General features: G+C 44.8%; 1 protein-coding gene across 1 annotated transcript; it reads left to right on the plus strand.

Moving 5' to 3' along the window:
* Positions 1-2,389: 2,389 nt before the first annotated feature.
* On the plus strand, positions 2,390-49,940 carry LOC124567134 (transcription factor Sp8-like). The gene is made up of 6 exons (XM_047131033.1): positions 2,390-2,477; positions 21,590-21,795; positions 25,644-26,156; positions 30,789-31,106; positions 34,553-34,828; positions 48,881-49,940. The coding sequence occupies exons 1-6, from the start codon at positions 2,390-2,392 to the stop codon at positions 49,247-49,249; spliced, it is 1,770 nt and encodes a 589-aa protein (XP_046986989.1). The 3' UTR covers positions 49,250-49,940.
* The last annotated feature ends 22,149 nt before the right edge of the window (positions 49,941-72,089 follow it).

Here is a 72,089-nt window from a genome sequence, read left to right on the forward strand (position 1 = left end):
GACGACAAACGTACGGGCGGAGACATCTACGCGCTTTAGGCTGTATTCACAGTGGCTCCGTCGCCAGAAGTCGCCATATAACATCGTCCGACAGCTCGGTCACATTGCGTCCGATCACCTACATCAGTTTATGGAGGGTTAAAGGAGTTTAGGCTAGGTCAGAATCTGTTCTATGTACGAAACTGATTAGATTTTAATCTACTAGGGGGGGGATGAATAGCACGACATCTCTGTGCTTAGATTCGAGGGCTGCATTGCGGCGTTTGCTGCTAAAAGGCTGCCAGATGCATGTGATGAGGTATATCTGTCTCAGAAAGAACGTGGCGAGTACTGTTCACGCTGTTCTCAGTTACTGGAATAACCAGTCCACAGTTATCGGAATAGCCAGACTAGTATTAAGAATATATTATATGAAGAAAGAAACGTTTTGTTAAAAAATCGAGATGATTCGTGGTAACCGGGAAAAGCAGTGTTACAAACACTTTGTTTTGCTTTATTTGTTTGAAAATGTACAAAAGTACGTCTGTAAACCTTCATGATTGCCATTCAGCACACGTGTGAAAGAGAAACATAAAGTTTAGAATGAGATACACTGAACACCTAAAATACTGAAAAGTGGAGACCCACATTTTCAGACCCCTTTATTTAACATAACCACATCCTTATTGGCCTAAAAATGCTGGCAAGCAGTGATAATATTGTGTAGATAGCTAATACCCACCTACGGCAACCCAAAAAAGATTCACTACAGCAACTACACTACTGGTCATTAAAATTGCTACACCACGAAGATGACGTGCTATAGACGTGAAATTAAACCGACAGGGAGAAGATTCTGTGATATGCAAATGATTAGCTTTTCAGAGCATCCACACAAGGTTGGCGCCGGGGGCGACACCTACAACGTGCTGACATGAGCAAAGTTTCCAACCGATTTCTCATACACAAACAGCAGTTAACCGGCGTTGCCTGGTGAAACGTTGTTGTGATGCCTCGTGTAAGGAGGAGAAAAGCGTACCATCACGTTTCCGACTTTGATAAAGGTCGGATTGTAGCCTATCGCGATTGCGGTTTGTCGCATCGCGAATTTGCTGTTCGCGTTAACGAGATCCAATGACTGTTAGCAGAATATGGAATCGGTGGGTTCAGGAGGGTAATACGGAACGCCGTTCTGGACCCCAACGGCCTCGTATCACTAGCAGTCGAGATGACAGGCATCTTATCAGCATGGCTGTAACGGATCGCGCAGCCACGTCTCGATCCCTGGGTCACCAGATGGGGACGTTTGCAAGACAACCACCATCTGCACGAACAGTTCGACGACGTTTGCAGCAGCATGGACTATCAGGCCGGAGACATTGGCTGCGGTTACCCTTGACGCTGCATCACCGACAGGAGCGCCTGCGATGGTGTACTCAACGACGAACCTGGATGCAGGAATGGCAAAACGTCATTTTTTCGGATGAATCCAGGTTCTGTTTACAGCATCATCATGGTTTCATCCGTGTTTGGCGACATCGCGGTGAACGCACATTGGAAGCGTGTATTCGTCATCGCCATACTGGCTTATCACCCGGCGTGATGGTATGGGGTGCCATTAGTTACAAGTCTCGGTCACCTCTTGTTCGCATTGGCGGCTCTACCCTTCATTCGATCCCTGCGAAACCCTACATTTCAGCAGGATAATGCACGACAGCATGTTGCAGGTCCTGTACGGGCTTTTCTGGATACAGAAAATGTTTGACTGCTGCCCTGGCCAGCACATTCTCCAGATCTCTCACCAATTGAAAACGCTTGGTCAATGGTGGCCGAGCAACTGGCTCGTCACAATACGCCAGTCACTACTCTTGATAAACTGTGATATCGTGTTGAAGCTGCATGGGCAGCTGTACCTGTACACGCCATCTAAGATCTGTTTGACTCAATGCCCAGGTGTATCAAGGCCGTTATTACGGCCAGAGGTGGTTGTAGTGGCTAATGATTTCTCAGGATCTATGCACCCAAATTGCGTGAATATGTAATCACATGTCAGGTCTAGTATAATATATTTGTCCAATGAATACCCGTCTATCACCTGCATGTCTTCTTGGTGTAGCAATTGTAATGGCCAGTAGTGTAATTTTCTGAAAGAAAAATTTTCTGAACCAACCCGTCCCGTGTGGCGACGGCGCTGTGTCTCGTGATTGCTGGATATCCTCTCTGCGTGCACGTAGGTGTTAGCTGCTGACGGCTTTACTCGTAGAGCTGGAGACTTAACCTGCGACCACTGCGCTTCATATACCACGGAGGGACGGCGGCCGTCGGATCGAGGCAGACAGCAGAGCAGAGCTGGGCACGGATTGCCATAAATAAGGAGCCGGGCGTGAAAGGCGGCTGGGGCGCTATCGCGATGGCCCTTTACTGCGGCTGCACGAACGCCCAGGGCGCCAGCCACCGCTGCCGTGCTGTGCTGTGCTGCGCTGCGCTGCGCTCCGACAGTTAAACTTTACGGACACTGTGCTCGTAAAGGGCCACCGTGCCGCTTTATGGACGACTGTCGTTCGCCGGCGGACTGCCCTCTCGGGGAAGCCCGTGACAGCCCGCCCAGGGAGTCTCCAACAGTCGGGTAGTTTCAGGTCTTTTTTACGCGCAGCTGTCATTATGCAGGGAGGTCGGAAGGACTTCTGTCGCACACTGCCTCAGCGGTGCGCAAGTGCTCGTTACGGTAGCAATCCAGTTAACCGTTTAGGATATACCCTACTGAAGAGGCGCCTTCCGACGACAGGGAATGGGGGGGGGGGGTGGATCAGTGATATGGGAAGCAATGGGCGACACTCCAGAGAGTGTGACTTGATTATGTGCAACGATGACTTTCACTCAACGTTCGGCCCTTGGGCGATTGCCGCGCTGTGTTGCGACACTTGGTGCGGAAACGTCCGCACGAGCGAACTCGGCTCTGTTCGTGGAAGTCATCGCTCCACGAGCGGAAGCACTACGCAAGACACTTCTTGACGAAATGAAGCAAGCATTTCCGACCCTTCTAGTGGATATGGACTTTTGACTGGCGCTCGTTAATTTAGAAGAAAGTATTTCAGTTTACTGCTAAATTAAAGCATAGTTTTTACTCTTGAATTGACTTCGCGTGAAATAGGCAAGGGTCCGCCTCCGTAGCTGTGTGACCAGCGCGGTTGACTGCCATTCGGAGGTCCTGCGTTCGATTCCCGGTACAGCCAGGAGGGGGTTTTTCCCTGGCGAGAGGACTGGAACGGGGCGCACTCAGCCTCGCGAGGCCAACTGAGTAGCTACTCGACCGAGCAGTAGTGGCTCTAAGTCATGAAAACTGACAGTGGCCGGGAGAGCGGCGTGCTAATACCACGTTCCTCCATATCGCAACTAACGATGCCACTGGAGATGGTTGGCACGGCGGTCGGTCGGTATCGATGGGTCCGTCAGAATCTGTGGACGGGATTTACGTTTACGGCAAAATAGGCAAGTATATGTTACTACAGCTCCGTTCTGAAAAGAAGCAGCCATTTGTGTATTTTATTACGATGACCACTTCTTCCTTCGTTGGTGGGAGTCGACAAAGTATTTTCGTGTTAGAAGGAGGAATTTGGTGACTGAAAATTCGTTAAAAGATCTTGCCGCAACAAAAAAAACGCCTTTGATGTAATGACTGCTATCCCAATTAACGTATCGTAAATGATGTTTCCGTAAAAAAGTGCAAAAATGTAACAGGACATAGAGAATGCTCCACTGAACAATTTGAAGTGGAGAACCTGGGTTCGGAGAAGCCTTAAGGAGATATGGAAGTAAAGTTCCTACCACTTTGTCTAGCGTTACTGTTTCCCACCTTATTTACAACTAACATCCGTACAAGTTTACACGCACAGTGCTCTTTATTTATATGTACGTTCTTTATTTTCTGCAAGGTAACAAGAAGGATGAACCTGATTATCAGGAAGTCATGATGCAGGTTTTGTTTACCTTACTTGTACGTAAGATGGATCTGTTCTATCGTATTTACGTTGTCCCATGATAGAACGTACTATGGGTCGACGACAGACCCATTCATTACTCAGTGCTATTCAGGGAAGTACAGTACAATACGATGGAGCAGTACCGCCACAATATTTCCTGATCGCTGGATTGGAAGGGAAGGTCCTATTCCATGGCCTGCGAAATCACCTGACCTGAATCCCCTTGATTATTTCCTATGGGGATATCTAAAGTAACTTCTGTATGAGACACTAGTGCATACAGAGAACGAATTAGTTGCCGGAATTGTAGCTACCTGTTGTGTGACATACCAGGGATATTTGTCAGGGTGTGACATAATCTTGTTCGCCAATGTCATGCTTGCGCTGAAGTTGACGGATTGTTTAGTGGAGCATCCTCTGTGCCCCGTAAAATTTTTGCACAGTTTTACGGGAACGCCCTGTATAGGTGACAATCTCTCCCGTTTTCCCCATCATACAAAACCAGCTAGCCTTCTTTGAGTATCTTCGATGTCCTCCGTCAGTCCTATCTGGTAAGGATCCCATACTTCAGAAGAGGACGGACAAGCGCAATGTAAACAGTCTCTTTAGTAGATTTGTTGCACCTACAACGTGCTCTGTCAAAACTACGCAGCCTTTGGTTCGCCTTCCCACAACATTATCGATGTGATGGTTCCGATTTTAAGTTCCTCGTAATTTTAATCCCTAGGGATTTAGTTGAAATGGCAGCCTTTAATTTTATGTGACTTACTGTGTAACCGAAATTTAACGGATTCCTTTTAGCACTCATGTCGAGGACCTCACGCTTTTTATTTTTTAGAAAAAACTGATACTTTTCGCACCTTACAGATATGTTGTCTAAATCATTCTTGCAACCGGTTTTGATTTACTAGACGGTAACAAGTAAGGGGTGAGGATATGCAGAGATAGCACAGTAGACTTGCACTCTGAGAACAGCAGTTCAAATCTCCGACTGGCCATCCAGATGCTAATTATCTTTGGTTTTGTAAATCGCCCCTGGATACATCTGGGACGATACCTTTGAATAGGATACCGTTATTTGCGTCCCTCAATCTGAATTTGTATTCTGTTCCTAAAGATTTCACCATTGACAGGATGGTAAATTGTTATCTTCCTTCTTCTGTTCTAGGAATTCTGAAAGAATGTTTTAGCTCTGACGTTACTGGAGCTAAACCAATTTACGCGTAATCAAGGACGAAGAAAACATTCCTGGCAGGCACTCGGGTGTTTAGTCTTTTCCCTTCATGATTACAGCGTTGATATGCAAGATATTTGTGTTCATCTCCCAACACAAAATTTAATGTTTTCTCGTACAGCATGTACCACGAAGTTAACCCACCTCTGATGACCTTGGTACCGAGGTGACGTTAAATTCTGATCTTCCTTATTTCTTCTTGATATTAATCTACACACTACATAGAGCAAAGATGCGGTATCGTGATTTGAATCACGGCCTTCTTAGTAACAAAAATATTTCTCGGTATGCTGTTCGTACCTGCGAGCCCTGATATAGCCTCATTTACCCGTACTGATTGAGTCGATGAGATAGACGTGAATTCATCTATTCTAGCCGTTTATTCTCGTATAATTTATTCCATTACGTGTATCAAATACGTGGATAATTAAATGTTTTTAATAATCGGTGTAATTCGACACTGACGCAAAAGTGCGGCACCGTGGAACATTTATAATCCAAGCACTTTTTTAGACACATTATGTTCATTATTAGAAGATGCTCATTAATTTTTCGAGTTTTCTTGGTACTAGGAGAGCGACCGTCAAGAACGGCTGCTGCTGTTAAGTCGTCAGGACAAAAAGGAGGCTCGGTTGAGAAGCAAAGAAGGCTAGGTCATTAGGCGAGCGCTACGGGTTTTCTTTCAGCCGATGCAACCTTAATGAAGGCGACTCTCCTTAATTGATCAAAGGGGTTGAGAGTGCGCTGATGACAGGGCCAGGAGCCCCTTTAACGACGGCATAGTGCAGGCGGACGTCCCTGCACGGTGAACTTTGACCCCTGGCTGTACCGCGACCTGTCTTAAGGGAAAATTCCATCCCCGAGTAGTACGTGTAAACCCTACGACAAACACTTTTTTGAAAATGCAGTTGCAAATATGTTTCATTTCTCAATGCTCTTCGTCTGTCGCACAGCTCACAACGAACGTATGTTCTTATATGTAATGTGGTCAGTCACGATCTTTTTGTTCTTCCTAGCCTTTTTTCCTGTGTTACAACAGGGACAGCGTGTCACTTCGTAGGTGGAAATTTACTGGTACTAGGAGGCGAGATGCTCTTACTGACGCCATCACTTCCCCCTAAAGCTCAATCTGTGTGCCCCATCAGGCAGCGTCTACTGTTATCTCGTATTCAGGTGTGCGAACTTGTTTCTAAATGTTTGCGTATCGCGTATCTGAGCCGGGACATAGGTACCAGCTCGGAATTCACCTAGTCACATGTAGGAAACCACCTACAAATCACATCCAGGCTGACCGGTACATCAGGCCGTCTTCGTTAATTCACCGGATTGGCTAGATAAGTGGCTGGTGCCCCTCCGCGTATCCCGGAAGAGGGCGCTGTAACGCACTCGGCTGTCGGGACTGGTATGTACAGTTACGATATAAGTGTGAATGTTGATGATTCGAGAGATTTTAAACATGGCTGCAACAGCAACTGTTGAAATTCTTCACGATAAAGGATGACAGCCAAAAACAGTTGCAGGATAAAAAATTTATTAAAATTTCTGGACCAAGGTTTCGGTACATATAAATTACATCATGTAATTTCAGATTTTTTACCTCTGATGAAGGTATATTTATATGTACCGAAACCTTGGTCAAGAAATTTTAATAAAATTTTTATCCTTCAACTGTTTTTGGCTGTCATCCTTTATCGTGAATGATTCGAGAGACTTACAATGTGAGGTTACTTGTTCCTCTAGTTATATCCAGAATCATAGGAATATGTCGGCGTACTATGTTAATGATTTTTAAGTTATAACCATCTGCAAGCCCCTGAATAAAGGCAATATTTGTCTTGCCAAACGCTTTTCGTTTGAATTTATTAAGGTACCAAAAAAAAAAAAATTAAAGTTGTGTGGCATGACTGGCTGGGAGACATAGAGCGGCAGGTTCAGCCGCGTTTTGGAAAGCTTTTTCCTGTCCCTTGAACACACTGACACCATTACTTCGCGAAGTGTGAGATTTGTGTGTAAAAGTGCATTCGATATGTATAGATAACTGTAATGGGTGTGGGTGTAGTGTGACGTCACGTCTGTCTTGTGTGATGATGAGAGAAGAAAGAGGGTGAAACCAATGGCACCACATAGTCTACTCCTCTCGAATAGCACCAGCGGAGCCGCCGAACTTCGTGACTCCATCCTACGGACGGATCACCATCATCTGCGTCCGCCCCGATAGCTGAATAGTCAGCGGGACGGACTGCCGTCCTAAGTTGCCCGGGTTCGATCCCGGCTGGGTCGGGGATTTTCTCCGCTCAGGGACTGGGTGCTGTGTTGTCTTCATCATCATTTCATCCCCATCCGGCGCGCAGGTCGCCCAATGTGGCGTCGAATGTAATAAGACCTGCACCAAGGCGGCCGGACCTGCCCCATAAAGGGCCTCCCGGCCAATGACGTGAAACGCTCATTTCAATTACCATCATCTGCGTCGGATGCCCTCACTCCATGAGACACTGCAGAGAACTTAATTCAGAACACAGACGCAAATTCTGGTGATCAATCATTGTACACCACAGCGCATCCTCTCTTTCGCCCGAGAGGCAAAGGGAAAGCTGCCAACAAAGCGTTACGAACCAGTGCGGTTACCCATCCAAATACCTGCCACGCCCGGCGTTGCTTGAGGCATTGTAAGGGGTCTGAAAGACATATACATTTTAATTTGTATGCACCCCTTTAACTTACACATTCTTCACGTGTTAGTTACAAACTATTCTGACCTAAACATCTTTTGTTGTCTATATCTCTTGGATATATGTGTTTTAAGTGGCTGATAATGCTTAAATAAACTGAGGCGAAACGCGTCCGGCAAATCAAACATTACCTCTTTTCGATTCCGTACAGACGGCCCTAGCCCGAAAACCATTAATGTGGTATCAATAGCAGCTGAGATTTGACAGAGCTAAAACATTAAGGATATCGCTTTATGTTGACTGCACTCTTCGGTGAAAGCTAAACTGCAAAGAAAGCTTTGCCCAACAGTGATTACAGTTCCTCTTTACCGAGTAAGGTGGCGCAGTGGTTGAGACGTTGCATCCGTACTGGGAGGCAGCTTCAAATCTGTGTCCAGTTACCTTAATTTAGATTTCCTCTCCTTACCACTGCCGCACCGAGACGATGCGTGCTCTCTAATAACCTCTATCGGTACAATGCTACGTCATAACTCGCTGATGGCAAGTAGCACAGCTCCAAAAGTCAAGATCTGAGTTTGATGTGCGAACAAGCACAAAATTTTTCCATTTTACATGTGTTCAACAGTAGACATTATTCATAGAAAGAGTTAGATATTACACGCTTACAAGGTTAACTGTCTTCGTCACTCGCATGTCTGATTTTGTAAAATGCTGATCTATACGAGTACACAGCTTGGTTAGTAACTTGAAGCTTGCAGTGTTTCACTGGGTGTGTCTCAGGTAGGAGATGGACAGCTGAACGAAACCAGTCGAGAAGTTAAGTAATTATCCTAAAATAGTCGCTTGCCACGGTTTTCAGAAAGAGATTTCCGTTATTAGTGTCTTGGAGTACAATTTATGGAAAATTCTACGTGGAATCTACATTTGATACATTCGAAACATTAAATGCGTTTCCTTCAAAATCCCTAAATGTGAGTCTTCAAAGATTCCTTATTCATAATTGTATTCGAACAGCTTTTTGCCGCCCCAGTGTAGCGTTCTGTTGTCGCGCGTATAAGAGTTTAGGTAAGACACTGAATAATATTTTAAGTAAGACTTTCAGAGGCCTGGGTTTCAGAAAATGCAGTATAGCATTATACAGTGAAGATAAGCTGAGGATACAGTCCCGCTGTGAGGTTAATAGAACACTGGGGCCCTATCTCTTGCTGAACAGAGCTGAGAAAATGGTTTCTTTGCTGTATGCAATAAATTTCAGCAGCTAGAGACACCATTTAGAGCGCGCTGTGCATCTTACTACACAACAGAACGCAATAGCATTTAGTTCAGATGTCGATGCAACAATACTGGGCTGTGTGATAAGGCATTTACGATCGTTTGCTTCTGCTACGGGCTCCACCTGAAAAATGAGTTCGTCTTGCAAAACCCTTGTATAGATCGAACACGTACGGCTGAACGCATTTGCGCTGCATGAAAGATTTTCACTTCGCTTTCTCCTTGGATGAAAACTTTCGAGTGAATTCGCTAGCATCTGCTTTCTCCTTATAAACTTTTCTCCAAAAGTGTGTTACTTATTATCCCAGCGCGAGCTGGCAGCCTTCGTGTACACTGATGAGCCAGAAAATTATGACCACCTGCTTAATAGCTTGTTTGTAAGTCTTTGGAATGAAATATATCTCTGACTCCAAGTATCAGGAATCCGAGAGTTTGCTGGTAGATTTGTGGAGGAGGTATGTGGCATCAGATGTCTACGCACAGGTCATGTAATTCGCATAAATAACGGGCCGCCGATTTGCGTACGAGGTGATTGTGCCCGATAGGGACCCAGATGGGTCCCGTACGATTTACATCACGCGAATTTGCTCGCCAAGACATCAGCATGAGTTAGTTCACTATAATGCTTCTCAGAACACTGTAGCACGGTTCTGGTTCCGAGAGACGGACATAAAACTTGTCTTCTTGTCTGGTCTGTTTATCGTCCACGTTTTCACATCCGTACAAGTCTGCGCTAAGAAGGAACATCTTCGGAAAAGACTTCCCAACATATTAATTTATGTTCTATATTACCAAATGCCTCTTTTTAAAGAAGCCTTTCTTGCTATTACCAATCGATATTTGATATCCTCTCTACTTACCCATCCTCAGTTATTTTGCTGGCGAAATATCAAAATTAATTCCTATTTTTAGTGTCTCATTTCGTAAGAAATAAGGGACAGTCAAACGAAAACAAGACAGAAAAAGTGAGTCAATTGTTTGTTATTTCAAAAGTAATCGTAATACCTGCTAAAATATTTACTCGATTGTGAGAGATGACTGTCAGTGCCTACTTGAAAATATGTTTGCGGTTGGCTACGGTACCACAGGCATGCATCCCCTTCGTCCGAAGCTAATCGGGGGCCACGAATGAATATTCAGGGCTCTAAAAATGTGAAAATCGCATGGTGAGAAATCGGGAGTGTTTGTTTCTACTAATTTCGTATGGATGCTGATAGTCGTTGAGCACCCATAACCCACGAGCACAGACTGCTCGGCCCGTGTGGAAGATGCGTAAGGGCGTTCCAGCGAAACTTCTGCAGTGCAGTCGAGTCAGCTTTAGCAACATTTTGAACAACATCTTGCCAAGGTTGTATCGGCTATACTGGAGAAACTTGAAACTTCCTGGTAGATTCAAACTGTGTGCCGGACCAAGACTCGAACTCGGGGCCTTTGCCTACTCGAGAAGTTTCGCTGGGACGCTCTTACGCATCCTCCGTGATTTCCACTTTTTCGAAGCCGAGATGAAAGGCATTTGTGGCTGTCTATTTGCTTGGAACGAGGAGGCGCACGCCTGGGTGTAATCATGATTCCATAGGCAACCGCAAACATTTTTGTATGAAGGCACTGACGGTCTTGCCACATAGTGGGATAAATGTATTAACAGTTATGGTGATTGCTTTAGAAGCAATAAACAGTTTACTTAGTTTTTTCCGTCTGCGCCGATTTCATTTGACTGCCGCTTGCAGTTCCGTCAATATTGTCTTATTCAATTCGCCTTCATTCTATTGCCCTTGTTTTACCATTCATATTCTGACATTGAATAGCAAGATACGCCACAACCCTGTTTCTACCCCTTCTCAACTACTGATCTCCTTTCATGTCCTTCGATTCTTATAACTGGAACCTTGTTGCAGTATAAGTTTAAGACAAACTTTCTCTCCCAATATTTCGTCCCTATTACCTCAGAAATTCAATTAGTCGTAGAAGAAGACGAGTATTTTGACGGCCTTCTTCACACGAGTGCGTGCTCATGTAACGTCAAAGAGAATAAGGCTTTAAAGGCGGAGCAACTCACAAATCAGGGAGCGGCCTCTAGGTGAGGCGGGGTGCAGCGTCGCCTCGGGCAGTGAGGAGTTATTATATCGGCGGCTCCCTGTGTTTCTTCCCGCGGAGGGTGTCGGCTGCGGCTGGCACGGAAACGAATTACAGAGGCGGTGGCGGTTGGGGCGGCCAGCCGTGGAGAGTAGAGGCGGGGATAGGAAAGGACAGGACAGGCGTCGCCATTGTCTGCTGCAATTAACAGCCGTCTTGTCAACAACAGCTACCGTACAGGGCCCGCCGCGTGCTGCCATGCTGCCTCACTATAGATTCCTAGCTGGTTGAACGAAAAAGTTGGGACTATTTCATTTTGTAGTCTGTGCAGTCTATCAGTCATCAAGCCATTTGAGACCTTCTGCTGACAGAGTATCCCCTCCAGGTTTCTCCCCTTCATCTTTACCATTCTTGTTTTCTCACCTCATTAGTCCGCTTTCCATTATGTCTCAATACGTTCTTGTCTAATCTCATAGAATTCAGCAAAGAACTTTACTTGCCCGTGTACGATTAGTTCTGCTGTACACTGTGGTCGGCCGTGGTGGCCGAGCGGTTCTAGGCGCTACTGTCTAGAACCGCGCGACCGCTACGGTCGCAGGTTCGCATCCTGCCTCGGGCATGGATGTGTGTGTCGTCCTTAGGTTAGTTAAGATTAAGTAGTTCTAAGTTCTAGGGGACTGATGACCTCAGAAGTTAAGTCCCATAGTGCTCAGAGCCATTTTTGAGGAAAGTCTGGAAGACGGTTCGACGAAATCTCAGTGCAGTTTTGCGTGCGCAAGTGGGAATTACGAAATCGATGTGTCGATACATTATCAAAACCGGACTGCATCTGTACCATTGCAAATCTATTGTTTTGCATGAGTTAAAGCGTCTGTTAAAGCGCCTTGATGAGTTCTGCCGGTAGCTAATGAATGAAGTCAAATCGGGACTGTGTGGAGCCTCAGTTTTTCAATTCCTCAGACGAGACGTGGCTCAGTTTGTTAGGGTATGTGAACTCACATAACTTACTCGCAAACTAGCGCAAAACAGACTCTGCAGCGAGTAAAAATCGTAGCCAAAAAATCTTAACACTGTTTGTCAGTGCAAGCGGGAGTTATAAGATCGTGTTGTGTAAACATTATCAGAAAGGATCTGCAGCTGCATTCTTACAAATTTACTGTTGTGCACTAGCTAAGGCAGGCAGACAAACATTCGAGCCTGATAGATTAACATTTTTCCACAGAGATATGAGTCTCAACTTTAACTTCGATAAGGATAGAAGCTGAAACAATGAATTAAAATTCGTGCCACAGCCAGAACTTGAACCTGGGTCTCTTGCTTACCAGGCAGATGGGAGAGTCATTTCAGCACCAAAGCGTTGTGGCTGCCACGCCTGCACAAGTCCAATGACCTCCCTAACACAAACTCCTTCAGCCCATATTCACCTCTGCCTAGAAAGCAGGAGAGCCAGGTTCAAGTCCCAGCCATGGCAGAAATTTTAAGTCATTGCTTAAGCTTCTATCTTTTACGAAGACATTTCGGGTTTTGAGATCTGCCGGCGGCTTCTGAGTGAAGTGTCATCAGGACTGTTGGATCCTCAGGGTTTCATTTCTTCCGATGAGGCGTGGTTCAGCCTATTAGGGTATGTGAAATGACAGGACAAGCTCCATTACGCATCAGAGAATCCCCATCATCACTTTCAAGAGCTGCTGCATTATCTCAAGATTGGTGATTGATGCGCAATGTCTGGTGTTCGCATCGCAACGCGATTCTTTCGCCAAGGTGTTCATGCTAACCGGTACGTCCAGAAACTGAGTGGTCCGTGCGTGGATAAACTCATAGAATCTTCAGTAAGATGGAGCAACAAAAAAATGTTCAAATGTGTGTGAAATCTTATGGGATCTAACTGCTAGGGTCATCAGTCCCTAAGCTTACACACTACTTAACCTAAATTATCCTAAGGACAAACACACACACCCATGCTCGAGGGAGGACTCGAACCTCCGTCGGAACCAGCCGCACAGTCCACGACTGCAGCGCCATATACCGCTCGGCTAATCCCGCGCGGCGATGGAGCAACATCACACACCACTCTGACAATACTGTCACTTGCGAGTGGGATATTCTGTGAAGAGAGGACTATCCGGAGACGCAGTGCAATCTTCTGACCACCTCGAGCGCCCGGTCTTTCTCTTCGTAAGTTTTACCTGGCCTACCAATTCGATAAATCGATCACAACACTGCATCGACGGCAACGGTGGCCTTTTCCAGTATTCTCTGTGACGTTCATCAACAGGGGTCAGTTCAGTCTCGTGTGAGTCTTTTTGTACAAATTAACCGGGCCAGTTTTATTTTTTCCCATCCTGTGTACAAAAGTCCGGTGGCGCTTCGGTAGAGGGTACAGGATACTACGAGGTTTGTCAGTTGTCGTGTACATCCGTAGGCGAGTTGCTGGTAGGGTTCAAGTTCGGCACCATTGTGGTTCCAGGAACCTGCAAACGGACGTCAGAAGGAGAGATCGGCAGCATCGGGCCTTGCAATGCGGCTCGCCGCCTAGCGTGCAGAAGCAGCGACAAGCGCCACCTACTGATGGCTTCCACGGACCTCTGACCAGTACGCATATCCATTACAGCATCGTTGTTTATCGCAGACCGGGACACAAGACGTTAACCTGGCTAGATATTCTGCCTACTTCCATTTGTTCCTCAATTCTCTCGTACTTAACGTTACTCTAGTCTGTGCCTGGTCCATTTCCATCTTTTCCTGTACCTCCCAATAAGTTCAAATACGCATTTTTATGTTGTTCATACAGCGATCCGCGGTTTACAAAAACACCTGAACTTCTTCAGCAATGTTTTTGTTAAACTATACAACTTGCTTTTAGGTATTTTAGTCTTATTATACTTAATTTCCAGTCCTGAGTTCAGAATTGTTGCATTGTGTAGATTAACTCGTTTCGAAAATTAATGTGCATTCGAGGAAGCACTTCAAGTTGCTTCAGGTTTGTTGCTGTAAGACGTATACCGCCTCCTTTTCGCCCGTTCAGGAACCTGAACACTGCCTCGTAGGTGACAGGGAAAGTCTGAGCAAGGCTTCTCTCTTGAATTTCACCTACGCATTCTGTTGGTGACTCTGATTGAAGCTGTAGCACTGTTGCACATATCGACGTAAGTTACGCCAGTGTCTTGTTTATCAACGGCTTTGAGTGCAGACTTTGTTGTAATTTGCTCAGAAGATGTCTTACGGATCTCATAATCATTGCTATGGAGTACAGCTTCGATCGCAACTTGACAACAGTCCTGCGTCTATGTAATATCCACTCTCCATCCATTTCTGGCGCCAGAAAGAAGCCGTATTCAGAAATAAACGATGACACCTGGTTTCAAATGCGCGATGACTCACAATCCTAGAACTTTTCCGCTTTTCGGAGCCATACAGATTTACACGCAAATTTTCTGGACAACAATGCTGTCCCACTAATCAAAATCATCTTCTTCCATAAACTTGGACATCGGAGGAAATGCGCTATTCTCTGAGCAACGTTGTTTACTAACTGCACTCTGAAGGTAACGCAACCCAGTGAAGAAAGTTTTAACATATACGCTTCCTAAACGTAGCAGATAATATCACACTGAAGACTGGCAGGGCACTGTTACCCAAAAGATCTCGGCGTCAGAAAGATGACTGAAAGAAGGAATGTTAAGCTCAGTATTACGTTGACATTTAGTTCATGAGTCACTCTAAATTTACACAGTGTAGTAATACTGAGGGAACAAACCAACAGTGGCGTTACTTTAGAAATCAGCCTAACATTCACCTGAAATATTTTAGGAAAACGACTGATCTGGATGTAAGCTGAACCTCGCACTTCCTGAATATAAATCCAGTCCTCCTTGAACCTAGCACAGTCTTTTCTCCTCATGAGGATAATACCACTTTCGTGACTAGTTTCCTTCTGTTACAGTCTTCCAAAAATACAAAATGGTCCCGCACCTTATAAAAAAAAATGGCTCTGAGCACTATGGGATTCAGCATCTGAGGTCATCAGTCCCCTAGACTTACAACTGCTTAATCCTAACTAACCTAAGGACATCACACACATCCATGCCCGAGGCAGGATTCGAACCTGCAACCGTAGCAGCAACGCGGTTCCGGACTGAAGCGCCGAGAACCGCTCGACCACAGCGGCCGGCGTACCTTATCTTTCCTTCGTTTATGTATCTCGTAAGTAGCTACGCACAAGTGCTACATTTCTCTGCCGGCGTATTCGAAAACGCTTAGAGCTTTCGTAACGTCATCTTATCTCGTTTTTTCTATAGTATTTGTAGTTATGCACCACGTTTTTCAGTAAGGGCGGCTGTCTCAGCTTTCTTATTATTCCCATTTCACTATCGTAAAGCAACAGCGACCCTTGATATCAAGCATCATTATGTTGTGTCCTGTTTCTTCTTCCTTTTTATGTTGTTTCCGTAGACAGCACAAAATTCCAACTCCACTTCGTTTCTTTAAAATGTATGTGATTCTTAAGGAAAAAGCGGGACACTGTATACTCGGATGGACTGTGTTTTGATATTCTGGTTATCGCGTACGAACACGTGGTGCTAAGCAGTGGGAGTGCAGAGCTTCCTGCGAGCGGACACCCTCGGGTCATTGTGGTACAGTGTTTACGCGCAGCTGCAGCAGGTAGCGGTGTTTTCGGCGACTGGACACGCCGCCGCCAAGCACCGCCATTGTTCGCGGCGATCGATACACTCAGCGCGACAACGTGGCGCAGGAGCGGTCCGCCATAAGCAACCTGACAATGGTGCGTTAAAAGCGGGGAAACCCGGAAGCGTCGGTAGACCTCTGTCGTTTTCATATCTACTACAACTAAATTCTTTGGACTTTTTCCTTGGTGTTTCTTTTTCGGCACTTTTTAGGGCATCCTTCGCGTGTTAGGACTGTATATTTGGTGTGGACATAGATTGGTGAGGTGACATGTGTGTCTCAACGATACAGATGACGGTACCGTAGGTGTAGCCACACTGAAGGGTGTCTGTGGAGAGGCCAGACTGATCTGTGGTTCTGAAGAGGGACAGCAGCCTTTCCAGTAGTTGCAGGGGAACCCGTCTGGACAGTTGAATGATCCGGCCTCGTAACCTACGCCAACATGGTGTTGCTGTACTAGTACTATGGAGGGCGGAAAGCAACGGGAAACTGCAGCGGCAATTCTTTCTGACGGCATTGGTCTTTACCGTGTGGCTAATGTGCAGAGCTGCATCAAACCAGTCTTGGGACTGAAGCCCACAATAACACAAGTTTGGTGGAAATGCTTAATAAATTCTGTTTTATAAGTGACATTCTCGTGATCGTGTAACAAAATGTGCCTCTGTTTCGGTGACTGTCGTATTCCAAGATTTTCTGCGTATGAAAGCAACGATACTCGGAATAAGTAAACGTTCAATGCCGTCTCGTTGGAAACGTTTCAAGAGATGCCTTCAGCACATTTTAAGAGAGATACTGAAATCATAACTATGGCTCAAATGGCTCTGAGTACTATGGGACTTAACATCTGAGGTCATCAGTCCCCTAGAACTTAGAACTACTTAAACCTAACTAACCTATGGATATCACACACATACATGCCCGAGGCAGGATTCGAAGCTGCGACTGTAACAGTCGCTCGGTTTCTGACTGAACCGCCTACAACCGCTCGGTCACCGCGGCCGGCGAAATCATGATTATTATACAGAGTGTCTCAAGACTTTCAGGACACGTTTTTCATACTCAGGAGACGGGACGTACAACGAGGGCCCAGAAACGCATTACTTGTATTTTCTACTTCTTCATAGTAAATTAATGACGGGGAATAGACAGGGACAGAATACACGAGGACGCGACATTAAACCTTTATGTACATGAAATATTGGGAAGTTCACCGTTATCACTGATACATGTATCAACTTGCCGTCGCGTTTAATACCGGAGGCTCCCATGTACACGCTACACTGTGAAAAGAAGTATTCATTCTAGGAAGAACCCTAGGCTGCATCAAAGTCGTTTCTCCGAGATACCCTTATTTTCAAGAAGAGGATTTAGAAGGAATCGACTGATAGAATGTATCGTGAAAGGTTAAGAAATCGTGTATTTGTTAATGGAGGGAAATGTGAGATGTGAAAATTTGCAGCGGGAGACGTAGGTTTTATTGCGGTAAACTGGCTCAAATTGAAGTAGTCTGAAGAAATGAAGAGCCATGCATACGGTAGGCGAACTTGGAGTGATCCACTAAATCAGTCTTTCGTTTGGGAAAGTAGGACAGAGGACTGGTAGAACGCTAATCTATAAGATCCATCATGGATTACGGAACCAGACACCATGCGAACTCAGCTCGCTGTGTTCATCCATTCAATCAAGACTGCCGTACTCGAAGGCCTCGAGGCTGATGCCGTGTTCCCGGACTTCTGGATGACATTCTATACAACTCGGCACTGTTCTTTAGTGAACAAAATACGAAATTACCTAGCACCATTCCAGTTGGGTGACTGCATTCAGCAGTTTCTAGGATATGAAAGTCGGTAGGGTATTCTAAACGGGACGAAATCGACAGGTGTAAGGATAATTTCCAGAGTTCCCCAAGGGACTGTTCGGGATAAGGCCACTATAGTGTAAAATTTACAGGTCGGTTCAATGGTTCAAATGGCTCTGAGCACTATGGGACTTAACATATGAGGTCATCAGTGCCCTAGAACTTAGAACTACTTAAACCTAACTAACCTAAGAACATCACATACCTACATCCATGCCCGAGGCAGGATTCGAATCTGCGACCGTAGCGGTCGCGCGGTTCCAGACTGAAGCGCCTAGAACCGTTCGGCCACAACGGCCGGCTTTACAGTTTATAGCGCGTATAAGTGAAGATATTTTTATATTTGGTGCCTAAATATTTACACACATCGCTGTGTTCATTGTTTCTCCTCTCTGTCGAATAGTCTTCCAACAAACACGACACAAACTTTACGCCCTTGTGTTTTCTGCACGGTCGTACTGCACCACTAAATGGACTACGCCTGTCAGTATTGACTAACAGATTTGTGTCGACGTGTCCACACTTCAACGCCTGGCTTGCTCTTGTCAAATGTACTAGGAGGTACTAACTAAGCTAAAAACACATGACTTGTAGTGGCTATAATTATTGGTCTGCAAATGATGTAAATCCTGATGTAATGTTGATCAGTGTACCGTCGTGTCACCAATACAAATATCTGCACTCACACCCATTACACTTTTTATATAAATGATCTAGTAGATAACTTCAGAAGCTCCACAAGCCATTTTGTAGACGATGCTGTTGTGTATAGGAAAGCTGCAACGCCAGAAAACTGTAGCGTCATGCAGATGATCGACGATTGAGGCAGGGACTGGAAGTTACCATTGAACGTAAACAAAAGTAGAATATTGCGCGTAAGTAGACGAAGAGTACCATCACTGTTCGACTACTCTATTTTACAAGAATAACTAGAAACAGCGGCAGCCGTACAATACCTAGGAGTAACCGCCTCAAGCGACCGCATAAAAGTAATTGTAAGAAAAGCAGATACAGGGCTGAGATTCATTGCAGAAGTCTTGAGGAAATGTAGTTCATCCACGACAGAATGGACTGCATGACACTTGACCGATTCTTGAGTATTGCTTATGCGTCTCTGACCCTTACCAAACAGGATTAACAGAAGAGATAGAGATGATCCAATTAAGAGTGGAACGTTTCGCCATGGGATCGTTTAACTAGACAGAGACCGTTATGGAGATGCTCAACAAATTCTAGTGACAGTCGCTAGGAGACAGGCGTCGTATACGGTGTAGGGACATTACATTCGAAGACGATTCGGGAATCTTAGTACTACCCCCCACATATTTTTCTTGAAATGGCTAAAATGAGAAAATCATAGAAATTGGAGCTCATTCAGAAGCTTATGGACAGTCGTTCTTATGAAGCAACGTTCGCAGATGGAACAGAGAAGGGAACAACGAGAGTGCTATCAGGGATACCAACATCCACGCACTGTAAGGTGGCTTTTGGAGTAGCTACAGAACTGAAGTTGCGAAGGAAGGTCGTGAGTCATGCCTGGATAACTTGATGAACCCACGAAAGCCTACGGTGTTGGTTCGAGTCCTGTTACTTCACACAGCTATAGCCTGCCAAAAAGTTCTCTCGAATTCTGGTTCCAAACTTCTATAGCTGTCAGGAGAGAGCCGGGTGGAATGTGGTGGTTAGGATCTATTCACGCACTAAGAAAAGAAACATTGACAATAACACATTTAGTAGGCAGTAATACAGGATTATCTTCACAGCCCGGTCGGTGGAGCACAGCCTCGTCAGGAGTAGAAGGCTGGTATGTGCTCGTCATGCAGTAGCGTCAGCACAGCGAAGCGTCGTGTGGCTGTTGTTACGTCACGGGGCGGCCGTCGACTCGTGGACTATGGCGGCCTGCAGCTACACATATCGATCACCAAAATGCACTGACTGAAGTCAAAGATTTTCACTCAGGTGCCAGGCCACGTGTCCACCTAAAGTACTCGCTGGCTCACAGACGTCGGCTTTCAGCCGCCATTTAGGATGCAGGAGCCGGCAGCATCGGTGTCTGCCAAAGGTACAGGGTGAGCAGCAGCATGCCCCCTCCCCCCCTCCCCATCCCTCTTCTCCAGAGCAGATGACTTCCAGTAGCCAGATCACGCAGGTATAGCGCCCAGCAGACCTGCAAGGTGATGGCGGCCTCCGCGCCGCACCAACGTTGTCTCGAAGTTGGCAGTGCACCCGGTAGTGGCAGCGTCCTTCCACTCGGATACGTGATCTGTAGACGAATGGAGACAGCAGGGCTGACCTCCATAGCCTTCCCTCACACAGGATAACTACAACTGCCACAAGGGCTGAGACTGTAAACTGAACAGAAGGCAACCAGCACTCGGCAATCAGACATTTGTTAAGAAGGGTGGGATATTTATGTAGAAACTTCCTCTGCGCTCTGCAGCGATGGGGCTGGCTACAATATTATGTGTCCTGGTTCTTTCCCGCAGGTTTTCGCTCTTCTAGTGACTTCAGACTTTCACTTCATTTTTCAGTTGTAAGTAGGCTGTTTAGGTTTTTATATTGGTAACGCCACGTAGCGCTCTGTATGAAAATCACTGGCTGTGCTGTGTGCAGTCTGTGGCTGGGTGGCATTGTTGGAATAGTTGCTATTGTAGCGTTGGGCAGTTGGATGTGAACAGCACGTAGCGTTGCGCAGTTGGAGGTGAGCCGCCAGCAGTGGTGGATGTGGGGAGAGAGATGGCGGAGTTTTGAGAGCGGATGATCTGGACGTGTGTCCATCAGAGATAGTAAATTTGTAAGACTGGATGTCATGAACTGATATATATATTAGGACTTTTGAACACTATTAAGGTAAATACATTATTTGTTCTTTATCCAAATCTTTCATTTGCTAACTATGCCTATCAGTGACTTCAGTAGTCAGAATCTTTTATTTAGCTGGCAGTATTGGCCCTCGCTGTATTGCAGTAGTTCTAGTAATGAAGATTTTTGTGAGGCAAGTGATTCATGAAAGGTATAGGTTATTGTTAGTCAGGGCCATTCTTTTGTAGGGATTATTGAAAGTCAGATTGCGTTGCGCTAAAAGTATTGTGTGTCAGTTTAGTGATGATCAGAATAAGTAAAGAGAGAAATCTTTGAGTACGTTCAGTTTTACTCAGCTGTTTGATAATCAAATAACGTAAGGGGTTTATCATCACAGTAATTCATTGATTTTTCTAAGGTGAAGTTTCATAGTGGCCCTTTTATGCTGCCTCGGCATCTCAATACTTGTTGCGTTGTACCTAGCCTTCCTTGCGACACTCTGCTTTGTCACTAGTATGACGTTATCTCTCGGCTTCCATGATGTCATTATGCTTCTCTTGCAGACTTGGGTGCTCGATCGTTCTCCTGAGCTGCGATAGCTTCCGTGTTTGCCACAACTCGCTCAGCATTTCCCCCTGAAAGGCAGTCTACTGGTCATCGACACAGACGGTTCGGCTTCCGCGAGCTGCCAAGGTAGAGCACAGACGGAATTTTACTGTCCACAGGGGATACTATCACGGGGCGTAACTCTTCCAACGCATCACACACTACTCTAAAGAGTGAAAGATCCATTATTGGTTGGTTGGTTTGTGAGGGGTTGAAGGGACCAGACTACAAAGGCCATCGGTCCCGACCCATTCTTCAAATGATTCCTAATACCCTCCTTTCCTCAGATTCCTTCGAGCGGTCCTGTCTCTATGGCTCCAGCGTCCATGAAATTAGCGGAGGACCGCAAACGGAACCGCGGGGACGCTCGAGCTCCGGCGGGCGACCGCTGATAGCCGGAATCACGGCGGCTAAGTGGCGGACGCATTAGGCGGCCGGCGGGAGCGCGGCTGCCCGCTGCGGCCACGCGGCCGGCTTCCGGGCCCCTGGACGGCGGGCGGTCCCCTGATGGATGCGGTGATCCCGCAATTTGCCGGCTCCCCGGGCCGCTTGTATGAATACATTACGGCCATATGCCGCGGGGGCCGCGATAGTAAATCACGCTCCAGTGGCCGCCGCCAGAGGTCGCGCGCTGGGGTTGGTTTAGCTAACGGCTCGGGGGGTTGCAGTAAGTAGGGGGCGTGGCCCGCAGCTCCAGCCTGCTAATGGCTTCCCGGCGTCCCCCGCGCGCCGTCTCGCCTGCGAGACGACGACGCTCTCCTCGGCTTTGCTGCTCTGCGAAATATTCCCTTGTGTAACGCGACGCCCACCCCCGGGGTTTACCCGGCTCTGTCTGTACAAGAGAACTTCGCTCACAGTCATATTTACGAGGTGCGTGAGAAAAGTAATGAGAAAGATTTTTTTATCTCATAAAGATTTTTTTTTCAACAACAATATCGTCTCCTTCAAAGTAGTTGCTTTCGGCGTACGTCCCAGTCTTGGTAACAGCTGGTAGGGCCTTTAATATGTCAGTCACATTCTTTTGAATTTTCTCCGTAGTCGTTGAAGGAATTTTTCAATTCCGGGAAAAGGAAATGGCACGAAGACTGAGATCAGGTGAATAGGGGAGCTGTGGAGCAACAGGAATACCTTTTGAGGTCAAACGTTCCGTGATGGAAGTTGCTGTTTGACATGGGGCATTATCATGACGCAGCATCCACTTGTTTTCAATATCCCCTCTCACGCAGTTCACCATTTTAGTCAGCCTTTCAAGGATTTCTTTGTAAAACACTTTGTTCACACTTTGTCCCGGAGTAACAAATATCCTTGATGTACCATAACCCTTCTGTCAAAAAAGCAAATCAGCACTGTTTTGATCTTAGGTTTGCTCATTCGAATTTTCTTTGGTCGAGGAGATGTCTCAGTGTGCCACTCATCACTTTGCCATTTTGTCTCAGGATAGGACTCAAAAACCCAGGATTTACCACCTGCTATCAGGTGATACGCTCCTGTGACGGTTCACCCCTTATAAGCGAAATCTGTTGCATTACAACTGGTAGTCGCAGAAAACACTCAACATCACATTCCACAATGATTAATGGGTCTTCGCCTCTTTCGGTGCTGCTGAATCCACATGTTGGCACTACTTGCTTTGCTCATCTGTCTCAGAACGATGGTGATAAACCCTGCACTCGAGGATAGTGAAGAAGCAACTAAAGATGCCGTGTGGATTGTCCTAAGACAACTGCAGCAGTTCCACTGTTGCTTCGTTTCGTCTGATTTCTTGAATTGGTGTGAGCAATCGCAGAACCCAGCAAGTGGCGACCTTTGTAATGTTGAGAATGTTGTGTAAGATGCTGAAAACGTATCCGTAACTCATTTTCACTTCTTCCACTGTTGCCTCGATCGTGATGTGTCGGTATTCGAACACCAGGGTCTATATTTCTCTTCTGATTCCCGATTCTTCGTAGAGAGATGGTTGCACTTGGTTCTTCGTCGTTTAGATTTATTGACCATACTTGATGCGCCTCCATCGCCGATCCTGTATGTCATTTACGGTGCATTGTTGCACTAACTCAGCTTGAACTGTTGCAGTGTTCTCCCATTTGAAATACAATTTTCCACTCAGTTGCGGTTGTTGTTTAGTTTCTTTCCATAGCATTTTACAGCTTCATCCTGCGGCACGTAGGCACAGTTATCGAGAATGAAACGCACCGCAAATAAAGTAAACAACAAACACAGTTGAGTGAAAAATTAGTATGAAAGTAGCCTCTGTGCTCCCAAACATAGCAGTTTTAGACCCATAGCGCTGTGGTAAATCTGTTATAGAAGTATGGAACATGTTCTCTGTTCACGTGCTACCAAGATTTGGACAACGAAAATCACCTCTGTAAAAGTCAACTACATTATGTGAACAGAGACTTCCCGTAACTCAACTCACTCTGTTTGGCCATGAGATCCACAGCGGCGTGGACATCGGTGCCGAGGTTGATGCCGTATGTTTAGTCTTCAGAAAGGTATTTCATTTCGTCTTTTAGTGAACAACTTACGAGCCTTACCAAGTATCGGACTGGATTTGTGACTGAATTTAGGACTTCCTTGAGACAGAACTCAGCACGTCACTTTTGAAGGAATGAAATGGACAGATGTAAATATTTTTTAGAACTACCGAAGGAAGTGTGAACGCAGTAATAAAAAATGTTATGTAAGCCACTTCTTCCGCTATTAAAATTTTCTTAAAATTCTTCCAGTGGATCTCGGTTTGCCATCTGTTTCTACTGCAGTTTGTTTTATACCGTCGTTTCTCTTTAGGTCGCTTCTGATGGTTAGTGTTTACAGTGTGTTTTAAGGAACTAGTGGATAACGTCGGTATCTATACGAGGCTGTTCGCAGATGATGCACCGTCTATAACCAGGCAGTAACGGCAGAAAAGTGTAGAGGAAGGCGTGCAGAGGGTCGATGATTCGTGCTGGGACAGCCTGTTGACTCAGCAAGTAAACAAATATAACATACTGCGTACAAATAGGCGACTAAATCCACTACTGTACGATTAGACTATTGGCGTCAAACGGCTGGAGTCAATAAATACCGTAATATACCAAGGAGTAACCATCCGGAGCGACCTAATCTGAAGTGACCACGTCGAACAAACTGTAGGATCAACGGATGTCAGACTGAGATTCACTGGAAGGTTTTAAGGAAATGTGATTCACTGAAGAAAGAGGTGGCTTACAGAACGCTTGCTACACCGCTTCTATGGTGTTGCTCATAAATCAGAAGCTCTTACTGGGTTGAATTAATGAAAGACAAGACTCAACAAAGAGCGGCGTGTTTAGGTGGCACGAGAACATTACGGAGGTGCCCACCAAATACTAGTGACAGTGTGAAAGTATCAGGTAAAATAATTACTTCTTTGAGAAACTATTACAAGCAGAAGATCAAGAAATTAGAGCTAATATCATAGCACACCCACGATCACTCTTCCCACGCGCCATTTGCGAATGGGAAAGGGGGGAATGATAGTGGAACCAGAATTACCCTTCTCCACGCACCGTAAGGTCGCTCGAGAAGTTGAGATGTAGATGTTACAGCTCACGTCTAGATTATTCAACCTAATGGGAGTAGCCAAAAACGTTTACTCGATGAATGCATTGGACCTCGATACATCACCGAAGTTAAGCAACGTCGGCCGTGGACAGTACATGGATACGTGAGCGCCTGAGTACTACTCGCGCTATTGGCTGCTTTTAGTTTGCATTACGGCAAAGGAGAAGAGGGAGTCCTTGATGACCAGCATTTGCGCCAGTGTCGTGGATTAAATTCCATATCTCTACGCAGTTTCTTAAGAAGTGAGGGTATGTGACACTGTTGGTGGTGATCCGTCCGTCGGATGGACACTTTGTGATCGTCGACCCTCGTCAAGAAGAGTAGGCTATGTGCCGGCACAGGGTTTCAACCTCTCCCTTGTCTCATCATCATCATAATCTCCTGAATCAGATTTTCACTGTTCAGCGGAGTGTGCGCTGACATGAATCTTCCTGGCAAATTAAGACTCTGTGCCGGACCGAGACTCGAACTCGGGACCTTTGCCTTTCGCGGCCAAGTGCTCTACCATCTGAGCTACCCAAGCACGACTCACGCCCCGAGTTCGGTCCATCACACTGTTTTAATCTGCCAGGAAGTTTCATCATCATCATACAATACAAGGGTGACCCCACACTACACACCTTACAGCCCCCTACAATTATCAGATACTTAAACACACGACACTCTTTGCGAAGGAAAGGTGCCACAGTACGCGAAGGATACAAAAGCCTTTCATGTTACGTGTATCAGCCAGTCCTTCGGGGTATTCCTCCCGACAGTCCCATACGACGTTACTTATTTTATGGAAATAACAAACTGATGGTAATGTTTTTAGCCCTTGAAAGTGAAATTACAGCGGTCTGCAGAAACTCTTGATGGGTGTACGTCCGGGAACTTATTGCCGCGCAATTTGTTGACAGGATCACCCGAGCTTGCGCGGCACGCCGCTAGCGATGCTGGCGGCGCAGTGCAACAAGCTGTCCAGCAAGTCGCCGCCCCCGCTGGCCGACGCCGCCGTCGGCAAAGGCTTCCACCCCTGGAAGAAGTCGCCGCAGCAGGGCGGCGCCGCCACCACCGGCGCCAGTGGCGCGCCGGGCGGCGGCAGCGGCAACAACAACAACAATAACAACAACAACGGCGCCGGCGTGGGCGGCGCGGGCGGCGTGGCGCGTTCCATGGCCGTCAGCTCGAGCGCCAGCTACGCGGGTCGACCCGTCATGACGACGGCTGGCTGCGCCGTCGGCGTCGGCGTCTCGTCGGCTGGCGGATACGGCGCGCCCGTCTCCTCTGGCGGAGACCTCTACTTCCCCGGGCAGCCCATGACCACGTCGCCAGAAGCTGGCGGCGGAGCCGGGGGCGGAGGCACGCCTGGTGGCGGCGGCGGGGGCGGAGGCGCCGCCGTCGCTGCGCATCAGGCAGCTCTTCTGGGGAAGGTTCGTAAACATCGTTGGTTCTCACCCTGGGGATAGTTACCCCCTCAAAAACAAAATGAATTTTTTTTTTTGTGAGTGGGATATTAAATAAAATGGTTGCATTATGTTTCAGTCACGAAACTAAATTCTTGTTAAAAGATCACTATTATTATCAGTATTTCCTAAGAATATAGTACTGATTAAATGAGTTACAAATATTTTTTTCCATTTACTAGCTTTAAAGCGTGACACAATATTGTGGAAGTTATAGATCTTGAAAAGAAAATATGGAGAGCTTCCTTACACTATCCACCCTGTACACACATACTTTGTACTTAGTAACATGCATATTGACACTAAAATCAAGATATGCATATATCTCATATGCTTAAATGTCTCATTAAAATGTCTTCCTCGAGTTTTAGGCAATTTCTGCAACAGAGCAGGGTGTGAGTGAAGCAAGTGTTCGCTAGGTAGAGGAGTGGTGCAGATGATGCATTTTTTTGACAACTGTCCAACCTCAATGTGGACATCTTTTTTTGGAGGTCGGGTCGTAGGTGGCACTGCGCCCTCTTCTCCTCCCCCACCCCCCTTCTCTCACCCACACTCTCACTCCGGCTACCAAAAGAAAGACATAAAAGGACACGAAGTTAAATGGAATGCAAGAGCGGAAAAGAATCAGAAATTATGACATGCATCGATTAACGTCACAAATGTCCACACCATATACGTGGCCAACAGATGTGCGCCTTTGAATGCCCGCTTAATGTGTTTCGGTCAGGCAGCCAATACCTCACAGGCTGTGACACGACATAAGGCGATCCCTGGACTTCCGGCAGCGCGAAATCTCCATAGAAACCAAACACTGAGTTTCGCGGGAAAAATGGGCCTTGAAGAGAAACTAATTATCTTACTCAGCGAAATAGCAAAATCAAAGTTCTTTGCTTGTTTCCTGAAAAAGACGCTGCAGGGTCTCAGAGGGCATATGTCAGTTAGGGACAAGAGACAGAATGGTCTTCCAATATCTAGAAAAAAAGTTATCTGTTTCAGTATTTAATTAAAGTTTACATTGGGCCGTGTGCAGCATTTATCATGTGTAACGGCCTAGGGAGGAAAACTGTTTCAAGTACTGATACACCAGAAAAATAATTTCAGTACTATGTTTCGCTCCCTTTCCTGTTATCAACTTACATCACAAGAAAAACTTCTGTTCTTGCAGGAAATTACGAGCCATATAGTAGCGTGCGACATGTCATGGCGCTCCTGATAAAGGTTTCGGATAACCATCGTTTTACGGGCACTACTACCCCAGTTGATAAATCAAAATACAGAACAGGGAAAGTGCTTCTGTTAACGCGCGTTTTGCCACCAACCCAGCATGCATAATACATTGAAATGTACAAGCGTAACTATTAAAGTGAAATCGCATATTTAATTTTTTTCCGCACACCGATGTGTGAAATATAACATCACGCAAGCATAACAGTGTTCATTATGTTGCAGATCGATAATGCCCTAGCAGGCGAAATTTGCTAATTCATGATTTATGAAATAAAGTGTCTACTTCAAAATAAAAGGAAAGATAATGCAGCAAAATGGCTGTCGTTAAGAAAAAGTCATCCTATGCTCAGGCAAGGTCCACCTTCATAGCAAAATCATTGTTTCTGTGGCAGGAAGTATTTAATTTTTATAAAGATTTAAGAGTTCATCATTATCAAGAAACAATACTTTAAGTCAGGACGTCAGAAACTCACAAACAGAATGAAGACAATTCTTTACTTTAGAAAGAATATGCACTTTCATTTGATACACATTTTTCCTTTGAGAAACAAGGGTTTATTTTTGGAATACTCAACGGTGGAGTTACTAATCCTAGAGAACTGGAATTTAGGGCGAGAAAGGAAATTTAATGTATGTTTCATGTAACCAAGGAGATTTCTTTTTTATGAACAAGCCACTGAGGGCCAACTGACTTCATGAACTTGCTTTTTTCCTTCATTCACGCAAATTTCAATTAAATAAAAAGCATACTTTCTAAGGACGCAATAATATGATTTTTGTAAACGCGTAATATTATAACGTTACGCGCAAAACTTTTAGTTGCGAATGTGAAAGCACTTATGTCACAGAATTCACTACATTAGAAAGAAGAACGGTCTTACGTTACAATTCCTTTCAACTTTGGAAAACGAAGTTTTCTTTTAAAAATATCAATGGTAGAGAAAGCCACTCCAAGAAGAGAACAAGTCGAGTGAAAACAAGGAATGAAGGGGAGAAAGGAATCCTCTTTTCAAAGTAAGTAGTGGTCATGGCGTCTGACTGCCACGAGGGGACCAGGGTTCTCAAAAATTAACGGCTCGGAATTGCCGACAGCTGATCCCTCCCGTCTCCTTCGTCCCCCCCCCCCCCCCGCCCCACCTACCCCACCACCAACCCTCTGCAATGCATCCGAATGACGTCATTAACAGAACGTGACACGGCGGCTGGTCGGTAATATATGGTCCATCAGAGCCAGGGAGCTGATGTGGTGTATTTATTAGTGCCCACCAATCTACAGTTGGACGTGTGTCCCCCGGCTTGTTAATTCGATAGAAACCAGTAAACGCCGCCCCCCCTCTCCCCGGTCACTAGTTGTTTAAAGAATCGAACTCTCAGGTATAAAACATCTGTTTTACATATCTTAATGTGTTCAATGTGTACGAATTAATGTCGTCTGAACCATGTGTCGTACAATAACATAAATTTGCTGGTACATTCAGTAGTATATGCAAAATGTACTGCGAATACATTTAGTAGGAAATATGTAACAAATTAAGACGTTATGCCTAACGCTGAAGTTTTATTGCACGAATAGCCAAAACGTAGTGAGCGATTAACTTTTTCCCTTTCATTATTTTGTCAAGGTGTCAGCGAGAAAAAGTTTCGAAAATTTTTTACATTACGTGTAAAGATAGCAGAAATTCGCTATGTTTATCAAAACTAGACATGATTGTCTTAATGAGATTTCTGCGATCGTTCTTTAAATAAAAATTTGGCATTTCAGTCTTTGATCGCTATTTTTTATATGTTATGACAACGAACCGATAGTTCTGTACTGACAAGTTACTCTGTAACTGCAATATATGATCTGAAGATGGGCAGCTAGCCTGAAACAGGTCGTTGAAAATAAAAAACAGCGATCGAAGACTGAAATGCCATATTTGTTTTTAATTCTCTGGGTGTTAGCTTTCTCAAATAGTAGACGAATGTAGTGTGGGAAATTTGTGCAGCATGAATTACGATTCCGCAAGACATATACGCAGCCTCTAATTGTAACACTTGACTTATTGTGTTAAACCTTCACCGAAAGATTATACATCATAATGAGTAGATTATGAAGGATCTTAAATTTTTAAATTTGGTCAACAATCGTATACTATGTTGAAAATCAAGTTTTTATTGACCCTGGAAGTCATTAGATAGGGAACTTCCAACTGGCCTTACTGATCGTTCCAGCCGTTTAGTAATCCAGTATGTCCCAGACATGTTGTGGCATACTTCGAGAAATAATAGAAATGGCTCATGGTAATGAAGATACACAGGGTGTCCCAGAGATGTTATGGCGAACTTTGAGGGGTCGTGGAGGGTGTCTTGAGGAGCTGGATAGTGGCCCGTTCCAGAGGCGTCATCCAACAGTGCTACAGAGTGTCGAAGTTAGCAGCGCCTGTCAAAAAGCCACCCCTTCGTCAGAAAGCATTGCTTTGTACGCCGATGGAGCGTTGATGGAGTGTCTCGCAACGTCGTTTGTTATTCAGTGATCGCGAGTGATTGCCACGATCGCTTGCGAGGAGGACGGGGATAGCTGCTGCGTATGCGGCCCGTGAGTCGTACGAATGCGATGCCCTGATGCCTTGGTCCATGGCACTTGCAGACACAGGATTCCAACTGCAGTTTATATTGCTTCTGTATACCAGAAGGTATCGGTTGGTACAACATATTCTGAGGCATCAAGGTGTCACCAATTTAGTATTGGAGGGCAGTGTATATTGTAAAAATCGTAGAGGAGGACTCAAAGAAGAATACCCTCAACAGATTAAGAGGGGTGTGGGTTGCAGGAGATACTGGGAGATGAAGAAGCTTGCACAGAATAGAGTAGCATCGAGAACTTCATCAAAGCTGTCTTTGGACTGAAAACAACAGCAAACGGAAATAATTGGAGATTTTAGAGGGTTCCAAGTGAAAAATTAACTGCGAGTGCGAACCCGTGTCCGAAACCGTCATCCAACGAGGCAACAGAGCATCGTTTACATATAAGACAACACAGAAGCTTCAGCTAGCTCGTCCCTCACCACTGGCTTTCGTGGCAATCAGTCGAGATCACTGAATAGCAAACAACACTGCGAGACTCTCCGCCTATGGTCAGTCAACGTACACGGTCACGTTTGCTGCCCAAGGGGTTGCCTAGCGGCAGGCGCCGGTGCCTATAACTTCGACGCTCTGTAGGATCGTCGGATGACGTTTCTGGAACGGGATACTATCCTCGATTTGTTCCTCAAGACACCCACTATAAGATTGTCGTAACATTTCTGGGACACCCTGTGTAGTCAGATACAGAGGGGGCTGTTGACGCTGTACGACGTGCGCGGTTTCCATAGTGTGTCTTTGCCGGTGCAGGTGGACGTGTACCCGCGACACCCCTACGAGTCGTGGCCGTTCAACGCGATGCCGGGCGCGGCGGCGGCGCACCCGGGAGCGCTGAAGGCGGCGGGCGACGCGTGGTGGGACGTGCACTCCGCGGCGGCAGCGGGCGGCTGCGGCTGGCTCGACATGAGCGGCGCCACGGCGCACGCGCAGATGGCCGCCGCCAACTACGCCGCCGCCGCCGCCACGTCAGCCGCCGCCGCCTCCGTCGCCGACTACTCCACGCTCAGCCACACGCTCGCCGCCAGCAACCACCTGCTCTCCGCCGCCGGCGGACACAACCTGCTGCAGGTACGATCGTCTCGTCTAACGGCAACTCGAGCCAGCTTTCGATCTTACCGGAGCTCGTTCAGGATTGTCAAAGAAGCATCGATTTATATATGAAGATGACATGTTCGAAAGAACAGATACCATCTTCATATATACAAGCACTCCGTCTTCAGGCCACGAGTGGCCTACCGGGACCATCCGACCGCCGTGTCATCCTCGGTGGAGGATGCGGATAGGAGGGGCGTGGGGTCAGCACACCGCTCTCCCGGTCATAAGATGGTATCCTTGACCGAAGCCGCTACTATTCGGTCGAGTAGCTCCTTAATTGGAATCACGAGGCTGAGTGCACCCCGAAAAATGGCAACAGCCCATGGCGGCCTGGATGGTCACCCATCCAAGTGCCGACCACGCCCGGTAGCGCTTGATTTCGGCGATCTCACGGGAACCGGTGTAACCACTGCGGCAAGGCCGTTGCCATATATATATATATATATATATATATATATATATATATATATATATATATATATATATATATATATAATGCTCACCCGGCCATTTGACCATCTTCTTCTGTGCGGATGCACACAGAGTGCCCGAGCCCTTACGGGAATCGTCCAAAGGCCGCGAGTAATGAGTATAATGGGCAGGACCACTATGAATATAGTGCAGGACAATGAGTTGGGGCCGGCCGGAGTGGCCGAGCGGTTCTAGGTGCTTCCTGCCTTGGGCATGGCTGTGTGTGATGTCCTTAGGTTAGTTAGGTTTAAGTAGTTCTAAGTTTCAGGTGACTGATGCCCTCAGCTGTGAAGTCCCATGGTGTTCAGAGCCATTTGAACCATTTTTTGCGACATACAAGGTGAGAATGTGGGTCTCACGGGAGGCGTGCCGGAGATAAGTCCCTGCAGTCGCACTGTCCTCTGTGTCCTTGGTGGCTCAGATGGATAGAGCGTCTGTCATGTAAGCAGGAGATCCCGGGTTCGAGTCCCGATCGCGGTACACACTTTCGATAGTCCCCGTTGAAGTATATCAAGGCCTGTATGCATCTAAGCGTAGTGATTTCATTGTAATTTCAAACATCGATTTATCGTGAATACCAATATTTCGTAGAAAATTAAACTGTCGTCGTATTGACAATATCGATGCCTGCACCCGTTATAATGAGTGTTTTGGTCTTCCGTCAATGTTCTTCCGGGCTTCTTAGTTCTTCTTTCGACTTGAATGCTTTTCAATCTTTGTACTGTCTTTCGAGATATGGCCGTTTCTAACAAGAGGGTTTCTGGGGTGTAGGCGCTTCTGGGCCTTTCCGAGTTTCTATAATCCACGTAGTCATGGTCTTCTTGTTACGGAAGTAGACAAATATATTTCTGAAAATATAAGTAATTGGACAGATAAAAAAATTTACGCACTAAGCGACACCAGGAGAACACACAAATAAAAGGTGTTACAGTGAGCAAGCTTTCGGAGCCAGTGGCTCCTTCCACTGCCAGAAGAGCTGAAGGGGAAAGAAACAGGATGAAGGAAAAGAATTGCTGAGATTTAGAAAAAGGGGTAGAGTTCGGAAATGTCGCCATTAACCCCGGGTCAGTGGAGACTTAGTGGACGGAATGAGTGGGAAAGTCTGTTGGGGACTGAACCGGACGCGATTTGAAAACCTGAGAGCTTAAAGAGGGAGGATGCGTAATATGCAAGACAAATTCTCGCTTATTAACTCGTACACGATGTTTTAGCTGTGATTTCTGTCTTGCATGTTACCCTATCTACCTTTAAGCTCTCAGGTTTTCAAATCTCGTCCGATGCAGTCCTCAACAATCAGTCTTTCTTTCTCATCCCGTACGCACAGGTGATGCTGAGGGAATTAGATTAGGAAATGAGACACTTAAGCTAGTAGATGAGTTTTGCTATTTGAGTAGCAAAATAACTGGTGATGGTCGAAGTAGAGAGAATATAAAATGTAGACTGGCAATGGCAAGGAAAGCATTTCTGAAGAAGAGAAACTTGTTAACATTAAGTATAAATTTAAGTGCCAGGAAGTCTTTTCTGGAGGTATTTGTATGGAGTGTAGCCACGTATGGAAGTGAAACATGGAAGATACACAGTTTAGACAAGAAGAGAATAGAAGCTTTCGAAATGTGGTGATACAGAAGAATGCTGAATATTAGATGGGTAGATCGCGTAACTAATAAGGAAGTAGTGAACAGAATTGGGGAGAAGAGGAATTTCTGGCAGAATTTGACTAGAATAAGGGATCGGTTGATAGGACACGTTCTGAGGCATCAAGAGATTAGTATTGGAGGGCAGCGTGGATGGTAAAAATCGTAGAGGGAGACCAAGACATGAATGCACTAAACGATTCAGAAGGATGTAGGTTACAGTAGTTACTTGGAGATGAAGAAGCTTGCACAGGATAGAGTAGCATGTAGAGATGCATCAAACCAGTCTCTGGACTGAACGCCGCAATAACAACAACAACAACAAGTTTTCTTTTATGAATCTGCTATGACGAATTAGGTGGCCAGTTAATTTAGTTTTTGTTGTCAAGGTCTGTGTAATTGCTCTTAGTTCAGGATGTTTTTGTGGTTTTCCTCGGTATTCACTTTTCTATTGCTTGTAATTATTTTATTTTCTAGTTTGCCTGGAGTCCACTCTGCGCAACTAAAACTCAAAATGCTGCAAATAAAAGTCTCGATGAATTTATATCTTGTTTCTGTATTATGGTAGTTAGTTGTTAATAAATTACTCTTATTTCTGAAGGCCTGTTTAGTTATTTCATTGCTTCTTTTAAGAGACATTTGTTGTCATCTGTTGTTGCACATCCCAAGTATCAGAATTCATTAACTTGCATCAGTATTCATTCATTTGCATCAGTACTTTATTTCCTATCTTAATGAAAGTGTGAGTGGAGTCGCATTGGAGGCTATTGACTATTCCAGCAAACATGCGTAGAGCTTTAGTTAAGCTGGCTAGGTCGCATAAAAAATCGTACAGCAGGTGAAGACTGGCTTTATTGATCACAGAATATGCGTGAAGAGTTTCGGAATTATTTTCGTCCTCACAATTCCAAGTGCAAAGGTAGCGCAAGGACAAGAGAGATATCAGCTGTACTACCTTCGCACTTGGATTACTGACGATGGAAGTAAATCCGAAACACCTCATAGATACTTTGTGATCAATAAAGTCATACTTCAACTGCTATATAACTTCTTACGCGGCATTGCCAGCTTAACTACACGTCTATGCATATTTCCTATCTTAATGCTTACAGTAGTCTGCCCGGTTTATTTATAACCGCTATTTTGGTCTTGTTTGTAGTCTTTTTGATATACGAATCTAAAATATCGATATTTTACTTGAGACATATCGTCAGCTTCGGCTCCTTATGACGTCGATATAGATATCGATGCTCGCCTCGAGGCACGACGACAGAGTGCGGTGTTGACGGTGTGTGGTTTTGCTCGTGCCGGCAGGACACGTACAAGTCGATGCTGCCGGGCGCGGCGCAGGGCGCCTTCGGGCTGCACGCACACCACGCGCACGCGCACGCGCACGCGCCGTCGCCGTCGCCGGTGTCTGCCGCGGCGTCGCTGCCGCCGCAGGTGCCGTCGCCGCGCTCGCAGCGCCGCTACACGGGCCGCGCCACCTGCGACTGCCCCAACTGCCAGGAGGCGGAGCGCCTCGGGCCCGCAGGCGTGCACCTGCGCAAGAAGAACATCCACAGCTGCCACATCCCCGGCTGCGGGAAGGTGCGTACCGACCGGCGGCTAGCGCCCAACTGCCCTCTCCCCCATTTCCCCGGTCCTACAACCCTTGTGCGAAATCAGCTCCTTTCTTTCTTGTATCTGGTCTGGGAGGGAAGTAGTAACAGAACGTCGCTTCCAGGGCCCTCTGTAGTTCATTCTGTAAGATCCGCGGTCCAGAACATGGCTGCAGCCTGTCAGGAGTCGAAATCAGCTCTCTGCTGAGCACGATCCAGGAGACACAGCAGTAGAATGCAGCTTTGAGCTAGCAAAAGAGGGGTGCTCATATTGCTCTATCTTAAAGATTCGGAACAGAGCTTTAGCCTGTAACTAGTACGAAATCAGCTTATCAGCTTGTTTCACTGTCCGCTCCCGGTAGCTGAGTGGCGCTTGCACGGTAGCTCAGCGTGTTCGGTCAGAGAGCTGCTTGGCCTCTGTAATAAAAAAGTGAGTGAAAGGATCAGCAACGAACTTGAACGGATGTCACGAGACGTCCGCAATGACCAAACACAACAATCAGCAACGAACAAAATGAAAAAAAAGTGCTCAGCGCGACAGAATGTCAATCCTAAGGGCCCGGGTTCGAATCCCGGCTGCGTCAGAGATTTTCTCTGCTAAGGGACTGGGTGTTGTGTTGTCCAAATTACCATTATTTCGTCCCAATCGACGCGCAAGTCGCCGAAGTAGCGTCAAATCGAAAGACTTGCATCCGGCGAACGGTCTACCCGACGGGAGGCCCTAGTCACACGTCATTTATATTTATTTACTTTATCTCGTTTCACTATCGAATTTGGTTCGAGAGAGATTTACTGAAAGAGTGAAGCATCCATTGGGCATGCGGGCTACCCTTACAGTACATTCTGTGAAATTCGCAACCCAGGAAAGTTAACTACTCCATCGTTGTACCTTTTAATCTCCTCTTGATCCCATCCAAAAGACGTTTGATATCTCCGCAGAAATATGTTTTCATTGTTTTCTTCATCTTGGTGAAGAGATCTTGTTAGATCTGTAGCAGACAATGATGAACAGAAAAAAGACATTTCCGTTAATTCCACTTGTTAAAGACATTTATCCAGTCATTTCAGCCACGTATGCAAATTTGATACGTGAAAAACATGAACTTAAGACGCCACAAAATAAAAATAAATATTCAGTAATGTATTGCACGTAACATAAAAAACTTGGATGTTTACGTACCATAAATATTAGTTACAAAACTGAATCATCTGCCGCACAATAGCACGAGGGGCGTTAAATAAATAATGCAAATCATTTCTTTTCTGAAAGCAGATTGGATTTATTCAGAATTCCAATACACCATATTATTCCCCAGTCTTTTGGCTACTTTTCGATACAAGCCCCGATCAACGCGACGGTCTCACGCCACTTTACTGTGATGGACTGTATAGCAGCATGGTACCACTGTACGGGTCGACGTCGGAGCCAATGTCCTGCTGCATCAGTAACTTCTCCATCATCCACTTGCTGCTTCCTGTGGAATGTATCCTTCATTGGGCCAAACAGATGCAAGTCGGAAGGTACGAGATTCGGGGTATAGTGCCGATCTAGAAGGACAGCCTCTTGAAGTCTTGTGAGCCCCTCTCGAGTGGACAGAGCTATGACAGAGTTATGTGAGGCTTTGTTTTGTCACGGAGAACGAAACGTTCGCTTGCATTTTTGTGGCACTTTCCAATGTTGCAGGCGTCACAAGTGTGTGCGGTAGGCCGGCAGCCTGGAGACTGGACGGGTTTGAGCGACGTCGTTGCGATGGTGATAGGCACCTCGCCCAACGACTCATCGTGCTTTTGTTCACTGCCAGGTCTCCGAAGACATTCGGCAAGCGCTTATAAATATATGCGATGCTCTGGTTTTCCAGTCACAGCTCTCCCCTTGGGAAACACCTTAGTTAGCGCAGCCACATACCGGAACTTGATGAAACTACATGGGCTGGAGCGGGAATATTACACGATCTCCCACAACAATGCCACATATTTTCAATCGAAACTGGCCGAGAAAATATATGTTGCATTACTTAATGAACATATTAATAACAGCTGCGTTATGTAGAATTGAGAATAAAGAACCAGACTAAACAGATGTTCAGGTGTCTCAGTAACCATTTACAGCAAGATAATAGTTGCAACGGTTTCTTCTGTAGATAATCGGCCGAGATGGCGTTGCTACTAAGTTATTGGACTTGGGTGTGGGAGAACTGCGGTTCATCCAGATCTAGGCGCATGTCAAGGCAGTTCCCTCAAAATGATCATCCCATATGTCCTGTCCCAGCCTTGTCGATTGCGAGACTAGACTCTAACGACCATGTATTCGATGGAGCGTTAAACCCTCCACACCACTCCTTTAGCTGAAATTATAAAAGTACTGTCCCATGTACAGAGCTTGTAAGCCCACATGATTAATGTTTCTTTGTTACTGTAAAATGTGTTCAGATTTTTAAAAACGAATTAATGATACATAGAAAAAAAATTTCTGCTTATACTATGCTTTGCGCTTGGATTTTATTACTGTTAAATTAACGAGATGTTGATCTCAGCACACCGCCACTTGTGTGGTTGTGCATATGGTGAAATTATGAGAAAGTTAATTGAAAAACAAAAGCAGCCTGCATTCTGATCGGCATGTTTGGAGATACTGTAGTGATGACAACCTCATAAGGAAAAGTCATTCGTAATGAGCATGAAGGTAGTGATAACTGTAGTGTATTGTGCATGTAATAATAATTACGGTAGTTTGCAACCATAGAAGGAGATACCAGAGTGTTAGCCCGAAATAAAGGATACCTTATTACTATGCTGTAGTAATGGATCAGTAACGTTCATAGGTAAAGTCTGTGTACTGCATATGATTTGATGTGACGTAGACTTGCAAGCTGGTTGGTAATATTTAGGAGTATTTCTAAATTCTTTACGTATGTGTTATTTCTTGACTATGTTTCTGTATCTTGTTCCTTCTTGTCGTATTGCCGATTTCTTGTCGCATTACTGATTTCTTGTAAATGTTTGAAAGGCATATTGCCATTTCTTATTTTCCATTGTGTTCATTTCTGGCAATGTAATTTATAGTGCGAGGTGTCTAACATTTTCACCTCAAATAACTTTTGACTCGTCGAAGTTACCTGCAGTCCCTTTTCAGCTAGATGGATAGTGAGCAAGATCTTATGAAAAAGACTATCCCGTTTTCTGAGCTTCATTAATTACCGAGATGTAACGCTATTTTTTTTCTACCAGAATAGCAGATCTATATGAGACAAATTCACTGATACTGACCTTTTATGTGTCTTACGAGAAATTGCAAAACACAAAATATCGAACATGAGAATTTTGTACTATTGTTGCGGCCGCTTGTCAGGGCGTTATAAGTTCACGGCCCTCTCCATGGAAACATGCGCTGCCTGGTTGAGGCGTAAAGTCATGACTGAGTGCTAGACTTTACACAGGCTTAAACATATTTTTTGTTATTTTTTTTCTTTTTTTATTTAGTCGAAAGTCATTCAGTCTGATTTACGGCCAGATAAAGTATCTCTTATCTCGACGACGCAGTTAACAGGTGGAGCTACTTTCCGTGGCGAATGGAGCTACCTGAGTGCGTTCCACTCGAACGCCCCCACGACAGCACAAAAGTCCTCATATTCAATGTATTTTCTAGTCAAACTTACCAATGAAATATGTTATTGAATTTGTCTCATGCAGATCTACTGTTGCACGGCAAAAAATTCGTGCGTCTCGTTTTAAGACAGAAAATTGATGGCTCTACCTTGGTGATTAAAGAAGTTGCGAAGTCGCTTCAGTTTCATGAGTCCCTAATCCCTGTTCGTTTCAGCGAAGAGAGATTGTAAATTCCTTGAACGAGCCAAAGGTTATCTGAGGTGAAATAGTTGAGCTCATCATCCTGGATATACAGGGTGTAACATAATTAACATCGAAAGATGACACTGGTGAAAGCACACGATAATTGAAGCAAAATCGTTCCAGTATATATGGGCTTGCAAAAGAGCCGTTTTCGAGAAAAAAGCAATGTGTGGTTACGAGCCTACAACGACTGCAGCGAGAAATATTGTCTTTACTAGTAATTCCGCAATCAGGTCCCGTCACCACGTCATCCTCTTCCATGTGACGTCATTCCGATGCGGAATGAAGCGGCACTGGGTCAGTACACAGCTCTCGCGACAGTCGTCGGATAGCCAGACCTTAGAGCCGATACTTCTCACCATTCAAGTAGCTCCCTCTTCCGGTTCTTCCACCAAGGAAAAAAATCCTTCGCAATACCGCGAAATACACTCGGGTCTTGCGCTGACGTCAGGTGCGCTGACCATTCAGCTACGGAGACGGAGGAAATATTGCCAAATGCAAACGTATTTGAAATGTGAACGTTTCGATTAATACTTCACTTAACTGGTCTCCACACTTTCAAGCATTATTGAACTACAATACTACTTCAGCGCGATAGCTGCTACAATGTACTGTACGCTAGTATCGCCCTCCCCCCCTCTCCCCGCCCCCGCACCCCACGTATTATCTCGTGAAGCTTGATAACGCTATACAATTCGCTTTCGCTGCTCCATTTCTTAAACCGAATCAGTTGGAGTGCTGTACATTTTTGAGATGAACCCAGACAGAAAAATGCAATGGGCCGAGGTTAGATGACCTCACAGGCCACATTACAGACCCTGCCTGACCTGTCTGTCTTGGACCATATCGGCGCATTAGATGTCGTCTGTGGGTGTCCCAGCATGCATCAACCAAATTCCTCAGCCATGGTCTGTGGGTGAAATTTGACCCCAAAAAAAGCGAAAAGCTTACGTGCCCTATTCGTCTTTACTGCTAGTATAATACTTTACAGTGAAGGCAGTGGTGGCTCGTAACGATAAATCCGCAATTATCTCGCAACCGGCTCTGTAGCGGGCCCATGGATACTGGAACTTTACCGCTTGTATTATCGTACACTTCCACTCGTGCCAGTCTTCGCTACTTATTGTGATACTCCCTGCATATGTCTGACACGCTGTCATTCAAGTTGGACGAATGAGCAAAGTGATTTGACTTGTGTGAGATTTGTCACTGCCTAAGCGTACCACTAGAGACACTCCTGGCAAAGACAAGCCGGCAAACGGCAGCGGCTGCAGGCGCCGTCTGCCGGTTTGTTTTGCCGGAGGTGTTGCCAGCAGTGTAGCCCTCCTGCCCCCGCTCCCCGGCTCGGAGACTAATACCCGCCTCTCTTTTCATTCCAGTGCCAACCCCCTGGCACGAACCTCCACAGCTGCCACATCCCGGGATGCGACAAGGTAAGCACCCAGTCCAGACCAATGCACCTCCCAGGAGGCTCACGCTGTCTGTCGACACCTCCACACGCTCACGCGCACATACACGAACGCGCACACACACACACACACACACACACACACACACACACACACACACACACATGCTCCTCCCCGCTTTGTCTCTCTCGTAGTGCTGCAATAACAGCTCCCTGCAAATCACCGGTTACTCATTCACGAATATCCGCCCTCACTCCTTCGCTTTTGTAGTATATTTGGAACACTTACTCTTGCAGTGCTCATACCTCTGCTGTTTGCTTCCTTTCCTGCACTTAGTAGCTCTCTATAATCCCTAACTAGTGGTGGTTTCCTTGCTTAGTGGTAGAATCTCTGCATGCTGCTGCCTTGTAAGAACTTAGCTTAACATGGAACGTTGCTTACATTAACTAGTACACTGCTGTAAAATAGGTATAGACCTAACATACTGTGTGCTACAACAGAGGTCCCGAGATGATGCCTTGTGGAACGACAGAATTCAACGAGTAAATGACCGCAGAACCAAGCAAGTATTTGTTCCTGTGAAGTTTACAGAAACAGCAGAAATGTAGAAAACGAACTTGCTGCAGACTGCAATGCAATAAGCTGTATTACAGGTAGACAATGAAATTTAAAAGTCCAAACAGACTCTGCTTACGTAATATCGGAGTCGTTTCTTAGAAACTTTTCGATACAAATACTTGGGATCTCTGTGTTACACGATGTCTAATTATATTGAGGGCAGTCAACAGGAAACGACACAGATGGAAAAATTAATCGCCATAACTCTTGGTACGTACATTTATGCCACTGTGAGACAAAAAGACGATCAACCCCTTCATGGAAAAATGTTTACGGTTTCATGATCGTATCCAGGCGCCCCGCCACAAATCGACGGACGCGAATGCCTTTCTTCATGGCTCCAAAAACGCAGAAATCACAAGGAGAGAGATCGGAATTCTATGGAGGATGAGTATGAGCTCCCCAGCAAAACTTCTGCAGCGTCGTCGAAACAACCTTGGCAACATGAGGGCAGGTGTTTTGTCCGCAGGCTGTTTAGAATATGCTGTAGAAGCTTCTCTGGGAAGCCCTTACAAATGGTTCAAATGGCTCTGAGCACTATGGGACTTAACTGCTGAGGTCATCAGCCCCCTAGAACTTAGAACTATTTAAACCTAACTAACCTAAGGACATCACACACATCCATGCCGGAGGCAGGATTCGAACCTGCGACCGTTGCGGTCGCGCGGTTCCAGACTGTAGCGCCTAGAACCGCTCGGCCACCTCGGCCGGCGGAAACCCTTACACATCCTCCACTCAGTCCTGATCTCGCCCCATGCGATTTCCGTATTTTTGGAGCCTTCAAGAAAGCATTCGTGGCCGTCGATTTACTTCAGACGAAGGGGTGCACACCTGCGTACAATCATGGCTTCGTAGACAACAGTTAACATTTTTGCACGAAGACGTTGACCATAGTGTCTCAAAGTCGATAAATGTACGTATTAACAGTTACTACGATTATGTTTGTAACATTAAACAATTTATTACCCTTTTCCCATCTGTCTCGTTTTCATTTGGTTGCCCCTTATATTATAATAATAGGTAACATGGACTGAAAGTGGTTATTGCGATTACATTTGAAACAATAAGCTATTTATTAAATTTTTTCCATTTGTCTCGTTTTCAATTGGTTGCCCCTTATGCTATAATAATAGGTGATATGGTCCGAAAGTGTCACTGGGGTTGAATCCGACAGAACAAGAGCTAACAGCATGCAGAGATTTCATATAGCAATTAGAAAATGTGCTTTCTACAATAACATATTCATTTCCTGAAGTAGACACACTGCTATGACAACGTTTTTACAGTGTTTAAGCGAGTCTTCATTGGTTGGTTGGACAACATATGACACATTTTCTTAACGAAACAAGCACACGACGCAAGAATTTTACTTCCGATACATATCCAACAGCTGTGTGGGGTCATTAAGGTGCAGAATCTGGCAAGAACAACGATGCGTAGAGGCTTACAGGATTTTTTATTGTATGTCTAAGAGCTCTTCAGTTATAGAGAGACAGCTAGAACGTCGAAGACAGAATTACAGCTCAACTTTTTTCAGTAGAGAATGTGTTAATGAATTGCCTTGAATTATTTTCACTAAGGGTACAGTAACAGAATTCTCCAGCAGTTCTGGACGAAGAAGAGGAGAGAATATAAAATGAAAATTAATAGGCTCGTAATTGGGTAAAAGAATAGAAATAACCATTGATCTGAAACTTTAGTTTTTCCCGGCATGTAAGATGTTCAAATAGCTTATGGGAACACGGCCTGGTGACGACTTCAGCAACCGCCGATGTTTCCACATGGCATACTTTCATTTTCAAGGCACAAATATAGCAAGTAAGTTGTGTGGGAGGGAAAGCTTCGTTGTTCCATTTGTACCTTGAAAATCACGGAGTGTGCACATGTCGAAGACGTGACGCGGCTGTATTCCCTTTAGTTATTTGAGTGACTATTGATTTGTAAAAAGATAAAATAAAATTAATAATTATTGGTGAAGGAACTGATCGTCGTAGGGACGCAGTCGGAATTTTTTCTAGTGCCCCATGTGCAAAGGGTGGTAGTACTTTTATTTATGTGTCGATCACTTTTACAGGGATAGCGATTGGAACATGTCCAAAATACTCTTCGCTGCGTAGCCTACAGCTGCTTGTTGCGTGTTTGTGTAGATGTTGATGTCAATTACATAATCAACTGTCACTAACGTCGTAGTAGAAATGCATGAAGTTGTGCCCAATTTATAGCATTACTTTGTAACTATAGCGCCTCCACTATATTTATAATGTCTTTTAAAACCTCGATTTTTAATATAATGATACAAAATACAATATACAGTGGCTTGTAGCGTATTTGTGTAAATGTAGATGTCACTTACAGAATGTCCCATCGTCAATAGGGTATCAGTCCTAAAGGGCATGTGACCGTTATTTTTGTGCTTGTTTGCCATTGCAGTGTCGTCCTACATTTGTAAAGTTTTTGTAAAATCTCGATATTTAAGATAATGGTGCGAAGTAGCCTCCACTGTGCATTCTACCGTGCCCTGTGGCGTATTTGTATAATGTAGATGTCAAATACATAATTCACCGTCACTAGTACCATACCAGTCATACATGCCCATGACTTTGTGAGCGATATTTTAGTGTTTGTTTGGCACTAGAGCGCTTTCACTGCATTTCTGAAGCCCTTGTAACGCCACGATATTGAGAGGATGGCGCGTGTGTTGCAGGTGTACGGCAAGACGTCGCACCTCAAGGCGCACTTGCGTTGGCACACAGGAGAGCGGCGGTTAGTCTGAAACTCACTACACTCGCTAATCACATACTTGACTTCGTGATCGATATTTCAGGTGAAGGTAAATTCTTCTGGGAGATTTGGCAGCGGCGCATTCCTCTTCAGTCTACTTCTCCAAAACACGACGTTTCGTCGCCTCTGCTGGGATCTTCGTCAGGAGTCTTCTGGTGTTCGCCTGGGTGACTTAACACTGTCGGAAACCTGTGTCGCGTTCCCTTCTAAAAGCACATTTTGCTGTGCTCTTTACGAAGAAGTGGAGAACTGGGTAAAACTTCTTACATTATCACTGATGGACCATCGTCATTGGTATAGGCCTACTACTTCAGTATTTATACAATGTAAAGACGGTGGACTCGTACTCGAGAGGACGCGGGAACCAATCCCGGTTATCCAACACAGATTTGGTTTTTCCTTAATTTCCCTAAATCGTGTAAGTCGAATGATTGCTTTGAAACGGAACAGCCGATTTCCTTGCCCCAATCGGTGTTTGCGTTCCTTCTCTAATGACGCCGTCGTCGACGTGGCGTGAAATCCTAATCTTCCTTACTTCTGTTAGTTACTTCCTTGATGGCGAGAAGCCACGGGCCAAAAGTATGTAGCTACCACCTGTGTAGAAATTACGGTCATTCTTAGAGATATCTTCATGCTATCAAGAAAGTAAATGCCTAGTCAAGGTGCGCGAAGTATATAAACTATCAAGATGGCGGCAAAATAACTATGATATTTCGGCAGCATTCTCCCTCTCTTTCGCCTCCAGCGATTAGTGCCTACCCAATGACGATGGCCCACCAACAGCAGTGAAATGGAAACAATTACCAAGGAACCACCTTGTCGGCACGACAACAGTAATCCAGGGTGGACTACTGGAACAGTTTTCAGGCGAGCAGTAGTATATTGATTTGTTGCAAACAACTTTTATTTCTGCAGTGTTGCAGCCTTACAGACCGGAAGGGAAAGAAGTACGCGCCGTCTCCCTTCCACCAATGACAGCGGTGTGCTAGCCAATCGAAAAACGTCAATTGCCGTTAAGCGCCCGTATGTTGGCAACATTCTCCCTCTCTTGCTACCAGCTATTATGACCTAACCAATGTAACCGGACGAATTTTATTTAAAATATTTTCTGTAAACAGTACAACACAGCTGTTATGTGTTTAAAGAACGGCATAATGTAACCAATCAAACTTGGAGGATGGGCGTGAAGTCTTTCCTCAATTACAAAAATTATTAGATGTTGTTATGTGGTTTGTTGCAAATGGTAGCTTAACCCAGGATACAATTCCACATGCTCTCCGTTTGTTGCTCTCAGAACGTACGCGGTATTCAACTTTTCTCTATGTGTTTATCAACATCTGTCCCGTTCCCGCCTCTACAGCATCTCGTATTCGCGCCGTAAGAGTTAGAACGTTAGTAAGTGGTGAAATGTCTGGTGAACGTGGCGAACACGATGGCCCGTCTCTACCGATCTGCCTGGAAAGGTTTCAAAAAAATGTGTGTGAAGTCGTATGGGACTTGATTGCTAAGGTAATCAGTCCTTGAGCTTACACACTACTTAACCTAAATTATCCTAAGGACAAACACACACACCCATGCCCGAGGGAGGACTCGAACCAGCCGCACAGACCGTGGCTGCAGCGTCTTAAACCGCTCGGCTAATCCCGCGTGGCGGAAAGGTTTCATCCAAGAACTGGCGAACAAATAAACTGCCTGCGTGGCGGTGCGCCGCAGTTGAAACTGCCGTAACTGAGGTGTCAGGACACATGTAGAAGACGGTGTGACCCCGCCAATACCCATGGACAACATTGATCCAGTTTATCAGTTGTTGTATATCTTAACAAGACACGGCTGCAAGGGAAGTAGCCACGACATTTTATTTTTATTGCTCTTGTTTACGCTGGTCGTTTTTAGAGATCCTTGAACAGTAATTCTGACGATGAGGGCTTGACCTTCAAAACGCGTAATTCTAGTGTTTCTTACCCTGCATGTAAGTGGTTGATTCAACATACTGACTTTTACAACCACGACCCCATACCCTTTGTGGAGAGAATCAAAGCACATGTACAAGCGGATCTACAAAATTTCCATTCGCAACAAGCTGCATAGCTGTACGAAACGTAGCTTCTTAGAAATAAATTTTTGTAATCAGGGAAAGACTGTATATTTATTTATTCGTAGACAACGAAACTCGGTGACAAGACCAACTTGAAGTAACGGCTTAACTTTACATCTGGTTGAAGGAAAGTTTCTTCGCGGCAAATACATAAATGTTTTCCGTTGTATGCGAATGTGTTTGTCACATCTGCTGCAACCGAAAACAGTACTGTATTTGTGCCGAGGAACTTCCCTTGACCTTGATTTACCTTAATATGTGAAGTGAAAATGGTCGCTGGATCGAAACTGTTTATCTGAGGTGACGTAAGTGATGAGATACCTGCTAATATCATGTCGGACCTCCTCTTGCCCGGAGTAGTGCAGCAAGTGGACGTGGGATGGACTCAACAACTCAGTGGAAGTCCTCTGCAGAAATACTGAGCCACGCTTCCCCTATAGCAGTTCATAATTGTGAAAGTGCTGCCAGTGAAGAATTCAGTGCACGCACTAAACTCTCGATTATCTCCCGTAAATGTTCGACAGGGTTTTTGTCGGTCGATCTGGCCGCAAAAACTTTCGTTCTAACTGTCCACAATATTCTTCAAACCACTCACGAACAATTGTGGGCCGTTGGCAAGGCACATAGTCATCCACCAAAATTCCACCGTTTTTTGGGTACATAAAGTCCACGAATAGCTGGAAATGGTCTCCAAGTAGCCGAACATAACCACTTCCTGACGATGATCAGTTCAGTAGGTCCAGAGCAGCCAATCTATTCCGTGAAAACACAGGCCATAACATTATGGAGCCAAGAACAGCTTGCACGGTGCCTTCTTGAGAACTTGCCCCACTCGAAACCTAACGTCAGCTCTTACCCACTGACATCAGGACTCTGTAACAAGGCCACAGTCTTCAGTCCCCATTTGGTCACGAGTGCAGGAAAAGCGCTACAGGCGATGTCGTGCTGTTAGGGAAGGCACTCGCGTCCGCCGTCTGGTTCCATAGCCCATTACGCAAAATTTCGCTGTACTGTGCTAATGGATACGTTCGACGTACGTCCCACATTGACATCTGCGATTATTTTACGCAGAGCTGCTTGTCTGTTAGCACTAACATCTCTGCGAAAACGCCGCTGATCACGGTCGTTAAGTGAAGGCCGGCACTGCGTTGCCCGTGGTGTGAGGTGATGTCTGAACTTTCGTATCCTCGGCGCACCCTTGACACTGTGGATCTCTGAATATTGAATTCTCTAACGATATCCGAAATTTAATGTGGTATGCATCAAGCTCCAGCTACAATACCGCGTTTAAAGTCAATTCCCGTCGTGCGGTCATAATGACGTCGGATACCTTTTCGCCCGAATGCAAATGACTGTTCCGCCAATGTACTACCCTTTTATACATTTTGTACACGCTACTACCACCATCTCTACATGTGCTGGGAGATCAAAAATCAGTATAAATTTGAAAACTGAATAAATCACGGAATAATGTAGATAGAGAGGTACAAATTGACACACACGCTTGGAACTACATGGGGTTTTATTAGAACCAAAAAAATACGAAAGTTCAAAAAATGTCCGACAGATGGCGCTCCATCTGTTCAGAATAGCAATAATTAGCATAACAAAGTAAGACAAAGCAAAGATGGTGTTCTTTACAGAAAATGCTCAATGTGTCCACCATCATTCCTCAAAACTTGCGACTTCAGGTAACCCCAAAGCCAATAATCGTACGGACTGAGGTCTGGGGACCTGGGAGGCCAACCATGACGAAACTGGCGGCTGAGTACACGATCATCAGCAAACGACGCGCGCAAGAGATCTTTTACGCGTCTAGCTATATGGGGTGGAGCGCCATCGTGCATAAACATCGTACGTTCCAGCAGGTGTTTATCAGCCAGGCTGGGGATGACGCGATTCTGTAACATATCGGCGTACCTCTCACCCGTCACGGTAGCAGTTACAAAACCAGAATCACGCATTTCCTCGAAGAAAAAAGGCCCGATAACGGTAGATGTGGTAAATCCAACCCACACCGTGACTTTCTCGTCGTGCAGTGGAGTTTCCACGACAGTTCTAGGATCTTCGGTAGCCCAAATTCTGCAGTTGTGGGCATTGACAGACCCTCGGAGCGTGGAATGAGCTTCGTCGGTCCACAACACGTTACTCAACCAATCGTCCTCTTCCGCCATCTTTTGAAACGCCCACACTGCAAATGCCCTCCGCTTCACTAAATCGCCAGGTAACAGCTCCTGATGCCGTTGGATTTTATACATGTAGCATCGGAGGTTACACCTAAGCGCCAACCAAACAGTAGTGTATGGAATGCCGGTGCGACGTGCGACTGCACGAGCGCTGACTTCCCCGTGCATAGACGAACCCGCTACAGTGTCCATTTCTTCCTGAACTGTCTCAGCAGCATTACGCCTTGTGCTCGGTCGGCCACTACGGGGTCGATCGTCTAAACAACCCGTGACTTCGAAATCATTCTCGCCACAGCTGCTTTTGTCAACGGACCTTTACCCGTTCGAATCCCCGTCCTATGGCGATAGAGACGTAACGCTGAACTAGCACATTCCCCATTCTGATAATACAGCTTCACTAAAAGCGCCGTTTCAGGTAACGTCAACATGCTGCGACTGGTGGCGCATCTGATTCTCTCTCTCATTGCAGCTCCTTTCATACGATTGTCATGCGCAGTCACTGATGTTTTGCTGGCCAGCGCCATCTGTCGGACATTTTGTGAACTTTTTTTTGTTCTAATAAAACCCCATGTCATTCCAAGCACGTGTGTCAATTTTTACCTCTCTATCTACATTATTCCGTGGTTTATTAAGTTTTCAAATTTATACTGACTTTTTAATCACCCGGTACATTTCGCTACCCTTTTACATTTGTCACCTCAGTGTAAGATCTTTGATTGGTTCCATGATGCCATTCTATGAAGAGTTTTGTCCATCAATTCCATTTCTTCGGAAAAAGTGCAGAAATACACAGTTTTATGAGTCATCACTGCATTAGTTTCCAATTTTGTCCGGTCACCCAGAAGCGCCAGAAAACTCCTGACGAGGATCGAAGCGGAAGGGACCGAAACTTCGAATTTCGGAGAAGAAGTTTCAAGGGGGACGTAAAGCATCCTGATCTCTTAGCAGATTTTACTTTCAATGACAACGGCCACGAAAGCCTCTGCAGACTTAGATATTGCAGGTCTTTGTCTGGTGCTACAGCGCCTTCACAATATAATTTATTTCTTATTAAAGTCGCCTTCAAGCTGCCGTGTGTAAAAGAGGCGCGCTCGCTGTTGCAGGTGTACGGCAAGACCTCGCACCTGAAGGCGCACTTGCGCTGGCACACGGGGGAGCGGCCGTTCGTGTGCAACTGGCTCTTCTGCGGCAAGCGCTTCACGCGCTCCGACGAGCTGCAGCGCCACCTGCGCACGCACACGGGCGAGAAGCGCTTCGCGTGCCCCGTGTGCAACAAGCGCTTCATGCGCTCCGACCACCTGGCCAAGCACGTGAAGACGCACAACGGCGGCGGCTCCGGCTCCGGCTCCAAGAAGGGCAGCTCCGAGTCGTGCTCCGACTCGGAGGACGGCGCGTCGCAGCCGGCGGCGTCGCCCGCGTCCGTGGCGCACACGCCCCCGCTCGATGACGTCAAGCCGCCGGGGCTGGTCTGAGCCCGGTGGGGTCCCGCGCTGCTGTACCCGCCCTACCACCACTAGCAGCCGCCGGACCCCGCCCCGGACACGACGCCCGGCCTCCCAGCACCGCTGCCCGCCGACGCCCACTGCCGGGGAAGACGCCCACACGAGACACCGCCGCCTCCGGCGTCAGTGTCCGATCCGACGTTTGCCGCTGTGCTCCGGCGCCAGCCGATTACCGAGTACACAAATCCACATCAGACATGTCTGATATTCCTCCTTTGCGGACCTTCGATAGTCTTTGAGATAACAGAATAATGGAACAGAATCGCGGTTGTCTACATTACATCAACACACAAGTTACGTCCGAAACGCCAAACTGTACAACATTTCCCTCGTACCACGTCTGCAGCTATAATCAGAACTGATCTAATGGTAACTTTACATCTATTGTCAACCGTCATTTAGACGGGACAATTTTTCACTTACTATTTGTACTGAATCGGTGAAGAATGAGACTTTTGGGAAGAGTCCCATTGATTTCGTAACAGTAGTGCAGGGGTTGGAGTGACATCTCAGACAGCTCAGTAATACCATTGTCTGCAAAACATTATAATCCAGAATGAGATTTTCACTCTGCAGCGGAGTGTGCGCTGATATGAAACTTCCTGGCAGATTAAAACTACCGAGACTCGAAATCGGGATCTTTGCAAGTGCTCTACCAATGAGCTACCCAAGCACGACTCACGCCCCCTCCTCACAGCTTTACATCTGCCAGCTGCTCATCTCCTACCTTCCAAACTTCACAGAAGCTCTCCTGGTAACCTAGAGAGCACTTGCCTGCGAAAGGCAAAGATCTCGAGTTCGCGTCTCGGTCCGACACACAGTTTTAATCTGCCAGGAAGTTTCAAAACATGATAATGTAGGTTCCAGTCCCTGGCCACCACACGCCCTGAATGTAACAGTGCTACAGAATGTATTGCAATTACCTCAGTAGAAATGGGTCATCGCTACCTACTGAATAGAAGAATTCATGTATGGTCACAGTATAATGTGTAGAACCGCCTGTCTTTGATCACTTTGTTGTTCACCAAGTAATCGTGTTTCCCGTTTATAGTACTTCGTACTTTCTCAAGGCGTAAGTAAGAAAAAGCACTGATGGACCTAACATGTCATAGTTAGAATTGCACCTTTTCAAGGTAAGAATAGAGGGGTATTGAACGAGATTGACACTCTACACATCGTGAAATGATGTAAATTACATGAACTATTGCCAATGTAAATGTTCTTAACACTAATCGCAGTTAATTGTGTCTAAGGACATAACTTTATTGCGATATCTGTTAAGCGTTAACATTGCCAATGACTCATTAATTTACATCCTCTCATGATGTGCAGTATTTTATATTCGTTCAGTTCTTCTTACGCTGAAAACTCTCAGTTCTGACGATGACATGCCACCACAAAGAATACCCCTGTCCTTTTTAGTCACCCTTGAAATCCTTCCCCCCGCTATCCTCTCCACAAATTACTATCTTCACCTATGGAAACCTCCCAAAATCCAGGCTCCTACTGATACTTCCACCTATCGTCCCACGTGCCTCACCTCACTCTTTAGCAAGATCTTCGAATAAGTGATCTCCCGACGCAACCATTACACCTGAACCAACATCGCCTCCTACTGTTAACCAGTGTTGCTTCCGTCCCAATCTCTCCTCTGATGACCAGCTCTGCACCACTCCCATCTCCTGTCCAGCCAGCTCAACTCCCGTTAATACGCTATTTTTGCCTCCCTCGACCTAGACAAAGCCTATGACCATGTATGGCACTCTGGTCTCCTTTTCAAACTCCAGAAGCATGCACTTCCGGGTAACCATTTCCGCCTTACTGAATCTGTTTTATCTAATCGACCTTCCTTTGGCACTGTTAACAATATCAGTTCCCGTACTTTCCAACTCACTGCAGGAGTGCAAGGCTCTGCCCTCTTTCCTCTACACTGCGATATTCCAAAAACACCTCCATCAATCCACTTCCTTCAATATTGCGATAACACTGCTTTTCTTGCCCTCTACCCTAAACTAAAGAAATCGCGAAGATCGCTCCAAATTCGCCTCAATCAGTTTGACTCCTGGGGTAAACAAGGGCTTCGTAAGGTAAACCCTGTAAAACTCAGCCAGTAGTTAACCAACACACTGAAATATCTTGGGCTGATAGGCTACTCGACCGGTAACTGACAAGGAAACCTCATTTACTAGCCATCCAACTGAAAGCCCACAACATACTAAAACTACGAAAACTTCTAACAGGCCAAACTTGCGGATTACAACCTCTCCAACAATTCTCTACACTTATAAAAACTCGATCCGATCTATCCTCTGCTATGCAAATGTTACATGGATCTGCATCCCGCCAAAGTTCCCTTCAAATCCTCGAACACCATGCTCTCTGTCTTGTCTTCCACCTCTGTTTAACTTCCTCCACATGGATGCTCTACTATCGCATCAAATTTCCACCACTCCGCATCCACATTGAACACCTCTGCATTCCTATTCTATTCGCAAGCTATAACCGACATTGTGTACCTTCTGATCAGCAACCCTGCTATGCTGCCGCGCCTTTATCAACACGTCCCACCGTCCGATAGACTACATATCTTCTCCAAACGCAACATCAACCAACCCCCTCCCGGAAAATGAGATCCACTGGGAAATTTATCCTGATATAATCTTTACCTCTTTCCCAACTATCCAGCTCTACATCATGGCTCCTTTCTCCCTTTCCCTTTGTATTCATCCCCGCCCTTTTCCTCTTCTTACCACTACCTTGTCCACACACCAAACACCTCCCCACTACATGTATTTTCCACCTCCTGTTTTCCCTCTACCCACCCACCTGCATATCTATAATTTTCCGGCCTGACAGACCCCTATCGTTTCTGCCCACACGTCTCAATCTTGAGGAACATATTCTCTCCTTCAGAGATAACTCACAGTGCAGGTCCTTCAGCTTTTTCAGTGCAGTGCTTCAGTGCTTTTTCTCCGAAGAATTTCATCATTTTGCCATGTGGTTTTAAAATGGATACATTTTCGTTTCCTAGACGTCAGTCTTTGATTTTAAATTAAAAAAACAGCCCTAATGTGTTTTTTCTTCACGTCTGTTATATATTTCTTAAAAAACTCTCATGGCTGATGAGCGGAATATAGTACCACTGACAGCCCACCCCTCGCCCCATATGGGCGGAAGGGTGGGCAATCAGTGGATGAAATAACAATAAACGGAGAAAAACGATCACGTTTATACATATCGGATGGGATTTTAAAGCCTGACAGGTGTTGAAGCAAAATCTTTTGCAGTACGTTTGATAATGCTCTTAAGGTACGATTGATAATGGTCTCAAGGCCGAAATTGTAATTGTGAAATAAATAGTCTCCACATTTAACAGAGAATATAATGTCCTTCCAAAAATTTTACATGATTGTTGGTGCAAACCACGAGAAGTTAATCACTGATGGAGACGTTTTTGTTAATGTACAGCTTTATACGTTACTTTACGTCACAATCAGGAAGGACAGCTATTGATACCACACATTCTTATTGACTATAAAAATGACCAAAATGCGCTATGAAATTCTTCTACCGCTACAAGTTTCAGGACTAAATTAAAGTTCACTGGGTGAAGTATTTAGAGAGAGTAAATCTCTTGGTCAGACGAGAACAGGACTGTTAGGAAACGACATGTGTGCTGCGTTGGTTTCATAACCGTCTTCGAAAAGTAGGAGGGAGATGTTGGCAGATCCAAGATCTGAGTCGTGCTTTGAAGCGTAAATAGGCAGCTAAAGAAACCATGGTGGTGTAAGCACGAAACAAAAATATTGAGTTGTTGCGTAGAACGCAATGCTTAGATTCCACACTACCGTATTAGGCATTAAAATGAGATTCCTGTATCGAAAGTGAAGCTTAAACAATGTGATGTGACGCAACTTTTCCGTGTTTACTGTGTTGTCGCCGAAAGAGCTATACCTGTCGATAATTACAGAAGCAAAGGACGTAACTTAGTGGAGCTGATGTGATAAAAAATACACCGCTGGTAGTAGATTTGACCACTGTTCATTTCCACCATTACTTCTCAGCTAACAATTTAAGAAGTTACACTTTTTTGTCGTTCGACGTAACGAACGCAGACGAAATTTAAATTTCTTGTGACTGACTTGAATAATAATGTCCTTACGTGACTCAAGTTCTTATGAAATAGTCTCTTCAGATCCTCAGCCAGTCGAGCACATTTCTCCCAAAACTAAATTATTACATCAGTGAAACATCCTGGGTTAATACCTGACCGAATAGTAGTGTACAGCTAAAGTAACTTTTCAACTAAGACATTATCATTGGTTTAGTATTTCACATAAAAGACGTTCGCTAGGCGAATAGTGCCCTTTTCACGAAATCGCAGTGTCGTGTGCAAGAAAGAATGAAAGGCTTGTGTAGTTTAGCAGCTGACCTCATGGATGCTGTTGAGGTGGAAGAGAGGAGAGAGAGGTTTTGCTGTCGGAAGTGATTCTGGAAGTTTCACATGGCAGTCTAGGCAACTGGGCGAGCAAGGGTGCGTGATGGGCTAACATATCTCTGCCAAAGAGATACGCTTTGCATGGAAGATTAACACTGCAGCTTTCACAGACTACTGAATTATTTGAAAAAGAGTTTCTGTCATGTACATACTATACATATTATAATTAACTTGTATTATACGTATGCTATATATTATATAATAATAGTAATTACGAATTTAATGAGAAGACCAATATGGGCTTGAGTCATAAGCTGAACTGTGAATATTTTTGAAAGGTGCACGTCGATTCAGCCCCCTCCTACTACTACTACTAAATGTGTGTATGTGACATTATGTATCTGTATATATATGTATCTGATTTCCTGCAAATATCTCACAGTATTTGGTCTTATGTACCCGAAGACACAAACCAGTTTCACATATCAGAAAAAAAGCGGCAGCAGAAGCCTGCAGCTTTTTGCTGCACTTGTAGAGGGACAACTCCCGCTTGAAAAAAAAATTATTTAATTTTAAAAAAGAAAGAATGACAAAATTTTTGTATTGCTTCTTGCAAATGAATTAATGTAACTGAAAGTGAGCTGATGTTTTCACAAATAAAATAACTTGAGGGAAGAATACAAAATTTGTTGTACGCATTGTCTTATTGACTCCTAAACGATACGAAGCAGTTCCTTCCATTTTCCCCTGATACAGATTTTTTTTCAAACTTTTCACCGTTTAGTCAAGATGTTAAAGAAAAGCAGCGTTGTTGTTTTTTAAATTTTGTTTATGATGCTTACATAATTTGAAAAAGACTTGGTCTGCATTCTACCACTAACTATTTATTTCTACGCTAGTTGACACACCCGGCACAGCCGGGCGTCAATTTTACCAGTTTCCTATCACAAACGTACACAATGAGTGAGCTGTGTTCGTAGGGAAACACAGAAAAAAATTAATATCCATGTATTCGTGATAACACCTTCGAAGTCATGAAACACTCACAGAAAAAAATATACGTAATGTTCACGTATATAAGTACAGTATTCAGTTCAAGAAACATGATTCTGGACAGTTTCTATACGCTGGGGCAGCTGCTTCGCGTGTCTACAACGCGATTGTGCAAATATCTCTATGGCAACGGCTCTTCACAACTCGGCTACGGTTTTCGCCTAAAGCCGTTTGCGCTCCACAGTTGAAAGCTAACAAAAGCGCCGCCGGGATCAGGAATTTGCTTAAGCTGACTCGACTGTAAGAGTGTCGCAATGGTAAAGAATAAATGTAAAAGAAACTTCATGTAAGATGCGGCAATTTTTTTTACGTATCTCAGTGTTTATGACGTTATAAGAGGTCTGTTCAAAAAATTCGGGAACTTCGTCCACCAAATTTTCCTACTTTTACCTTTTACCTTTTTTGCATGGTCCCCTTCTAAATACTCTCCTCCAAAATTGATAACACCTCTCCAAACACGTTTCTACTTCCAGAAGCAGCCTTGGAACGCCTCTTGCTGGATCGTGCCAAGATGCTGCGAATTTTCTTTTGGTGGTGGTAAGTTACTATGGGACCAATCAGCTGAAGTCATCAGTGGAGGAGAGTACCTAGAAGGAGACCACGCACAACGAGTAAAAGATAAACGTAGGAAAATTTTGTGTACAAAGTTGCGGAATTTTTTTAACAGACCTCTTATAATGTCACAAACACTGAGATACGTAATAAAATACCGCATCTCATATGAAGCTTTAGCACATTGATTCTTTACTATTGCGACTCACTACGTAATCTTAAACTAACTTACGTTAAGGACAACACACACACCCATGGCCGAGGGAGGTCTCGAACCTCCGACGGGGGTGAACCACGCGTACCGTGACAACGCGCCGAATTTTCTTTTATCTCGTCTTTCGTTGCAAATCCTCGTCCTTTCAACAGGGTTTTGAATTTTGGAAATAAAAAAGAGTCTACAGGGGGCAGTTCTGGAGAATACGGAGGATGAGGCAACTCAGTGATTTGGTTTTTTGTTTAATAGTCACGCAACAACAGGAATGAATGAGCGCGTGTGGTATCGAGATGCAAGAGTCATGAATTGTCTCGCCACATATCAGGCTTCACACGTTTTCTCGCAGACGTCATATCCCCATAGCACCACCGGTTAACATTTTGTCCCTGTCACACGAATTTTTGATGAACTGATCTTTTAAAGTCAGAGAAAACCATCAGCATGGTTTTGGCATCTGACCTGACCTAACGACCTATTTTGATCTTGGAAAACTTTTTCCGACCCGTTGAGAAGATTGAACCTTGTTCTCGAGATCATAACTGTAGACCCACGTCTTATCACCAGTTATGATTCTCTTAAGGAACATCACGTGCTTATTTGCGCGATCGAAAAGCTCTTCACAGACTGTGAGGCGAAGGTCTTTCTGGTCTTGCCTCATGAGCCTTGGGACGAACTTGACGGCAACACGATGTATTCCAAGATGCTATATCAGGATTACAAGACATGATCCAACTGAAATGTTATATTATTCTGAAGTCTCTCGGACAGTCAGTCTGCGGTTGGGTTGCACAATTTCGTTGACTTTCCTGAGATGGGCGTCGTGGGTAGACGTCGAAGGGTGTCCTGAACGACGATCACCTATAACTTCCGTCCTATCACTTTTAAACCGTGTGAACCATTCGTAACACCGAGTAGAACGTAAGAACCCATCATCGTAGGCAACTATCATCATTTGTTATGTCTTTGTAAGGTTTACTTCAGTTTAACGCTAAATTTAATGACGACACATTGATCCTCTTGCTCTTCCATCTCGAAATTCGCAAAGAATGCGAAAAAACGTTCTGCTCAATACGCCACTGAACAATAACAGCCGCGCAGTGTGGACGCGTGGTTTGAAATGGGTCAAATGGCTCTGAGCACTATGGGACTCAACTGCTGAGGTCATTAGTCCCCTAGAACTTAGAACTAGTTAAACCTAACTAACCTAAGGACATCACAAACATCCATGCCCGAGGCAGGATTCGAACCTGCGACCGTAGCGGTCTTGCGGTTCCAGACTGCGTGGTTTGAGGCGCCATATCACGCATTGCGCATCCCCTCCCGCCGGAGGTTAGAGTCCTCCCTCGGGCATGGGTGTGTGCGTTGTTCTTAGCATAAGTTAGTTTAAGTAGTGTGTAAGTCTAGGGACCGATGACCTCAGCCGTTTGGTCCCTTAGGGATTCACACACATTTGATTTAGAACAATAACTAACAGACATAAAACTATGAAACTTCCGGCAGTCACACATTAAACACAGGCGTGCGCAGGGATGCCAACCGCATTTCACTCCAAGGCACCATTGACGCGAAATTACGAATGTTCTGGAATTTTTTGAGCAGATCTCATATCTCTTGAACTATGTGTCGCACAATAATGTGGATACAGTCAGCGGATACTGCCAGTTAAATACGTTACGAGTGTACTTAGTAACAAAGAAGTAATAAATTTAAATGTCACGCATAAAGCGGCAGATTTGAACGAATCTCAGCGTTTATGACGTCATATTTCCTGAACTATGATAGATGGTTCTTACTGCCACAGTGACTGTTGCCTGACAGTGAAGGATACGTGTAACAAATTTGGTTGAAATTGGTCCAGTGGTTTAGAAGGGGATGAGTAACACACACTGCCGTGGGGAGTGGCCGCGTGGTTAGAGGCATCGTGTCACGGATTGCACGGCCGCTCCCGCCGGAGGTTCGAATCCTCCCTCGGGTATGCGCGTGTGTGTCGTTCTTAGCATAAGATAGTTTAAGTAGTGTATAAGTCTAGGTACCGATGACCTCAACAGTTTGGTCCCTTAGAAAGTCACACACATTTGAACATTTTGGTGCGCACACACACACACACACACACACACACACACACACACACACAAACTTTCTTATATACATACATTTTTATAATATGTATGAATATGGAGCCTGATTTCACACAGTGGGGACAAAGTGCGAGAGACTATCCAGGAGATGGAAAGGAATAAACACGATACAATGTACATAGGTCCAGAAACACGTGGTTTTCATAGTAGAGGCCTTCTGTGTACGGTGCATATCAGAGGAGAATGATACTGTTCCCATAGTGACAGCTGTTCTTTTCATTGCACCGCATTTGTTCCTTGTCCTCCAAGGAATCACCGCTCATCAATGACGGATGAAATGCCTATGGGATTACGAACTGTCAGTTACTGCAGCCCACTTCCAGTGTTTGACAGGGAATGAGATCGAGTCGTCTGCTGTGACGCGATTAAGCATGGTACGAATAAAATGGCCTCAAAGATGAAAATAGTAATTTCCAGGGTATGGATTTCTCAGATCTCTTTGTTTTTCCTTCCCAAAGGGGTAGTCTGTCGCAGATCCTCCACATTTCTTTCAAAAGCCTTCTATACAGCGTGTAGCGTGTATAAGTACAGCTACTTCTTTTGGTGATTGAGGCCGGTGTACTGAACAACGTTGCACAAGTATTTACGTCTTTAGCAGACTAATAATTATAGCTATTACAAGTCGTATGTTTTTAGGTTGGTTAGTAGCTTCACGTACACGCGGCAAGAGCAAGACATTAATGCTTATATTCCCTTGGGCAGTAGGTCAGGTGTTGAAGCATGCACATGTGGACGCAGAACTGTTGGACTATACTGATTTGAGTAGTCTTAATGGTACGGTTACGACCGTGCAAAAAAGGTAAGGTAGTAAATTATGTGACATATTTGTAGGAAGACAGTTCGACGCAAAGCAAAAACAACCGACACACAGATGTGTGCACATATTAAGGTACTACATATAAAATATATGCACTTATACCCATTACACCCAATATATGTTAATACAAAGCGACTATCCTTTGTTACTTGATTAACCTATTCCGTACACCCAAAATACTAACGTTTTGACTCAAAGGGAACATAGATATCTCATCCAAGGGCTGTTGTTACTTTCGATTCTCAAACTAAATAGGCAGCATTTTATGTGAAAACTTAATGGCTGCGGTAAACATCACGCTAATAACGTGTAAAAAAATGTTCTGTCCTTAATAACGGCCTCAAGTCGGAGAGAAATGAGAGAATCCATGTTTGTTTAGATAGATCATACCCAGATGAAGCCGCCCATCGGCTATTCCATCTAGTAGAGCTACTAAAGTGCCATGATGTTGATTGCAGCTTTAAGTGCCATGATATTGATTGCAGCTTTGCCACCGCTATTACAAATATTCCACACATGTTTTATTGCATTAGGATTGGGTGACTTAGAGTGGCAGTCTAGGTGCGTTATGGTGGCTGACTGTTCGTCACATCAGAGCTGTATGGGCGACCTGCTGGATTTTAAGTCCACTGTGACTTAAGTCTGCGGTGGTGCGTAGTACGACCACCTGTCAGATTACCCGATATTTCCACATCTCATTGAAAGAGCGATAATTGGTCACTGCGGACACTGAAATAGCTTTCTCGTTCATGCTCACGGCAGTCTAAATGAGTAGGAAAAACGCACCGTGAAAATCATAAACGCACTGGTGTCCTGAAATATACTCTCCAAACGCGGTGGGTTTGCCTTTACGTTCACTCGACGCTTTTCACCATTTGAAAAAGGTAAAGTCGCAACTCGGTGGACCACCTATACACCCGCAGTCAGCAACTGTTGAATTTCTGTCCTGTTTGTCTCACTAAAGACGAGTAGCGTTTTGTGCCGCTAAGACTAACGGTTTTTTCCGAGTCCAACCGAATTCCCCTCGCCGGTTTTCTTTTTTCGTAGACTGGTTGAGATGAGTCTACACTCACTGACACCAGCAGTTCCTGTCGAGATTGAAACTGCGTGTCATTGACAAGTCTTGACGGTGATTCCCGATCCCTGTCGGTTAGGTTCTTTTTAAGCCAAAGTTATTATACGTGTTACCTTCCTTATAGACGGACTGACAGTCTGTGTTTACAGTGTTTTTAATGGTAATTAGAGGTTTTGTGTGAGTCAGAGTAGATGTTATGTTAATGATGCAGTAAAGAGTGCATTCCGCAATTTGTTATCTCTGACACTGCAACTGTTGGTTGCTCCCATGGAGGTACAATAAGGCGAGATGACGCTACGGGCTTACTCTTTACGTTGCTTTGAAGCCGGCGCCGTCATATTAGATGCCCCAAGACATTGTCAGACTACTGTGTACAGTTATTTCTTGTTCTTAATTTTTGTCGTGTGCATGCAGCTGTTCTTCGAAATGTTAACTCAAATGACCGAAATACAACTACTACAGCAAACAGCGAAACTAAAATTGCTTGTAAAAAAGAAAATATATCTTGAACAAGTCCAAATTCGAAAGAAGTGCGATTTATTTACACTTAAAACTATAACCAGGACGATTAGTACACCGATAAATGACGCAAGTTTGCATTTTTGGGAAACCACTTCCACCATAAGCTAATGTTTGAGGAAATTGACACGGCAGTGACGGTTTCACGTTTGCGACGTTATTATATATATCTCCGAGGTTCCCATTACGAAAAAGAGAGAGATTTAATGGACATCGACTTTAGCTTTGTACGAGGGCGGACGAAATTTTGCGTATAACAATCAGACGTTTTGCTCTAGCTAATATCCGCACGATTCTTGTTACGTGCTAATGCTGATTACGCATGAGGAGACAGAGAGCCGCGCGGAGTGGCCGCGTGGTTTGAGGCGCCATGTCACGTACTGCACGGTCCTCCCTGGGGTATGGGTGTGTGTGCTGTTCTTAGCATAAGTAGTTTAAGTTAGTTTGAGCAGTGTGTAAGTTTAGGGACCGATGAACTCAGCAGTTTGGCCCCTTAGGAATTCACACACATCTGAACAAGACTGAGAGAATGAAACAGGGCTCTGGTGAGACAGTTCTATAATACACTCCTGGAAATGGAAAAAAGAACACATTGACACCGGTGTGTCAGACCCACCATACTTGCTCCGGACACTGCGAGAGGGCTGTACAAGCAATGATCACACGCACGGCACAGCGGACACACCAGGAACCGCGGTGTTGGCCGTCGAATGGCGCTAGCTGCGCAGCATTTGTGCACCGCCGCCGTCAGTGTCAGCCAGTTTGCCGTGGCATACGGAGCTCCATCGCAGTCTTTAACACTTGTAGCATGCCGCGACAGCGTGGACGTGAACCGTATGTGCAGTTGACGGACTTTGAGCGAGGGCGTATAGTGGGCATGCGGGAGGCCGGGTGGACGTACCGCCGAATTGCTCAACACTTGGGGCGTGAGGTCTCCACAGTACATCGATGTTGTCGCCAGTGGTCGGCGGAAGGTGCACGTGCCCGTCGACCTGGGACCGGACCGCAGCGACGCACGGATGCACGCCAAGACCGTAGGATCCTACGCAGTGCCGTAGGGGACCGCACCGCCACTTCCCAGCAAATTAGGGACACTGTTGCTCCTGGGGTATCGGCGAGGACCATTCGCAACCATCTCCATGAAGCTGGGCTACGGTCCCGCACACCGTTAGGCCGTCTTCCGCTCACGCCCCAACATCGTGCAGCCCGCCTCCAGTGGTGTCGCGACAGGCGTGAATGGAGGGACGAATGGAGACGTGTCGTCTTCAGCGATGAGAGTCGCTTCTGCCTTGGTGCCAATGATGGTCGTATGCGTGTTTGGCGCCGTGCAGGTGAGCGCCACAATCAGGACTGCATACGACCGAGGCACACAGGGCCAACACCCGGTATCATGCTGTGGGGAGCGATCTCCTACACTGGCCGTACACCACTGGTGATCGTCGAGGGGACACTGAATAGTGCACGGTACATCCAAACCGTCATCGAACCCATCGTTCTACCATTCCTAGACCGGCAAGGGAACTTGCTGTTCCAACAGGACAATGCACGTCCGCATGTATCCCGTGCCACCCAACGTGCTCTAGAAGGTGTAAGAAACTACCCTGGCCAGCAAGATCTCCGGATCTGTCCCCCATTGAGCATGTTTGGGACTGGATGAAGCGTCGTCTCACGCGGTCTGCACGTCCAGCACGAACGCTGGTCCAACTGAGGCACCAGGTGGAAATGGCATGGCAAGCCGTTCCACAGAACTACATCCAGCATCTCTACGATCGTCTCCATGGGAGAATAGCAGCCTGCATTGCTGCGAAAGGTGGATATACACTGTACTAGTGCCGACATTGTGCATGCTCTGTTGCCTGTGTCTATGTGCCGGTGGTTCTGTCAGTGTGATCATGTGATGTATCTGACCCCAGGAATGTGTCAATAAAGTTTCCCCATCCTGGGACAATGAATTCACGGTGTTCTTATTTCAATTTCCAGGAGTGTAATTACTGAATTTCATTTAATTAATTTAAATACCTACTTTTCTCAGTTGATAGTAATGTACGTAGTGTGGATGATACAGAAGGACAAATGTATCAGATTGAGACAAGGGTCCGTCTACCCGAAACAAACGAGTCGAAAGCTATGAGCTAAAATCGTTCTGATACCTCTAAAAGTGGAATACATGCATCGGTTGTGTTGTTTCTAAGACTGTAGGGTAGTCGACTTACAGAGATGGCAGTATCGACCAAAACAAAGAAAAAAGTCCACTAAATATGGTCACTAAAATGCATACCTGAGGAACTATGAGCGCATGTTCATCTTCGCTGCTGTGAAACTCGTGTCCATAGCTCTTAATGTATGCATTTTAGAACACATATTTACTGGACATTTTTTCCTTGTTTTTGTCGATACTACCATCTCTGTAAGTTGCTTCACCTACAGTACCAGTATATGTATTATACTCACAGAGGTACCAGAACTGTTTTGGCTCAAAATTTCGACTAATTGGTTACCGATCCAGGGAATTCTTGTCTAAAATTGATATATTTATCCTTCTCTATCACCCTAGAATGTTTGTAACATCATCATAGAATTATGCTGTCTATAAACACATTTACAGGCTCGGCGCCTGTAACTTTGACTCTCTGTGGCGTCGTTGGATGACGCCGTCGGACACGGGTTCCTATTTGAACTGTTAAGTCCCCTACACGACCTCTGGAAGTGTGTAATTTGAGTTGTGAAACACCCCGTATAATGTTTTCTGAGTAGAAGCCGTAAAGAAAGACATTTGTTGATACATCAGCAATTCGAGCAACTTCGTTCACGGTGTTGTCATGAGCACGTCCAAACACGATAGGTCGTTTCTGTCACTCGCTCACGTCTCCACATCGACCCATGTTACTGCACTGACGCCGTACAACCGACTTCCACATTTACGCCACTTCTCTGCTGTGGCTTAAGTATGCGGTGGTGGATAGTATGACCGCCTGGTTTCAGTTTCACCTCACAGCGCTCCAAACCAACCAGTCTGCTGTTTTAAGGAGGTGAATATTATTTTGATCGGTGAACTTATTTTCGCGTAAATAAAGGTGTATGGTAACATAACAAACTGGCAGATTACTGATATTTCCCTGTACATTGCTGACCTCAAATTTATAATACACAGGGAAAGGAATTAAATCTGCTTGTAATGTAACAACAGCACTTTTGAAAATTTGTAAGAGGATTTATTGGTATGTAAAAAATCAAAAATTTATACAAAGATACGTTAACCGTGTTGATGTGAAAAGTCATTCTGAATTACACTAGTCATCATGGTAACCCGAAAACTTTGTATTCCATTTTTGCATTTTCTGCCAGAAGCGAGCCTAACGGCGCAGAAAATTTGGGATTCCAGACTAACATCAGTCGTTTTCCAATATATTCCGATATATTAATATTCCACAGATACCTCTGACACCCAACCCTCACCTCTAAGTTTCTACGAGAACGTCGTATGTGTAGTATCTTTTCTTCCAATTATTACGTCTTTTGTGTAAGAGATTTTGGTAAAACGTTTCCCTAGAATTCATCATACTCCTCGGTATGTGATCTGGTACTACGAGAGTAGAATATATTTTTTTCTTTTTACAAAATAATCGTATTAATGCTGCCCTGACGGAGTGTTTCTGAGTGTAAAAGTAGTCACCAGGAATTAAGGGCAGTTATTTGGAGTCACAGTTTTTATACCAACAATAGAGAGGTACATGGCTCTAACCTTAAAACATCAGAACTATTAAATTGTTAGGCCGGCCGGGGTGGCCGAGCGGTTCTAGGCGCTACAGTCTGGAACCGCGTGACCGTACGGTCGCAGGTTCGAATCCTGCCTCGGGCATGGATGTGTGTGACGTCCTTAGGTTAGTTAGGTTTAAGTAGTTCTAAGTTCTAGGGGACTGATGACCTCAGCAGTTAAGTCCCATAGCGCTCAGAGCCATTTGAACCATTTTTTATTATAGTGTTAAAACGACTAAAGCACTCTATAGCCAGGTGTAACACGTCTGGTAACACCAGACGCTTTTTTCGGAACGATTTGTATTGACCTTATTAACAGAGTGGATTATATGTGGCTGCCCTAAGCCATCATGGGTAGAGCAACAGAGCGTAAGGTTAGACAGTCCCACGATTATTTTCTTTGGTGGCCCTTCCATTCAGTCTGCGGAGAGATTGAAGGGTGAGCGCAGCTAGGCCCTGTGATAGCAGTAGTTCGTTACGTTAGTACAGAAAGGGGTGGAATCTAAAATTGGGAGCTAAGAGCGCTTCTGCTTTTATCTGGATATTAATTAAAAGGAAAATATCTACAAATAGGAAGTTCCGTGGATGGCTGAACTACGATTGATGAACTGATATTATGGTCTGCAGTTAGAAGATTGATTTATAGCAGTTCTCTACGTTTATTTGTCCCATGCAAGCCTCTTTTTTGTCGCTGGATAACCACTTCAACCTACATCTGTTTCAACCTCCTTACTACGAGTATATTCATGCTTAGATCTCTCTAGAGTTCTTATTTCGTCCCTCGCCTCCTGAACCCCCCCCCCCCCCCTCCTCCCTCTCTTTATGACACATACACACAAAGACACACAAACACACACACACACACACACACACACACACACACACACACACACTTCCATCCAAACTGACTGTTTCAGAATGCATCATGATGCGTCCTATCAAACGACTCCTTCTTTCAGTCAAAAAATGCATAACTTCATTTTCTCCGCACTTCTATTCAGTACCTCGGCCTACGCGTCTAATCTCCTGCAACAGCACATTTCGAAAGCTTCTATCCTCTTCTTGTCTGTAATGCTTTCGTCAACGTTTCATTTCCGTACAAAGCAGCTCCCCAGACAAATACCTTCATAAAAAAACTCCCTAACATTTAAATTTACATTAGATGTCAGCAAATTCTTTTTTTTTTTTTTTAATTGCTTCCTCAGCTTACAGACTGAATAACGCTGGGGACGCGCTACAGTCCTGTCTCATTCCCTCCTCAATCATTGCTTCCATTGCTTCCTTTAGATGTTTGTTGACTCTTTCAGCTGCAGGCTGGTTTCTGTAAAACTTGGAAATAACATTTTGCTTCCTGTATTTCATCCCTTATACCTTCAGTATGTCAAACAGTCAACGTTGTCAACAGATTTCCGTAAATCTACAAATACTATGAACGTAGATTTGCCCTATTTTAGCTCGTCTTCTAAAATCAGTGGCAGGGTGCGAAATGTCCCCTGTGTTCCTAAATCTCTGTGGGGGTTTTAGGGACTTATTACGTGTCCAAAGATGGCCTAATGTTGCCGATGATGCATGATTGTAACATACTAACGTTTGTCCGCTGGAGGGTGTCGTCTGCTGCTCCGGCACAGGCGGGGAGACACCCCCCTGCCAGGGAATAGTATGAAACTTTATCTAGAGTCTCTGCAGTTAATGAAAGGTACATTTAAAGCCGCAGTTTGCGTGCAAACTGTACGTGAATACTACTAGGTCTACAACTTCGCTTCCGCCGTTTTTTTCTCGATGTTCAGGGCTTTATTGTGAAAAACTTACAAATAAATTATGAATCATAGTATTTCCGATCGCTGGCCACTACATTCTTCCATCTTTCGGATAGCATAAGAATCCCATGACGGAAGAACTGGGCGTCTTTTGTGGGGCTCCATGAATCGATTCAATTTTGCACTTGTTCGTATGACCGGTAGAGCTGGTCAGCCAGACTGTATGCCACTGACCGAAAAAAGTGGTAGTCAGAGAGAGCAACGTATGGAGAATACGGCGAGAGGGATGGGACGTCTCATTTCAACGTTTCCATGTATATTCTAACGGGTCTTGCGACATGGGGTCGAGCACTGATATGCTGCAAAATTACCTTTGCGTGTCTATCGCTGTATTGTGGCCGTATGTGTTTCAGTGCTGGGCACGAACGCATCAATTGCTTTCGATAATGATGTCCTGTGACTGCCTTCGTCTGTTTCAGTAGCTACGAAAACGTTCTGTCTTCCCCCGCCATGCCGGTCTTCGACATCAAAATCACCGTCCTTAAGGGGTTTAAAACATTCTCTGTACGTTCTTTCACTAATAGCTCTCTCACATTGGTCTTATACAGCATTTTAAGAGCCACAGTCGCGGATTTCTTCATGTTAAAGCAGAAAATTAGAACTTCCCGCAAATGGCGAGAAATGGGTACGTAAGTTAACGTACTTAATCGAGAATAACCATATGATGCAATCAGAAATCGACTAATATTTTTATGGCGTTATGTTTATAGATGCCTAAGCTTTTTGTGTTGCACCTATGACCAACCACCTGAACCCGACAGTCCGCTACTGCCGTCTATTGCAAAACTGCGGAAGCAAAGTTGTAGACGTAATACATACGAAAGGTACCCATTTTTGTGATCGTAGAGTGTCATCCATTAACTAGTGTAGCCACATTTAGGGACACAGAAAAAATATTTTCACCTCGATGCCGATACTGCTATAGTTGATAGTTTTCAATTGATACTTTTATTGATATCAGTACCTTATCAGATATCGTATCTCTATGATTCTAGTAGTGATTTATTACATTTTTATTATTTACCCAAAATTGATGATTGGGTCAAAAAAAGTGGTTCAAATGGCTCTGAGCACTATGGGACTCAACTGCTGTGGTCATAAGTCCCCTAGAACTTAGAACTACTTAAACCTAACTAACCTAAGGACATCACACACATCCATGCCCGAGGCAGGATTCGAACCTCCGACCGTAGCGGTCGTGCGGTTCCAGACTGTAGCGCCTTTAACCGCTCGGCCACTCCGGCCGGCTGATGATTGGGTTTCAACCCTTTCAATAACTGCACTCGGAAACACCAACAGGCCAAAACTGAACGAACGGAGGGCGTGCGAGAGACGGACTGAGTGTACGAAACGACGCTTCGCCAATCTTGACAACAAATCGTTAGCTGGTCGTTCATTAGGAGTCCCCTTGTTTTCACGATTCGAGTTGCTCGTTTGTTTTTGTATTGTTGTTTTATTACGTTCAACAATTACTGAACCAGGAGACAGAATGTCACCTAACATAAGTGAAAATTTGCAGCGTTTTGATAAAATGGATAATGATGTAGTGAAAGGCAAAAGCTGTTTCAAAAATTCTAAGTCCTCAGGAATGCTTCATAAGTGAAAAAAATTAAGAAAACACCCCAAAACAATAGCAAGGCAAAACTATTGATATAAAAAGATAATAAGAAAGTGAATAGGGCGTTACACATTTGTTAGGACCAATACATGATGGCATTGTTCCAAAAAGGGTGTAAATTGAAAATGTTGTGCTAAGATAATCGAGTTTCAAAAACTACGGTATCAAAAAGCTGTCCTATGAAATCTTATCTTAGCATTGGGATCTGCCATGATAAGCTTGATTAGCCGGAAGGATCTAGTCTACATTTTTACGAAAGATAAGTATCGATATCTAAAGGTATCGATACTTTCATGAATACTATACTTTTCATAGCATATTACCCACTAAAAAATTTTCGATATCTTTCGATAGGTACACGGTGTCCCTACCCACATAACTAGAAAGACACATACGCTTCCCTCGCTCTGCACCCCGTTAACGTCTAATGACGTAAGTGCAGTGCTCCGACAGGTGAAGCCATTTATCGAAATATCTTGCAAACATATTAAAAGCGTTTCGACGCCTTAGCCCTATCGTCAGGTTCCAGGGCCTAAGAATGTCGCTGAAATTTACTGATAAAATGTGCCATACGACATTGCACATAACTTTCCGGTACTTAGTGGATATACATTACGATTCAGTATACGTGATAATGGATCCCTGCTATCGGACTATTGACTATACAGCGTTTCTATAATACCTGAAAACTGGTACTTTCAGGTGTTATAAAAAGGCTGTGTAATTAGTAGTGCGAGACGCACCAGTTTTTACAAAAAAATCTATTTGCGTGGAAGAAGTTATATCTGTAAGCAAAAATTCCGATTCCTATTTCTGATCATCATTTATGCGAGAACTAAACCTCTTATTTATTGCAAGGAGCTTGTTAAGTGTGTGTAACACAAATTTTTCGTATCTCGAACTCTGATAATGAAAATAGTCACCTAAATGAAGGTTTCAAAGGGTGCTCTATAATGATAATTCTGATTTGACATCTGAAATAAAATAACGGACTTTTTTTTGCGTATGACAGAACCGTCTTTAAAATAGTAGCTTCCATATTCTGTATAAGAGTGATAAGAAATTGGTGAGTTCAGTTTTAATATTTATATCCGTGGTTTATTTGTTTGTAGCGGTACTCCACCATATGACTTTGCCTCAACAGGAACGGAAATGGGTTCATCTAATTAAAGAACCTACCCGTTAACAGGACACAGTTCTTCTCAAACGCATCGTTTATCCTTCGTCTTACAAAAGGAATTGCCGGTACGACGTAATCTATTCACACCACAATCTGAAAGTCATATTTATCATGGTTGGTGCAGTAGTACGGTGCGACGACTATCGGCAATGCTTACACACAAGGAAACTAGCAAAATGCCATCGTGTATCAATGCAGGTAGTTAATTTAGTTCCAGTTCGATTTATCTAAGCAGTCTAAAAGAATCGCCATATCAGTATAGAACACTGTCCGGAAGATACTGACACATGAAGGCATTATCAACTGATGACAGGTAAACGAAATTGCATTACTGCAGAAAGAAACATACATCTGAGTACATCTTGGTTCCACTGATTTTCTCTCAGTTTTCAAAGAAATGCCATGTACAGGACATTACTCCGAGAAACGATGACACCAAAGAAAAAGCCGGATACGGAAAAAACGTGCAAACTGTACAAAATCCACGTTTTAGAGGTGTTATTGAAATATAGCATTTTGGAAATCACTGATATTGCACATCAAACTACGCGCACCACATTATGATAATAACGCCTTTGTGATGACGTCAGGGATGTCATGCACTCGAGCGTTATTTTCAGAATGTGAACAAGCCTGCGACATTAACAAAAATATTTCGTTTCACTCTCACAGAATTTTATTGCCTTATCTGGAGCCCCTGGATATCGACTAAAAGTATCATTTCTGGTAACGAGAGTGTTCAAATCGAATAATAACTGATAACTATAAAGGAATAGTTGTAAGTCTATTTCATTTAATCACTTATCGACGAATCAACGACAAGGAGAAGATCGACATCTTCAAGTGGAGTTCATCGCTATTATAAAGGTAAGACGGAACAAATTTTACACATATGCAACGGAACACTTCTTCGAAGTACAAAAATATATCAGAACATTGTTTCACGATAAAGAGTCTAGTACATGTAGCCCATGTCGTCATACTGTGCTTCGCTGAATATTGGGTTATTCTTGTCGTCTGTGTTGAACCTTCTCGGTACCAAAAGTCCACTATTATTATATAACAGTTTACTATTTCCCTCGAAACTTTCTTCCAGATTAAAACTGTATGCCAGACCAAGAATCGAACTCGGGACCTTTGCCTTTCGCGGGAAAGTGCTCTACCATCTGAGCTACCCAAGTAGGACTCACGCCCAGTCTTCACACCTTCACTTCTGCCAGTATCTCGTCTCCTGCCTTCCAAACTTCACAGAAACTCTTCTACGAAACTTGCAGAACTAGCACTCCAAGAAGAAAGGATATTGCGGAGACATGGCTTAGCACTTGCCCGCGAAAGGCAAAGGTCCCGATTTCGAATCTCGGTCTCTTACACAGTTTTAATCTGCCAGGAAGTTTCATATCAGTACACACTCCGCTGCAGAGTGAAAATCTCATTCTGAAAACATCCCCCAGGCTGTGGCTAAGCCATGTCTCCGCAATATCCTTTCTTTCAGGAATGCTAGTTCTGCAAGGTTCGCAGGAGAGCTTCTGTAAAGTTTGGAAGGTAGGAGACGAGGTACTGGCAGAAGTAAAGCCGTGAGGACGGAGCGTGAGTCGTGCTTGGGTAGCTCAGTTGGTAGAGCACTTGCCCGCGAAAGGCAAAGGTTCCGAGTTCGAGTCTCGGTCCGGCACACAGTGTTAGTCTGCCAGGAAGTTTCATATCAGCGCACACTCCGCTGCAGAGTGAAAATCTCATTCTAGTTGCACGTATGATTGCCAGTACCCATCTCCGCAGTCGTCGTCCACCACAGCCATCTACTGCCTGTGGTGCACCACTGTTGCCTCGGCGTCGGTTTTGGACAGCGGAGTTTTGCCATGCAAGGTACACTTTAAACACACTTTAATTTCGGAAGAAGAGTATTCGAGTCCTTTTTGTAATGATTTACTTACCACTTACGCCAGCCCCCTGAAAATTTGTTTGACTGCAGGTCCCATCTTCCTTCACCGAAGAACTTTGATATCATAGCTGACTGGTAGCTGGGATTTTCTTCTACAATCTCATCGATCTCCGAAATAAAATGTTCCTTCCTCACGAAGGAACGGAATTATTTTCCTCTCCTTTATTATCACCATAATTCCTCTACTAATCGTTACTCTTTCAAGTGAATTTACATAATCCGTCGAAGTTCTGAGAGCTCAGAAAGGGAATGAAATCGAAATTCTTCCTATACCATTCGATTTACTAACTCGCATTGTGCTCAGGTATACATTAACACTGATTGTAAGTACCTGGGCTGTATTGATCAAATAATTTGTTGCCATCCTGGACGGTGTAATGATAAAAAAAGTAAAATTCATAGTTTGAATTGTTGTGGTGTAGGTACATTAAGATACACTTACATTACCATCAAATATCTGAAGTGTTCTAAAAGAATTTATACGCACTTTTACATTCTATAATCTCTCTAACTGAGGCAGACAGAAACGAAACGTTTTTGGTATCATGTTCCAAATGGTTCAAATGGCTCTGAGCACTATGGTACTTAACATCTGAGGTCATCAGTCCCTTAGACTTAGAACTACTTAAACGTAACTAACCTAAGGACATCACACCCATCCATTCCCGAGGCTGGATTCGAACCTGCGACCGTAACGGTCGCGCTGTTCCAGACTGAAGCGCCTAGAACCGCTCGGCCAAAGCGGCCGGCCTGGCATCGTGTTCATTAAGGTGTAATTTAATGTGGTATACGCTCAAAACAACCCCCCATCCACCGAAATGAATCGTCGACAACGACTTAGAACAGAACGACATACCATTTGTGTTATTTCCAAAGGAATATCTATGCAGGCTACTCAATTTGCTCTCTTATGTGATCCAGTGTTTGTGGTTCTTCAGCGTACCGTCTTTTCTTGACAATATCCCAAAGACAGAAGACTAAAGGGTATAATCTGATAATCGTGATGGATACCCCACAGCACTTCCTCCTCATCATAGACTATTCATCTCAAAGACAATGTGTGGCTGAGAAACATCCTCACAAGTCGAAAGAGAGGCTGCATCACATCCTGTTGAAAGTAATAAGTTTCATTGCCAAAAATGTCTTAAGACAAGAAGTTGTAATGTGTAAACTTTCTACGTAAGACTTACCTGTTACAGTATCTTCTAAGAAGAAGGCTCGATTATCCCGATAGATGACAGACCACGGCAGACTGATATTCGTGGTTAAGTAACATGCAGTTCTTTAGTTACGAATGTCTTTTTACTAGTCCAGTACACACATGGCGGTTAATTGTTCCGTTAAGTTTAGAGGTCGCTCCATCTGATTAAATAATTGGACATCGGTAACGTTCTTCTTCTTCTTCACACATGTTGATGAACCACTCATAAAATTCAGTTTGCCCGTTAGTATCATCTTCGTCCAAGGCATGGATAAGTGTCGAAATGTAATGCTCCATCTCTCTGACTCCACAAAATTCTGTGAACACAGGTTTTGTTGATCCTGGTCTCACCAGGACATTGCCTCACAGTGTTTTTCGGTGAGCGTACGCTGAAGGGACGGCACGAACGCTTTAGTTATCTGTTGAATGTCTCTCTCTAAATCGATACGTCTCTTCTTCCCATCGTGCATTGTACCATCGACTGACTTGTCTCGGA

This window comes from Schistocerca americana, chromosome 1 (assembly GCF_021461395.2).
Source record: "Schistocerca americana isolate TAMUIC-IGC-003095 chromosome 1, iqSchAmer2.1, whole genome shotgun sequence".
NCBI lineage: Eukaryota > Metazoa > Arthropoda > Insecta > Orthoptera > Acrididae > Schistocerca > Schistocerca americana.

Bases quoted from the DNA above. Each gene is read 5' to 3' on its own strand.
- LOC124567134 (XM_047131033.1), top strand. From the start codon at position 2,390: ATGGCCCTTTACTGCGGCTGCACGAACGCCCAGGGCGCCAGCCACCGC. The intron at 2,478-21,589 runs GTTAAACTTTAC...CGGACGCATTAG, and splicing joins CGCTGCGCTGCGCTCCGACA to GCGGCCGGCGGGAGCGCGGC. The intron at 34,829-48,880 runs GTGCGTACCGAC...TCGCTGTTGCAG, and splicing joins ACATCCCCGGCTGCGGGAAG to GTGTACGGCAAGACCTCGCA.